Genomic DNA, 72,089 nt, shown 5'->3' on the forward strand with positions numbered 1-72,089 from the left:
GGACCTCTGCCAACTGGACGGCGGGCACGCTAGTGCTTGGTGCCGACCCAAAGACTTCCGAGATGACGAGCTAGGCAACGTTGTGGATCTGGTCAAGATCCCCCTCGAGAGCACGTCACTCCTCACGGGACTTGGCCAGCTCCTCTGCATTCCGGCTAAAGGTCACCTTGATCGTCTCTAGGTCCCGCTCCAGCGTCTTCACCCTTCCACCCAGCTCTAAAAGAGGGGCGACAAGCTCAGAAACAGGCTGAAGGAAAAAACAACACGATGAAAAATAGAAAAGATACGTACCAACGTGAAAGTTCTCAAGGACGGAGAATTCCTCAGCATGTCGAGTCACCTGCGCGCATAGCTGGGCGTTCGCCTCCTCCGTCCACATCACTCGGCCCCAAAGCACGAGCACCTCCTGGTCCGCCTCTGACCGGGCCTTTCGCTCCGACTCTAGGGCCTTCCGCACCAACTCTAGGGCACTCCGCTCCGACTCAAGGGCCACCAAGGACTCTTGGAGCGCCGCCTCGGTGTTCGCTAGGGATGTCCGCAACCCTGTCTCGATCTCCGCCTGGCGGGCCTTTGCAGCCTTGAGCCCTTGCTCGGCGGCAATCGCCCACTCTGCTGCACGCTGCCCCTCCGCCCGCGCTGCGGTCACCTCGGTCGCCCGGTCCTGGGACTCGCGGCGAGCGAACTCTAGCTGATGCTCAAGCTCAGCCATCCGGGCGTGCTCCATTCAGAGGAAATGAGACTTGCAGGATGACATCCCCTTTAGACTCTATGAAAAACAAGCATGCTAAGGCAACCAACAAAAGATTCAAAAGTTAAGGACAAGTATCGGAAACTCACCTCCGTGCCAAGCTGCAGGTCGACCTCAACTAACTACTGAGCGGACTTAACCCGCTCCTGGGCGTCTCCGAGCCTCGTGGACAGGTTGGCGAGTTCGGACACCGCGGCATGTCCTTGCCCCCCCAAGGATGTCCCAGAGCTGACCCTCCTGCGAATCCCGAAGGATGAACCGCACCTTTGATGGGTCCTCAGGGCAGGGCCACTCCAGGTCACCTGCCGGTAGACCGCCAGAGGGCCCTGCCTCCGACTGAACTACCGCCAGCTCCCACGAAGACACTGGCAGCTCCATCATGACATCAGCCTCGTCGTCCGATGGGATATCCACCACCTCGGTTGCATGGGCCACCGTTGGGCGTTCTGACTCCATCCCAACCACATCCCCCATCGACGCCTTCAGCTCCAACGACAAGGGTGGGCCATGCAGCCCTCCACTAGATGAGGCAGGGAGCTCGGCCTCCCTCGCCTCTTCCACCACAGCCAGTGGAGGAGGGGCTACGAGAGTTACCTCTGACGCGACCTCCACCGTTAGCACCGGGATAGCCACCAATGCCAATGCCATCGCTGCCACCATACTAGCAACAGACCCAGGGGGCACCACCCCTGAAAGGGAAGACTTCACCGCTACCACCCTGTTCCCCCCGTCGCTTGCCGCGACATGCTGCAGGGTGGGCCTCCAAGTCTCCCGCATGGGAGTTGGGGCGATGCTCAACCCCGACATCGCCCGGCCACTGACAAAAAGTGCAGATAAGTCACACTCCAAAAAGACTCAACAGCAAAAGATCGAAAAGGGACAAAGGAAAATGTACCGGGAGGTGAGCGGCATGACTCTGAAGGCAGGACCCGACATCAATAGGCCTGCAGGGCAAGGACCGCTCCCAGGCTGCGACCCATGCCCCCTCACTTTAGCTGGGGATGGAGTCCTCCTAACCGGCTCCTGTCCAGCCTGCGGGGTGCCACGACCCTCAGCTCGGGACTCCCCGACCGGAGCAGTGGGTGGAGCATCCTCCGGCTGTGAGTCACGCGATGCACTGGTGCCAATCCGCTCCCCACGTCCACAGTAGGCGGGGCATCCTCCGGCCATGAGTCACGCGCTGGCACCACTCCCGGCGATGCACTAGTGCCAGTCCGCTCCTCGAACCACCCAGTTTGCTCGGCCACGTCCGCGGCAGGCGGGGACGGGACCGGTGACGCCACCAAGGGGCACGGTGACCGTGTCCGCTTTGCCTCCCATTCACCGATGATGTCCGCTCTCTCCGCGTGCTTCCTCAGCATGGGAACTGCCGCACGCCGCTCCACCTCCTGCTCATCACCAGCGGAAGTCGCCGTAGGATCATGACGCTCCATCGAGGTCACAACGACCTCCCGACTTTCCTCCTCCTCGAAGAAAACCATGTCATCCACATCCATGGGATCCTCCGACACGAGCTTCGACTCGACGTCGCTCCTACATTCCCCGGCCTTCACGCGCCGGGCGATCTCCTACTCCTTCTCCTGCTTCAGCCGAACCTCCCTGGTTCTCTTCTTCTTCCTGACGTCTATCGCCTCCTTCTGGGTGGCCTGTCAGGCTGCGCCCTCCAGTCCCTTGGGAAGGTGCGGCCAGGACTTGTAAACTCCAAGCCCCTACGGAACGGATGGTCTGAGATCAAGAAATAGGAAAAAGCAGAGGAAAAAGCGTGGACGAAATAGAAAGGAGCATACCAGTCTCGACACGACCACAGAGTTGAAAGGTGCGGGCTTCCCATCGATCCTCTCTTTGGGCTTCAGCTGCAGCACCCGGCCAAGGCGACTGCATACCTCATCGTCCGACAGATCCTCCTGCGACGCACGATCTGAGTCTGATGGGCCGCTGTACATCCACATCGGTCGTGTCCTTCTCCACCAACGACGCAACCCGGCGGCGGTAGAAGGTATGGAACACCCGCACCCCATCAAGGCCATGCTTTACGAGCTTCCGGAGCTCCTCCTCGATGACCTCCACCTTATGCTTCTCCTTACGGGCACAACCCCACGACCAACTATCCTGCTTCTCTGGCCTCCCGCCAGGAACGGTGCCCCTGCCAGATTCCTGATGTAAAACCACTCCCCATGCCACCCCCGGTTGGAGTCGTAGGGGTTGTACGTGGGATACGAGCCTCCCATGCTCGGTTTCCTCTATAGGGCGAAACCCCCCACCAGCGCGATCTCGGCCAGATACCCCACCATCAAGGCTCTTTTAGAGAACAGCCACCGGAAGAAATCTGCATGCGGCTCCATCCCAAGGAAAGCCTCACAGACAGTGACGAAGCCGGTGATGTGCAGCACACCCATTGGATTAAGGTGCTATAGCTCTAGACCCCACTCATTGAGGAGCCCACATTGGAACCAGTGCGTGGGGTACCCTAACCCGTGCTCATGGAAGGTGAGAAAAGACACCACCTCATCAGGCCGAGGTTGCGAAAACTCCTCCCTCCCAGGAACCCTCTAGTGCGCCACCTCCTTCGGTGGTAGGAACCCCTTCGTGACGAAGGCCTTCAACACCGACTCCCTCACGGTGGATGACCTCTAGTCCGACATTTCGCTCCAAGATCGCAAAATGATTGGTGAGTCTTTCTCTTCTCCCTCGCTCTCTCCCTTTCTTTCCTAGAAACCACCGTGGCTCTCAGGAATGCTCACGGCAAGAAGGAAGAGGAAAGGAGGCGGCAGATGAGGAAAAGGTGAAAGAACAGGGTGAAAACCTTCTCCCTTCTCCTACTTAAGGAAAGGGTACAACAGTTAGGGGAGAGCGTGCTGATCAGGAAAGACGAAACGGCGGAGCGAAAACCCCTCTCTCTTTCCCATTTAGTGCAGATGAGACGTGCTCTGACCGATGGGACGTGCCCTGCCCTATGGAACGGCTCCTAATTAGATAGGACATGGCCTAGGCATGGCCCACCATTACCGCACACTAGCCACTACCGCACGACGGGAACAAGAACCAAAGCGCCACCGCACACAGGCGGCTCTCCGCATCCCTAGGCGGGACTTGGAAAAACCCAAAGTGGGATCTCCACTGGGAGAGACCATCGAGCTTCCTAAGTCGATTGAACGGCTCAGAAAACACACTGAGAGACAGGTAGGGAGCGAAGGGACGCCCCATGTAGGCCACGCCAATTCCGTCATGAATGACGAGCATTGGTCCCGGTCGGACGTTTCTGATTGGAGCTCTTCAAACCCCATCACTCGGAGTCATCAAGGTAACACTACCAACCCCAGCTATTTCTTTATAAATCATTTCATACATCCATACGTGCATTCATTCCATACGCCCATGCCTCCCAGACGATTCGGGCCCTGAACCACCCGGGGGCTCGGGAACTAAGCATCTCACGTGCAGCGAAATGCATCACAACGCTCCGTGTTGCGTCACAAAGCGGTGGTTGCCTCATTCGACATGAGCAACCAACAGAGCCAGGGGAGGAAAACCTAGATGAGCCCCGTGCAGCCCTTGCCCAGTCTAGCAGACAGGGTCATCTCAACCTTCTCATTCGATCCTAAACCTCTCACCAAGCCCACAGAATCTCCATCGAGGGGAGGCCGTTAGGCCACCCGGGTCGATCTCTGGAATGACCTAGGCATCTACCAGGTTGTATGTAAAGGAGCAGTGGAATGTCACAAGAGGGCTATGCCGACCTTGTCACGAACGACAGACTCGGATTCCACTCGATCATACCCGTTAGCGAACTCACCGAGCGCGTCACTCAAGCCCGAGCAATCGGGACAAGTGACAAAACTTAGCCCCTCCAGTTGTGAGGAACCGAGGACGGGGTAACGCACACAACTCACATCGACCCCTACTAAGGCCCAATAGGGCTTGGGGGCTCGAGACACAAAACGCCTGGGTCTGCGACCCCGAACTCGCCCCATCCGGCTATGCTCCAACTGCGCTCCAAAACACCTGGGTCTACGACCCTGATCTTGCCACATCCGGCTACGCTCCGACTGCGCTCCAAACACCTAGGTTTGCGACCCCGATCTCGCCCCATCCGGCTACGCTCTGACTACACTCCAACTACCTGGGTCTATGACCCCGATCTCGCCCCATTCGGCTACGCTTCGACTGCACACCAAACGCCTGGGTCAACCCCGAAGTCGCCCCGCCAGGATCAGTGAGCTCCATCTCGTCCGATCCCTTAACTAACTGCCTCGCCTGATCCCACAACGCGCACCGACGCCAGGATTAGTGAGCTCCGTGTTGTCCGATCCCTTGACTAACTGCCTCGCCCGATCCCACGGCGTGCACCGACGCCAGGATCAGTGAGCCCCATCTCGTTCAATCTCTTGACTAAACTGCCTCGCCCGATCCCATGGCGCACACCGACACCAGGATCAGTAAGCTCTGTCTCCTCCAATCCCTTGACTAACTGCCTCACCCGATCCCATGGCGCACACCGATGCCAGGATCAGCGAGCTCCGTCTCAAATTGATCCCTAAAACTAACGAAACTAACAGCCTCAGCTACGCAGCGACGCCTTAGTTGACAATTCCATCTCAAAACTGAAAAACACGCACAACACGCCCACTAACAAACACCCCCTAGACGGTTCCGCCCGAACCGCCCAGGGGCTCAGGGGCTACACCCGCGAAACAAAAACCTCCCCCACTGGCAACATGGAAAACCCCCAGATGGTTCTGCCCGAACCGCCCGGGGGCTCGGGGGCTCCAATCGGGTTCATAAACCTAGGGTCCCTTGCGGACAGGCTTCCCTACAAAGGCTCGGCCCGAGCAGGCAGCACACAACTCATGGGCTGGCCCAGATACCTGGGTGACAGGCCAGGGGCGTGATCCAATCTCTGACCGGAAGGTCAGGCCGAGGAGGAATAGCACCCGTTTTCCGACTTCGGCCCACCTCTCTGATCGGAGCGCTCGCTTCGGTCTCTAGCCCACCTCCGAACGTCTCTCCGACCAGAAGGCTTGGCCAAAACACTACTTCTGACTCCGACCCCATGTCTCCAACCGAGGTATGCAAAGACCCTGCTCACTGCTCTCCTCCGATCGGCGCAACCAGAGCCGACTGGGACCAACCGACCAGGGATGCCCGCCCGGAAGGGACCAGGGAACGAACGGAGAAAAGCAAGGCAAGACGCACAAGTCAAACCACGATACCAGGGACCCTACCCTGAACACCTACAGGAACAGTACTCTGCAACCGCCCTGACACAAATAATGTTGTAGGCATCGATATTTTACCTACAGTATTGTGGGCGCCATTAACTCCCATACGGTAAGACTCCCCCCCCCCCCCCACATGCCTCTAGGCATCAATAGTGTTGTGGGCGCCGGGATTTACCATACCGAGTGCACATGGTGTAATCCCTCACATGCCTCTAGGCATCAACAACGTATGCAGGTGCCGACATCCGCCATACCCAGACAAGGACGATGGAATCTCCCATATGCATCTGACATTCAACAGTGACGTCAATAGTGTTGTGGGCGTCTACAGTCATCCTATACCCGCCATCGTAGGCAGCAAGACTTAGAAACGTACGAACTCTCTCCCTCTCACTGGTAAGGCCATCCCCTTTATTTATAAAAGGGGATGCGCTCTCTCCCGATAGGGGAGGTTAAAAAAAGAAAACCCAAGTTGATTCAAGCTCACTAGCTCACAACCACAGAACCATCAGGTTCGGACCTCAAGCACACGCTTGAACACTTAGCTCATAGAGGAGCTCCTGTCACTCTCGGCCCTTCCAACCGGAGCCGACCGGACCTCTTGTACACCCCATCTTTCTCCTTCTCGTTTGTAACCCCACTGCAAACTTCGAGCACCTGGGCTCAGGAATAAAGTCACCGACCGACTCAAACTGGACGTAGGGCGTGTTGCCTGAACTAGTATAAACCCTGTGTCATTGAGTGCTAGGCCACCTCCGATCACAACGTACGACAAAACTACAAATATTTACGTGTTGGTCACTTTCTACACCAACACCACCATTGTCGTCATCAGATTTTTAAGAGCTTTACACATGGCAATATATATAGCTCAAAAGTTTTGTTAACGACAAATGCGCATAAGGCATAGAAATCCCATGGATAATCATGACACGCACACATAGTAACATATCATTTATCTCATAACTGCTGCCTTCAATAGCTCACACATGGTGTAACACTACAAAAAGCTATCCCATATAATGAACTGGCAGTGAGAAATTGTTGGTGCTATTTATTGATATCTTTTTGCTTTACTTTTAACTATTATGTACTACTATTTTACAAGATTAATGCAACTTAGTGCTAATGCTTACCACATAGCACAACATCTTGTGTTTTCAGAGCTTGTTGCCAAATTTCAAGAAATCGAGCATATTTTGGCACTTTTTGTGCACAAGCTTGGAGCAATCCTTTAGAGTCCAAGATAGGCTTTAGGGAGCTGTGAAGAGCAAAGCAAGACTTGGATGACATGGAGCACCAGTAGTCCTCGATGTTGCACGGCACCAGACCCACACCGCATGATGCTGAGAGCCAAAAGACCACTGTGGGCCTAAGACACAACACTTACTTCATTCGATAATGATTATGGATACATACTGGTAAAAGAGAAGCATACGCGCATTCAAGGTCTACCCCTAGAAGGAGAGATAGGGGGGAAGAAGGGTGAGATCCTTAGACCACCCTCGAACCACCTCTAGGGTTTGGCGATGGAGTCATGATGGATGCACATTGCAAGCTTGGCTATGACGCCCAATGAATGGTCATGATGGACTTGACTACTAGTGTAATGACTGAATGGTCCAAGAGAGGGTGAATTGGGCTCTAAAAAGTTGAGGTGGCAACCATAGCCTATGTAACTAAATTTAAACCCCCTTGCACGGTGGCATCTAAGTTTGCTACAAAAGCACACTAGTGCATCCTTAGGGCCATGAGGCTAAACTAGTCCTTAGCAAGGTTCACACTAATCATATTATCCTTACAAGCAATTGTATATAAAACCTATGTTGAGCACTCTACCATATGATCCTAGTTGCCATCCATCATAAGAACTTACACACAACAAACTAATAAGCGAGAGCTTAAACAACATGTGAAGTAAGAACAAGAGAAATGGAAAGAGACAACTAAATTTTTCTATGGTATGGAGTTGTTGCCACAGCCAACTAATCCACATTGGAGAACCAGGAGTCATAAATACTTGGTTTGCTCTTCTCCATTCCAGAATGGTGGGTTTCAAACCACATACACCGTACCTTTTGGAGCCTCCTCAACAAGAACTCCATCGAGGAGGGTCACCAAGTCTTTCACCAAGATATATCTAGGTGATGGCAATCACCAAAAGCAACAAGTCTTTAGGTTTAACTCAAAAAACCCAACCATGAACACCAGTAGCACTCAAGGCTAACTTTCAATCTTCACTTCTCAGTTTGGATGGCATTCCAATAGCTTCACACTCCTTTATGGGGTGGAAGAGAAGCTTCAAATGGGGCAGGGATTGCACATATATAGAGGGTGAAGGGGCTGCTAGACATTGGAAAAAGCTGGTAGACGCAGACGCCACCAGATGATCCACCAACCACCACTGCCTTCACCAAATCATATGGTGCTATTGATCTGACCTAAAATTCTAATGACTAGAAAGTATTATACCAAAATATTCTCCCACTAGATGATATGGCGTAGTAACGAGACTTAACCAACTTATCATAAAGTCAAGCTTGGCCTAGTAGATGGTCTGTCGAGGAGTCATGAAGTATCTACTCTATCACACAGTGCACTCCAGTAAGCTAACCAACTTTTGTCATCATCAAGTTGGACCTCACCGAACAATCGGCCAGGGGTTGCACATATTGGATAGAGATGTTTGATTTCCTATAATAAATAGGGTAGGTTAGGTAACTACCAAAGGGTTAAGGGAAAGCTAAGGAAGTCCTCATGACTGAGTGGAGATACTCGGGAAAACATGTGAGAGATATGATAGGTTAAAGGATCAAAGGATCCACGTGTGGACAAGGAAGAGTTGGATAGGGAGCTTGGTGGGGGGCTCGACTTAACCATGAAGGAAGGGAGGATCAGTGAGCCACTACCTTGGGCTTTCACCCCTAGCTCTAGTCGTAGCTTCATCCGCATAGTGGAGTAATATGTATCCCACAAATCATAATGGTCGAACCACAATCTATAGGATCAATAGAATTACTAACGAAACCACTGATTTACAAAAACATAGGATGGAAACCATATAAATTATAGGTTATTCCACTTAGCTTGAAATGCGGATCTCAAAATCATATAGCATTTGAGACGATAGTGAAAAGGGCAGTTTGTAAACTAGAATATGTAATGGTGCATGACTTTCCAATCAAAAATAGTTATTCCGGTTGTAATAACAAACAAAAATGAGAATAAGTTCATGTGGAGATCTATATGAATAGAGTAAAGAGATGATAATACAACCCAAACATGGGAAAATCCTACTATGGTAAGCACAATTTCAAGCTATATATGTCAAGGATCAGAAATTGATGAAACAGAAGCGGCAGTAAAGTAAAGCATAAATTGATGAAAGAAACCAAGACACGCAATTTTGCAGACCACCCCACTTATTTAGTTTATAGGAAAGTAACACACATCCATACAGAAGATATGTATCGACAGGAATGATTTTCTTAGCATCATACATTTTATTGTTCAGCTCTATAGCAAAGCTAGCTAGCCCACATGGGGCGGGTAGATGATAGTGTCGAGAAAGATGCTAACGCGGTTGGGGCGGAAGTCATCTGTGGTCACTGGCGAGCCGACTGGCAGAAAGACAATATCAGCATCAGGCTTGTCAGCATCAGGATGACCACTCCCAATAATGTTAGGCCATGACCACATGCCACCAGTGCTCTGAACCCCCGTCGTGGAGCTCATATTCAGTCAATAGCTATCAAATCAATCAATAACGCTGTTATTAACTAAAACTAAAGTAGGTAGCATGAATTGAAGGTACATCACATAAACAAGCTATGTTATATAAGATTCATAGATCATTAAGAGAAGATAATTAGCAACTATACAATTGCAGATAACTGCAAACTAGTCAAAGGAAAGCTAATTAACCACAAGAAGACAGCGGTTTATGACCTGTTTCTAAAGAAACTTGATTGCTATGTATGAGTTGTGTTGTGGTTCTAGCAATGCGAGTGGACAACGGTTTTTTATAGAGCGGAGAAGGTTTGGATGAGGATTCAGGGTCATCCACCCTGGAAAGCCATCAATCCGTCATGTATCCTACATGCGTCCACATGATCTAGCTTCACGTGAATAACGATGCAAATGAACAAGCTACCAAATTCTGATACTAGAAAAAGATGCCACGTCTATTTAATATGTTTACATATGGTGGTAAGTCCTCAAAAGGAAGAGAAACATGTTGATGGTGCAATAAGAAGCATATGCACACAAGGTAGCTGATACATGTCCATAGCACACAATAAAAACAAGAGAGAGTACAAAACTGTCAATGGATTTATTTGATTATGTGTGCGCACTCAGGGCACAACAACTACAAGGAAGATCTAGATAGAAAGAAATTAATTTTTCTCACCTATAGATTATTGACTTGACAAAGGAGGTATAGCCATTTTAGGAATAAAGCCTATCATGATCCTTTGACGTAATTATTTTTATGCTTGGGAAATTGATCTCCCTTGTTTATCATTGTAACACAATGGTCATAAACTCTACATGCTTCTCCTTTTATTTTTATATGTCTCAGCAGTTCTCTGTTTTCTCGTTCAGACAAAATAGGAGGTGGGTTTGGTACAAGGATGTAAAAGGCCAAAGGTTGTACAACAATAACAAGGGAAAGGGAAAAGGAAATAGAAATAGAAATAGGAAAGTCCAACATGTAAAGAAAAACCAGTGCAAAATGATACACTAATGCGCTGCAAGATGCCTGGCCCATAAGAGGCACCATGCTTGTGCCTCCTCTATTTAATCTTGTGTTGGAAAGTCCCATTGACGTCTTTATTTCTAGAGTTCCATGGCACGAGTAGGATTATAGACCATAGACCCCTCTTCAGCACCCCTAGTGCTACAACTAAAGATAGCATGTCCATTCATGGAGAAACTTAGTGATTGTCCTATTGTCCTAGGTGACATGTGGGTGGCCAATCCTAGATGAAGTTGAGCCCCAAACATGTGTGTCATGGACTAGGGTTCTATGTGACCTTGTGGGCCGAGACCGGGCTACCTAAGTGGGGCTGGACTGAAGAAGGACTCCAGCTACTAAAGCAAGGAGGACATTCAGAGAGGGCATCAACAAAGAATAGTACCTTCGTCTACCTCCTGTCTGAGAGTTCCCCTATAGTTCCTCTTGCTATCTTTCTTGATTCCTTGCTCTTCCCAATCTAGATCCCCTCTGATTCTTCCCAATTTGTATCAAGTACTTTTGTACTTGTGATTTAGTAGTGTAGGTTCGTAACAATTGGTATCCAGAGCCTTGGATTTGGGGAACCATAATTTTTTCCCAATTCGATTGCGCCCATGGTTTCCTAGTGTCCACACCATCTTTCGTCGTCGTTGATTCACTGGCGGCAAGCATCGATTCCCTCTCTCAGAAGATGGTGAACTTGATGCACATGATGGAGGTGAAGCTTGCGGGGATTAGCCATGCCCCTATGATCATCGTGACTTTGGTTTCATCATTATCATCGGTTGTCATCGAGTACTTCACTGAAGTACTCTGACCCGACAATGGAACCGACTCCAGCTACATCGTCCATGCCTGTAGTGACCTCGAGCATGTCCACGGTATTCCTCTTTGATGTACCAATCAGATTCAATTCTGCTACGAGCAATACGGTATCCACTACTTCGTTGGAGTACAATGGCTCGGTGATGACCACGACCCTTCACAGACGTGGACCACCTCCATGGTGACCACCCTTACCTCGCCTCTAGCCATCACTGCGCTCACCATTACCTTCTAGGTTCCGAGGTCGCCATACCTTGCTCCGATGAAGAAGATCACCAGGACGGCGATAAGGGAGCCGCACACCAGCATGACCGTCTTCGGGTTTGTGGGTGCTACACTGGAGGCATGTATTGCATGTGAGCTCGTGCAACACCTTTCACGACTTGCCGACCGGGTGCGCCTGTTCGTCGACTTTGCCATTCGCACCACCGCGCTCGTCTTCGTCCATGACCATGAGGATCTAGAGCAGTGTTTTAAATCTCTGGCTAAGACATTTTAGCGGATGACCTCAAAAACAGCTATAGCAGAGCTAAATGGGGATATAGCGGGCTATAGCGGCTAAGTTGTACATAGACACAAATAGCTTTATCTTTCTCAAACAGCTATAGCGGGCTATAGCGGCAGCTATAGCTGGAGATTTAAAAACCTTCTAGAGCACCGCGCCCTCGCTTTCTATCACGATGCCTCATCTAAGCTAGCCCAAGTCGGCCCAGTAGCCAAGGAGGAGCAAACAGGCCCGTCGCAAGAACTCCAAGGTCCACGGCCCACAGTGGGCTTGTATCCAGTGCGCCCCAGCTGTAGGAGAGTAGAAAGGGAGAGGCAGAGCACAGGAGAGGGCGTCATCGATATTCTTGTAACCTAAACCAGTTCACGCTTGTATCCGGGACCTCATCAGCCCGAGAATACTGTGCTTCTTCCACGCGTCCGGTCTCGTCGATCGGGTCGCTAACATACCTGGTATCAAAGCCGTCATCCCGGTGAGCTCTGGAGCCCGCGCTGATCTCCCACGAGCACTTCACTAGGCTGCAGCGGGCAAGGGGAGCGATGGATCCCATCGTCACCAAGACGTTCGACGAAATGCTCAAGCGGATGAATGAGCAAGACTCGCGCTCCGCCGAGCGCTGGGAGCGCCTAGAGAAGTGTTTCAAGGATGTGTCCTTCGCCCTAGGGAGCGCGAGGAAGCTGCTGACGCTCGCATCGCCTCCCTGGAGAGCTTCACATCTTCCCAGTACACCGCCGCCATCGTCGCCGACAACTGGGGATCACACTTCGACTCGCGCGTCTCCGGTCTGGAGTAGCGCATGGCGGATCTCGAACTCATCCAGCTGGATGAGATCCGGGATGAGCGGGACGACTGGGTGGAGGCACTAGAGGGGGCCATCGGCGAGATGCAGTCGTGGCGTTAGGAGGTCGACGGCCACATCGACGACATCCGCTACGAGCTTCGCCGCTTCCCCAAGTCTACCGCGACGCCGACAGGCAACCCCTGCCGATGGCGCGTCCGGAGTTGGCCGCCGCCGAGCAACATCTTGGCGGGAGCACGGTCGACTGGCCCAACGGGCACCGCGTCGCCATGACTACACGGGTGCTGGCCTATGGCTCGGTAACGACCATGGCGTCGTCCCGGGCCAATGGTACGTCCTTCCCTCCCAACCCCGGTACTCCTGTTCTTCAGTCGCAGTTCCGACATCCCCAGTTCGTCCCCAACCCTCCTCCACCAAATCCCCCACCTCAGTTCGCACCCAATCCTCCACCACTTAACCCTCCACCGCACTACAACCCCAATCCACCAATTCCCCACCAGCCACATACCCTTCATCCCAATTACACAGCACACCCTACGTACCTCGGCCATCTTCCTAAGATGCATTTCCCTAAATTCGACGGCGACGACCCTCAGTATTGGATGACTTGTGCCCAGAATTACTTCGATCTGTACGCCGTCGATCCTTCTATGTGGGTAAAATGTTCCACGATGCAGTTCACTGGTGCTGCCCGTCATTGGTTCCAATCGGTCGAACGCCAACTTGTTGGTCTGGATTGGCCATCCTTCTGTCGTCTGATCCGCGAGCGCTTTTGCCGTGATCAGCATGAACTGCTTCTGCATCAATTGTTTCACATCAAACAAACTACATTAGTTCAGGACTATGTGGATCGCTTTGTCAACCTCATCGAACAACTCTCAGCCTATACAACCAACCCCTATCACCTGTCATACACTACCCGATTCGTTGACGGTCTCCGTGAAGATATTCGAGCAATTATTCTTGTTCAGCATCCACAAGACTTGGATACTGCGTGTACATTGGCTCTCTTGCAGGAGGAAGCTGTCGAGCCGGGGCAACGTCGTGAATTCCGCAAGACTGATGGATCACCCTTCGCCAAGCCGCAGGCGTCGAAGGGAGCTCTTCCCTTGCCTCCTCCGCCTGTATGTGCTGGCGCACGGCCGCCTCCTGATGACAAGAAGCCAACCGAAGACCGCCGTTTTCCTCCCAAGCCTGTCAGTGTGGATGACAAATTCCAGACATTACGCTCCTACCGCAAGGCTCGTGGTCTTGTATCCGCTGCGGTGAGTGTTGGCAGCCTGGCCACAAGTGTGCTCCTGCAATCCAGCTGCACGCCCTTCAGGAAGTCTGAAACCTGTGTCAAGATGCATTTGAGTTGGATGAAGGTGAAACAAGTCAGCCAGCCGTTACTGACACTCCACAGCAACAGCTATTCTTGCTTTTGTCAGCCGTGGCTATGTCTGGTCGTGCCTCTGCTCGCACTATGCAGTTCAAAGGAGATATTCATGGACAGCAAATTCTCATCCTCGTGGATTCCGGAAGCAGTCATTCCTTCCTCAGTAATTCTGTTGCCAGTAAACTCTCGGGTCTCTGCCAACTTCAGTCACCTGTTACTGTCCAAGTTGCAGACGGTGGGTCTATTGTTTGTTCCCAGGAGCTCCCAATGGCAGTGTGGTCAGTTCAAGGTTATGAATTTCATTCTAACCTCAAGGTGCTTCCTCTGTCCTCTTATGACATGATTGTCGGCATGGATTGGTTGGAAGCCTTTTCACCGATGAAAGTGCATTGGATACACAAGTGGATGTTGATTCCTTATGGCTCCGTTCAAATTCTGCTCCAAGGACAGTCCGATGACACAGATACTTGCCCGATGATTTAGTTATATCATCTCGACAGTGTACCAACTCAGTCTGAACATTCAATGGTAGATCCGGCTGTCCAAGCTATTCTGGATGAATTTGCAACAGGGCTTCCTCCACGGCGCTCTTGTGATCATACAATTCCCTTGATCCAAGGCGCCCAACCTGTGTCGGTGCGCCCTTATCGCTGTGCGCCCGCGCTCAAGTCCGAGATTGAGACTCAAGTTACAGACATGCTACAGTCTGGATTGATACAGCTGAGCACAAGTGCCTTTTCTTCACCTGTGTTGCTCGTACGCAAGAAGGATGGTGTCTGGCGCTTCTGCGTAGACTACCGTATGCGCAGTGCACTAACAATCAAATCCAAGTTCCCCATCCCAGTTATTGATGAACTTCTTGACGAACTGTCTGGCGCCTCTTGGTTTTCGGTATTGGACCTTCGAGCAGGCTTCAATCAGAAAAGATTGGCCCCAGGTGAAGAACACAAAACAGCCTTTTAGACTCACTGGGGACATTTTGAATTCACCGTGATGTCTTTTGGTCTCACTGGCGCGCCCAATACCTTCCAAGGAGCCATGAATTCAACCCTGCATCCGTTGCTTCGTAAATGCGTCATCGTCTTCTTCGACGACATCTTGGTCTATAGCAAGACCTTTGAAGAGCACCTCTCTCATTTGCAGCACGTTTTGTCCCTCCTGGCACGAGATCAGTGGCAAGTCAAATTGTCCAAGTGCAAATTTGCCCAGCAAAGTATCTCTTATTTGGGTCACATTGTCAGCAAGTCAGGGGTAGCAACTGACCCAAGCAAGGTTCAGTCAATCAAGGAGTGGCCCGTTCCTCAGGATCTCAAGCAACTGAGAAGCTTCCTGGGACTAGCCGGCTATTACAGGAACTCCGTGCATCATTTCGCCGTCATAGCTCGGCCGCTCACTGACCTTCTTAAGAAGGGTGCTCTGTTCGTGTGGACACCGTCTCATCAGTCAGCTTTCACTGCTCTACAGCACGCCCTCATGACTGCTCCAGTTTTGGCGTTACCGGACTTCTCAAAGCCGTTCCAAATCCAGACTGATGCAAGTGAATTCGGTGTCGGAGCAGTGTTACTTCAAGACAATCATCCCTTAGCATTTGTCAGTAAAGCTCTTGGCCCGAGGACTCGTGGCCTTTCCACCTATGAAAAAGAATATCTGGCAGTGTTGATTGCCATTGAGCAGTGGCATGCTTATCTACAACACGGGGAGTTCATCATCTTTATTGACCAACGCAGTTTGGTGCACATCACCGACCAACGCCTTCACACACCTTGGTAACTTCGGCTATATACTAAGCTAGTGGGTTTACAATACAAGATTGTCTATAAGCCAGGTGCATCCAACCAGGCGGCTGATGCACTTTCAAGACACCCCTCGCCTTCAGCCCAAGTAAACGCTATCTCCTCTGTCACACCGACATGGTTAGCTGATGTCGTGGCCGGTTATGACAAAGATCCTGCAGCACTGAAGCTAATTCAAGAACTGCTTTTGGCGCCGGATTCTCACCCTCCCTACACACTTGCTGACTGTGTTCTTCGGCTTCGTGGACGCATCTGGATTGGTGCCAATCCCCCTCTTCAGCAGCGCTTGATCTCTGCTATGCACAACAGCGCCGCAGGAGTCCACTCGGGGTTCCCCGTTACATTCAGTAAGATTAAGAAGCTATTCGCATGACGCGGTATGAAGTCGGATGTCAAAAACTTCGTGGCTGCTTGCACTGTTTGTGTTGAGGCAAAACCGGATCGGTCTCGCTACCCCGGGCCGCTGTCACTGCTACTGGTGCCTACTGAGTCCTGTCAAGTTCTGTCTACGGATTTCATTGAAGGACTTCCCCGCTCCGGCTCTACAAACTGCCTGATGGTTGTCGTGGACAGGTTCAGTAAATTTGCACATTTCATTCCACTCTTACATCCATTCAGTGCGCAGCAGGTGGCTCAGGTTTTCCTGGACAATATCTACTGCCTACACGGGATGCCGACTCACATCATCAGCGACCGAGATCGCATTTTCACGAGTGCGTTCTGGCGGGAGCCCTTTCGCTTGGCTCAGACAACTCTGTCCATGAGCTCGGCGTACCACCCGCAAACGGACGGCCAAATGGAACGCATCAACCAGGTGCTTCGTCCACTCGTGTCCGCGGCAATGGCTCAAGTGGATACCTCTGGCGGAGTTCTGGTATAACACCAGCCTGCATTCCTCCATCAACAGGACGCCATTCGAGGTACTGTATGGCCATCCACCTCGCCATTTCGGCATTTCAGCTACTTCAGTTTCATCCGCTCCTGAAGTCGAAGCACTAATCTCTGAACGTGCTACTATGATGGCTTCTGTTCGACAACACCTTCACCGAGCCCAACAACGCATGAAGACACATGTTGACAAGCGCCGTTCTGAGCGTACATTCTGCGTCGGCGACTTCGTCTACCTCAAGCTTCAACCGTACGTGCAGTCTTCGTTGGCGCCAAGAGCCCATCAGAAGCTGTCCTTCCGCTACTTCGGCCCATACAAGGTGATCGATCGCATCGGCTCTGTCGCCTACAAGCTGGAACTTCCTCCTTCGTCGTCCGTCCACCCGGTGTTCCACGTTTCCCTCCTCAAGCCGGCGCCGTCGACAAAGTATACCATTTCACCGGCGCTGCCAGACATGGACGACAACCTCCAGGTGCCAGAAGAAATCCTCCAGCGGCGGCTGCACCCCAGGCAAGATGGTTCTGTACCCCAGCTGCTCATCAAGTGGTCCGAGCTGGACTCTTCTCTCGCCACCTGGGAAGACGCCGAGGCCATACGCCAGCAGTTCCCACAAGCTCCGGCCTGGGGACATGCTGGTACCCAAGGAGTGGGGGATGTCGTGACGCCTCATCTAAGCCAGCCCAAGTCGGCCCAGCAGCCAAGGAGGAGCAAACAGGCCCGTCGCAAGAACTCCAAGATCCATGGCCCGCAGTGGGTTTGTATCCAGTGCACCCCAGCTGTAGGGGAGTAGAAAGGGAGAGGCAGAGCACGGGAGAGGGCATCATCGATATTCTTGTAACCTAAACCTGTTCACGCTTGTATCCAGGACCTCGTCGGCCCGAGAATACTGTGCTTCTTCCTCGCGTCCGGTCTCGTCGATCGGGTCGCTAGCACTTTCATCGGGATGTTCTCGTCTCCATCGACACCGCCTTGGATATAGAGCACTTCGCCCTTGAGTTCCTCCACTTTCGCTCTGTTCATTTGGGTTTATTTGGCTTATAAGCCATGGCTGAAAGTAGTGTTGACTGATTTGGTGTGAGAGAAAAGTACTGTTCGTTGGCTGAAAAAGTACGACTTATATGAACGAACAGTGCGTTTGTAGTTTGCGCTACTAACTGACGAAGGGGCAGCAGGACTTATGCTGGCGACCGTATACCCTGCCTGGGCCTTGCTTACCTGATCGAGTGGAAGTGGATAGTAGAGTCAAGTGATGGTATTTATTGTTTCAAAAAAAAAAGTGATGGTATTTATTTGTCTAGTCCAGTGAGTGCTCGAGGGAGGCCTCTTGCCGCTCTGCCCTCAGGCTGTCGACTGTCGTATCTCGTTGACTCTCGTATGTGATTTGTGCCGTGCCGTACAGAGCCACAGCCTCCCGAAAACCGAGGGTCAGCGGCACCGACACTCCGGCAGATCGCGCCTCACTCGTCCGCGGTGGTCGGCGGCGTCGCAGCCTCACATGTCGCAAGTCGCAACTGTCATGATCGATTCGCCATCAACTAATTGGCAACAGTTATCGATATGGGAACTCACATGGGCTGCAGAAACCGGAAGTCCGCAACACTAGTTGGCCCAAATAGACAACTACAATAACGATTTGTTTAGATTCCATCACATCCTCTTCCTCCAGCAGTCCAAGTCCAAGTGACCAAGAAAGAAAAAAAAACTCAAGATTCAGCCATGGCGGATCCCGATCTCTGACGAACTGCCAGCGATTTCCTGAGGGGTCATATCGGATCCTCCGCCCCTGAACACAATCGAGCACTCCTGCAACAACCGTCCAGATTGACCATAACAGATAGCAACAACCGTCCAGATTGACCAACAGATAGCAACAACCGTCCAGATTGACCATGACAGATAGCAACATGTGTTTGTGTTCATAGAATGTGTGCACGCGTCATGTGCAACACCAGGACATGTACCATCCCAATCTCCCTTGAAACTTCAAACAAACAAAAGAACAACGGCAGCATCAAAGATTGCAACATTGCCCAAAAAAAAATGTCAACAAATCACCACACCAGCAACAAGGAAAAAAAAAAACTGTTATCGGGGGTGAAAATTTGAGATTAAAACATTCAGGCATCAGGGACCTGAATTACATGAGACTCAACCATTAGCACAAGAAATGAACAAAGTCACATTACATACCAAACAGTTCAGGAAAGCTGATACTAATAACTTCAGCTTAACTGTAAAAACGAACGCTAGTGCGCCTCAGCTTTATGTTACAACAAAGGCCAGACAACAGGAAGCCACAGCAGCTATACCAAGAGACGAAACAGGGTGCTCATGGCCTCAGCTTTTTTTCTTTTTAGACAGCTAACAGCTTACTTTCTCCTCACTCTAAGAGCTAAGTTTAATTTGTACAGCAGCAGAGTAACTGACATGCTTCTCACTCCTTCCATCTTCCTCTTTACAGCAGCCTTCGGATCGATCGGACTCACACGCATCACTCCTCCCATGATTCTGCCGCATCACTTCTGCTACAGAATTAATGTACACTCTTCCGCGCAAACATACAGTATTTATTTTCCGGCGAGGCCAAAAGGGGCCTTCATATAAGGTTTTAGTAGAGAAAAAAAGGTGAGTGCAAACCTAGCAACTGTTAGCTGTACAACTAGAGAGTTTGCCCTTCAGGCAGCGGTGCGTGCTGGTTGAAGCCCAAGGCGCTTCTCTGTGAGCACAACAACACACACATCATTATTAGCCCCTAAACACAGACAGGCACACAATGTCAAGTCCTGGAGCCATAAAAGAAGATAGAACATGCATATACCTCCAGCAGCAACAAGCTTCTCTACACGGGCTACTATGTGTTTCCCGTAAGTGTACTTCTTGAGGGTGTTCAGGTGTGTCTTTATCCTTGTTAGGATCATCTCTCTCTGCTGATCGTCACAAGTTTCTAACACCTTCTGCACCACGTAGTTTGCAAACTGGTCTTTCATCATTACCTAGCGCAACCACAATGCAACCCATATTTTATCAGTAAAGATCTCAAGACACATTGAGTGAACAAGCATTTGGCCAGTTGTGCTTAAAAAGTTTTAAAGAAAAAGAAAAGATCGAAAGATCACCATACCTCAAGAGGTTCGCTTTCACTGGTGGATCCAAGCATCTCACCAATCAGAACCTGACGCTCTACAGGATTTCCAAAGGCTAAGCACTTCTCGATAACATTTGAGGCAAACTTTTGCTGGCTCATTTGCACAATTTGGCCAATTAGCTTCTCAATAATAGCCGATCTCTCATGGGGTTTGCCATGTTCCAGAACATGCTGTAGAGTTCAGCAAGTCACTAGTAAGAAAATATCGAGAAACTAAACACCTAGACAAACAAATCAAAGAAGGTCCCAAAGATCCCATAAAACCTGCCCACACTGTAAGTGCAACAGTTGACTCTGAATCAATGCCAAATCCTAAAGCAAGATTATGTGCACTGCTTACAGCCGGGGGAAAATAACCCATTGGAATGTCTCCAGTCAAGCATTTCAAATTTTGGTAACAAAATCATTATGCTTACATTATTGCCCCTACAAAATAACATCCATACAATTATCCCCAGAAGTACATACATAATCACAATTTACAAAAGGGCAGACCCAGTGCCGGAGGCTCCCACATGAGTGGGGTCTGGGGAAGGGAAAAACCGAGGCAAGCCTTCCCCCCGCAAAATCTGCGGAGAGGCTGCTTCGAACCCGTGACCTGGTGACTCAGTGAGACAGCTCTTACCACTGCACCAGGCCTACCCTTCATAATCACAATTTACAAACAAAAATAAATGTTAAAGACTACCTATCTCCAAGACATTATTTACTTGTAACCTGCGGAGAGTAATAACTAGTAGCAACATATCACTCACCACAAAAATCCACCAAGTTCCCTACATATTAACTAGAGAAAACATAAAAGGAAACCACCTAGGGCATGTGAACAAGACTTCTGAGCAATGGAATGTCAACATTGAGTTCACAAAACTCAATTTGTGTCCAACCTAAGTGTTCAAATGTTTGTAGAGAAATAGTGGCAAGTAACATGCAATGTCGTAGTTTACATTAATTGACTAACAGCTAAATTACAGAAGCACTTCAATTTAGCAATATCAAGGGTATACTAGAATAAAGGTTGCTTGCACCACGAAATCATACACGAGAAGACATATTTGCTACTCCCTCTGTCCCTGAAAGAATCAATTTCTAGCCCACAAATTTGTCTCCAAAAGAATCGATTTCTGGAGGTGAAGGTCCACCGATCCACATTAATCTCTCTCGTAGTCTAGGTTGCATTTAACACAACCTCTCTCTCTTGCGCTGCTATTGGATACTCCAAACGACACTACTTAATTAGGCTTCTCGATAACTGGAGAGTTACTAAGGTTCAGCAGTTTAATGAGGGGCAACATGGTCTTTTATCTTCTTTGCTAATCTGTCCTAAAGTTGCTAGGAATTCATTCTTTCAGGGATAGAGGGAGTAGTCTCTTCAGGAAGAGATTGCAAGCTCTAATATGCAATTTATAAACCAGGTGTCACGGTGGTCCTGCAAGGTGCGGAAAATGAGAGTGCGCTATGATAGGGGCAGACCCAATGGGCTACAAGGGGATGGTGTGGCATACCCAAAGCCTGGCCTAACAAGTTCCACGAGTATCTGACTCCCATTACTGAAAAAAAAAAGGTGACTGGGTGCTGCCGCACTGGAGCCCCAAGTGGTAAAGCCGAGGACCGCCTGTGGTGACCTCTGCAACTCTGTCATCGCACCACGCCTTTTGAATTACCAGCACCCACTTCTCCTTTGGCCTCCTCTTTGCCTATTCAACCAAACCCTAAAGTCTCGCCTGGTTTGAGTTAGGCCATTTAGCAGTAGTAGGTCAGGCTGCCAGGCATCAGCGCCTCGCCTCTATTGTTGCTTCCTGCTCCACGCAGCAGCACGACACATGGCCACATGGGAGAGGCAGCAGTACTGCAGAACCAAGTCTGAACTCCCCAAGGCCAAGGCCAATGTGTGTTACAGACTTACTGTGACAGTAGTTACTAACTGTATCAATTGATCCTCAAATTAGTTCAATTGATTGATATAGCCCGTAGATGTAGGAAGTAGTAATTAAGGATTTATTTGTTGATTATTCATGCATTGTGTACTTAATTGTTGAATTTAAGACATATTATGTTATTTAGTACTTGTATACCGAATTACAAGACACATTTTATGGTTGTTTACCAAATTGCTAAATAGATTTTACCAAATTACATGTGAAAATTTTGGTCTGGCATACCCCATGGCAAAATCCTGGGTCCACCACTGCCTATGGTGTGGGCTGGAGCAGTGTGGCTCCTAGAAGTTGCTCTTAAGGTTGGTTGCCCTGGACATGTAACTCTCTGTACAGGTTGTGTCCACAATCTTCACATGTGGCAAGCCAAATCAAAGTTGTACAAATTACCGGGGAATTAAGTTGATGAGCCATACTATGAAGCTATGGGAGAGAGTTATCGAGCATCGCTTGAGAGCAATAACGCGGGTCTCTATGAACCAATTTGGTTTCATGCCCGGAAGGTCAACCATGGAAGCCATTTTCTTAATAAGACAAGTTATGGAGCGGTATAGGGAGAAGAAGAAGGACCTACACATGGTTTTTATTGACTTGGAGAAGGCTTATGATAAAATACCAAGGAATGTTATGTGGTGGGCTTTGGACAAACATAAAGTCCCAACGAAGTACGTCGGGCTCATTAAGGACATGTACAACAATGTTGTGACTAGAGTTCGAACAAGTGATGGAGACACGGATGACTTTCCGATTAGGATAGGACTACATCAAGGGTCAGCTTTGAGCCCTTATTTGTTTGCTTTAGTGATGGATGAGGTCACAAGGGACATACAAGGGGACATCCCTTGGTGTATGCTTTTCGCGGACGATGTAGTGCTAGTTGATGAAAGCCGGACAGGAGTGAATCAGAAACTGGAATTATGGCGGGAGACTTTGGAGTCCAAAGGTTTTAGACTTAGTAGAACTAAAACTGAGTATATGAGATGTGACTTCGGCACTATTACTCGGGAGGAGGAAGATGTTAGTTTGGAAGGTCAAGTAATGCCTAGGATGGATACCTTTCGATATTTAGGATCAATGCTACAGAGGGACGGAGATATTGATGAAGATGTTAGCCATAGAATCAAAGCAGGGTGGATGAAGTGGCGGCAAGCGTCTGGTGTCCTATGTGACAAAAGGGTACCACAGAAGCTAAAAGGCAAGTTTTATAGGACGGCGATTAGACCTGCTATGTTGTATGGTGCAGAATGTTGGCCTACGAAAAGACGACATATTCAACAGCTAAGTGTCGCGGAAATGCGTATGTTGCGTTGGATTTGCGGGCATACAAGAAGGGATCGAGTTCGGAACGATGATATACGTGAGAGATTAGGGGTAGCGCCAATTGAAGAAAAGCTTGTCCAACACCGGTTGAGATGGTTTGGACATGTGCAACGGAGACCTCCAGATGCACCGGTGCGTAGTGGAATCCTAAGTCAGGATAGTAACGTGAAGAGAGGCAGAGGAAGACCGAAGTTGACTTGGGTAGAGGCAATAAAAGGAGACTTGAAAGGATGGAATATACCCAAAGACTTAGCCTTAGATAGGAATGCTTGGAAGACAGCTATTCACGTGCCTGAACCTTGATTGTTTCTGTTGGGTTTCAACTCTAGCCTACCCCAACTTGTTTGGGACTTAAAGGCTTTGTTGTTGTTGTTGTTGTTGTTGTTGTGTGTTGGGGTGGGTTGAGAGTGAGTTGTGTGTTACAACAAAATAACCTAATGCTGATACAAAATAAGTCTACCTATATTTCATTGAAGGAGGGAAGGGGGTCCATGATCCACATTTCAGTATTGAATGATACTAGTTATCAAGCAAACAACATACTAAGATCAACATAATAGCATAGAGATGTTACTGCACAACACAATCCACCAACACAAAACCAGGTAGGCAGGTACAGGCATGTATCTCTTTCAAAATTGAACATGGCACTGACCTGAACAACATAGTTGCCATACTGGTCCTGAGCTAGCAAGCAAACAGACTGGAGAATCTCATCCATCATTATTTGCTGTGTCTTAGGATCATCACAATGTTCTAGAACCCTCTGTGGCAATTTGTGATATAATAATAATATAAGTTATAGTATTACAATAGGTAAGCCTCTAAATGGATGAGAATGAAGCATTTAATTAGCATACCTGAATAACTCGACAACCATATGGATGAGTGGATAGCATTACAACTTGACCATAGAATGTCAAGACAATAAACTCGATAGCATGCTGAGGAATGCACTCTATGCATTTCTGTATAACATGGTTCCCATTTTGATCACGTACACAGCGCATGACATGGCCCTCCAGTTCCGCAACCATTTTAGTCTGCAGATCCAAATCAACAACTTCTATAGCCTGCACATATATCATCAATAGCGTCAAACAAAATATCACTTGCTACAACATTTCAGCCAATTATGTAATTTCTAGAGGTGCAAGGGTTAAATAATTGTATAAGCACATATAAAAAGTATGCAATTAAGGCTGCCAACAATTATCCAACATAAACTTCTCATATAGGAGAAAACTATGGGCCAACAGTATATCAAATCTGTAAGCCGGTGACTGATCACTCAGAAGCAATAGTATGAATTATTATGCAAGGTAAAATTATTGGAGCCATCAACACGCTTGCAAGTTAAAAAAAACAACAAAGCTCTACTTATTGAATAGACATGAAAACTAAAAATATATATTTGTATTTGTTGAGGAGATATTTCAATTGACAAGCACCTTCTGTATAACCCGGCACCCATACATCTGAAGACTAAGAGCAAGGACACGTCCAATAAGCTGACCAGCCAATTCCTTTATCTGGGCAGTGCTTCCATGCTCAAAAAACTGAGAAAAAACGGAGCATTGAGTTAAGAAAAGGTATAAGACAGCTACAATCACAAACAGATATCTGAGCAGCACTTCCATACTCCTACCTTTTGAACAACATAATTTCCAAATACATCAGTCATCAATGTGAGAGCTTGAGGCATGATTTCTGAAAAAACCATTTCCTTTTCTTCAGTACTGGCTGTCTCTAGCTTCTGTTGTATGAACCGACTCCCATATTGATCAGCACTACAGAATATTCAAAAATTAGTAGGGTAATTTGCATGTTACAACATTATCAAGATTATAGAAAAACATCATGAAAGAAGTGTACCTAAACTCAACAACATGGCCAGCTATTTCCAAGAGCTCATATGATTTACTTTTGTTGCTCTTGAACTCCTCCAGAAGCGAGGGCATCAAATTGGCATCCATCTTTCCACCCATGCCTGAATTCCATGAACCAAAGGAATTACCAAAGTTTCTCATGCCTGATGGAAAGCGCATGTTGCGCTCACCATGCCTAAGTGGACTGCCTGGCGCAATAGGTGAAGAGGGAAGAACAGGACTTGTCAATGGACTTCCAGCATATCCAAGGTTAAATCCAAGATTGCCATAGTAACCATATTGCTTTTGTGACTGGAGTAAAGGGCCAAGGTTAGCTTTCTGAGTACCAAGTAAGTCCATGTAAGAATTTCCCAGATGGCCCCTGTCCATTAGAGGGTCATCACAGGTAGCTGCAAGTTGAGCAAGGTACTGGATATACGCTGGATCAATAGAGGTCTGAAGAGAAGATGATGCAGTTGGACTTCCAATTCCATTATAGTTTAGCATGTTAGACATACCAGCTAAATTTTGTCGAGAAGATACAGTCCCTCCAGGGGATCTTGAACCAATCCTAGGGGAAGCAAAGCCAGATCCAAGAGACAAACTGTCAAAAGATGTGAAACTGCCAGCATTAATCTGGTCCCTCATCGTAGATGAATTGGCCAAATTGGCAGAATATCCATCAGGTAACTTAGATTGCCCGTGCTCAGGACGTCTCATGTAGTGCTGCTGATTGCCATTTGTCTGGTCACCCTGTCGATCAAAAAGGAACATCTGGACATTATCAACATCCTGATAGAGCTGAGACTGGTCCATAGTCTGCCCACTCATTGCCCTAGATGATAAGTTCATCCCAGATAAAGCAGCCACCAGATCATCAGATTCACCAATTGCGGATGAACTACGACGGAAAGAAGAGGAACCACCATTGATCTTCTTGTCAGTGTTACCAACTTTCACACCAATTGGAGGCAGGGATGGACTAGGGGCCCTCCTCACAAGCTCAGGATTAGGAGATGCACTCCTAGAAAGAGATGACCCTAAAATAGAAGCAAATGTATTTGATGGCAGATCATTGTTCTGAATTTCATCCAAGTTCCTTAAACTATTGCTAGAGTGCAGGCCTCCAATAGTTCCAGGTCCACGATTTAGACCATACTGTAGTCCAGAAGAACCTAGTAAGTCATTACTATTGTGGCTGGCAGTCTGCCTATCCATATCACGCTGATACGAGTCCTCCTGCACCATTTACAACAAGTACAAGTCCGATGTTAGATCAAACAAAACAGAAGGAATGAACAGCAGTCCAGGAAAAAAAGGAATATTAAAAATGCTAGTGCTTAATGCAGGATTTCAAGAATTTTACAATACAAAATCATCAATAAATAAAGATCGGCAAAGGGAACCACAAAATTTAGAAGAATCTCTTTATGCACTTATGCAGAATATGCTCACTGATGCACAGATGTGTTGAAACGGATAGGTTACAGCAACAGGTAACAATGTCATAGAGGTGCAGCCAAGCATTTTGCAAGTGAAAATATGGAACAATGTTTGTTGTGATCCATTAGACATTTCTCAAAACCAGAAAGCATGAACTGCTCCGGAAATAGATTAGTTTATTCCATCATAAATGGAACAATGTTTGTCATGATCCATTAGACATTTCTCAAAACCAGAAAGCATGAACTGCCCCGGAACTAGATTAGTTTATTCCATCATAACGTTTATTCCATCATAAATGGAACAATATTTGTCGTGATTCATTAGACAGTTCTCAAAACCAGCAAGCATGAACTGCTCCGGAACTAGATTAGTTTACTCCATCATAACGTTTATTCCACAGTAAATGGAACAACGTTTGTCGTGATTCATTAGACAGTTCTGAAAACCAGAAACATGAACTGCTCCGGAACTAGATTGGTTTATTCAATCGTAACGTTTATTCCATCATAAATGGAACAATGTTTGTCGTGATCCAGTAGACATTTCTCAAAACCGGAACGCATGAACTGCTCCGGAAGTAGATTACTTTATTCCATTATAACGTTCATTCCATCATAACATCACTAGTAACGGTTTAACGTCACAATCAGGAAAGTCAGCTGAAAATACTACCTAGGCCTCCAAAGTCAAATAGGGTAAGAAGGCGTTTTTTTCCCGTTACTTGCGTTACCTATCTTCATGTAAATAAATTTCTCTACGTATCCATATCCATGAAGAAGCACGACTCCAACAAACCAACAGATCACATAACTGCAAGACAAAGACATCACACAGGTCTAAGGTGCAATCACGCATTCATACTGCACAGAGTGCGCACAACGACCGGATACCTAATATATGTCAAACATAGCAAATCTAAGATACTTCAGCGCTAGATATATAGATACTCCACTAGAAGTGGATTGAACTCAGACTTATCACTCATCAGTCAAAAACAGGAGCAACTAGTACAAGGTCAAAGGCTTTCTCAAAAGGCATATATTAGCACAGAACGAAGATAAACATAAGAAGTAAGGGGAGAAAGATTCGATCTTTCCACCTGAAAGACGGTGGAGAAGCTCCTCTGGCGACCAAGATCGATCCCGGGCAAGCCGACCGTCCCTTCGGCAGCCGGCGCCTGCTGCTGCTGCCTCCTGCCGTCCCCGATCCCGCCGAAGCCCGCAGAGGAGCGGAGGCGGTGGTGCGAGGAGCGCCAGTCCTCCTTGGAGAGGAGCGGCGGCGGGAGGCGCGGGTTGAGGTGCGCATTGGAGTAGTAATAGCTCTGATACGCCGGGTCGGAGCGCAGTTCATCGTCCACCAGCAGGCCGCCGCCAGCGGCGGCGGCGGCGGCGCCAAGGGCGCCCTCGACGGTGGGCGGCGCGGAGCCGCTGCGGAAGACCTCGAAGTCGCCGCGGTCGGCATCCGCGGCCCCGAACGCCGCCTCGCCGCCACGCGCCGCCATCTCGGTCACCATCGCGCGCGTGGGTAGCAGTAGCAAAACAAAAAGGCAAATGAAAAAAGGCTAGATCTTTAAGTCCACCACGCTAGAACCCCGCCATTACCGCGCTCCGGCGGCCGGAAGCACGTAGCTGAATCTTTCAGCGGAAGGTTATCCCGGAATGAGACGAGGCGGCGGCTGGAACCGGGTTCGGCTGCTCAGAGCGGGCGAATCGGGGGGACGGCGTCCATCTGCGGGGGTTGAGCGGCGTCCGAATTCGGCGGATTTGGGATTGATTGGGTTGGAGCTCCACTCCACCTCCGAGTAGGGGGTGTGTGAGCAGTGGCGTGCTGGGGTAGTGGGGGGGACGTGTGTAGAGAGTAGAGACTGGAGAAGAAATCAGTCAGAGGCCGGTTGCGGCTCGGTTAAGTACAACGGCCGGAGCGAGGAGCGCCGTTGGATCTGGGGGGTGGACGGCCCAGATCTTCCCGAGGGCTTTGGGTCCTCTAGGGTTTTGTTGTCTCACGGCACAGTCATCGCTGCCCTAGAGAGAGATTGAGAGATGACAAAGCCATTTTTGTTGTTTACTAGTACTTGTTTAGAATTTAGAAATGGAAACTTGGTGATGGTAGCAGTACTAGTACAAGCTAGGGTGTTTGTAGAAATGCAATCTTCTTTTATAATCCATTTTTTTTAGCTAAAACAGTATTTTTTCTCTTCCGACGAATTAATCAGAACCGTACGAACGAGACGGATATGATGCTTCCTGCTTTGGTGATTGAATGAAGGCCTTGTTTAGATTGCTTCAAAGTTCCAAAGTTTTTTCACTCTCTCTCCATCACATCGAATCTAGGGACACATGCATGCAACAGTAAATGTAGATAAAAAATAACTAATTACATAGTTTGATTGTAAATTACGAGACGAATCTTTTGAGCCTAGTTAGTCTATGATTAGACAATAATTGTTAAATACAAACGAAAGTGCTATAGTGTCAAATTTTTCTAACTCTTGCAATCTAAACAAGGCCGAAATAGGAATTTTTTTTGGGAGCGGTCAGTTTCCGTTATCCAAACCAAAGGCCTTGTTTAGATTGCCTCAAAGTTCCAAGTTTTTTCACTCTCTCTCAATCACATCAATTTTTGGACGCATGCATGGAGCATTAAATGTAGATAAAAAAAGTAACTAATTGTATAGTTTGGTTGTAAATCACGAGACGAATCTTTTGAGCCTAGTTAGTCTATGATCGGATAAAGTTTATCAAATACAAACGAAACGTGCTAAAGTGTCCGGATTGTAAAATTTTGCATCTAAACAAGGCCCAAAAGTGCAATCTGGCTTGCTTTTCTTTTTCTTCGTTCAGGTGACGTAGATTCTTCTTCTTTTTTTTCGTGCAGAGGATTATTACAGGATGCAATGCAGAGATCTGTCCTGAGATAAGACTTGACTTGTGTGCTCTGGACACCGCACAGGATTAGATTGTGTGAGCACGAAAGATCAGAAATAGTCAGGGGGTGTGTTTAGTTCGTGAAATGAAAATTTTTGGATGTCACATCGATGTATTGGAAGGATATCGAGAGGGGTTTTTGGATACTAATAAAAAAACAAATTACAGAACCTATCAGGAAACTGCGAGACGAATCTAATGATACTAATTAATCGGTCATTAGCACATATAGGTTACTGTAGCACTTAAGGCTTTCCATGGACTAATTAGGCTTAAAAGATTCGTCTCGCGATTTTGCCGAGAACTGTGCAATTAGTTTTTTTCATCTACATTTAGTACTCCATGCATGTGCCGCAAGATTCAATATGACACTTTAGGGTAAAATTTTTTTGAAACTAAACAGAGCCTAACTCTAACTCTGATAAGGGATCCCACGAATCTTGACTTACCTGGTACCCTTTGGAACACAGATTTACTTTTTCCTGAATTTATGTGCATTTCTTGTAAAATTGTACTATTTTCTTTCTAAAAATTCACAATCTAAAGGGGTCTGGAGCTACAGAATGAAAAATTCACAATCTAAAGGGGTCTGGAGCTACAGAATGAAGTGGATTAGGTGAAAGTGAAACCGTAAAAAAAAATAAACGTCTGTTTGACACGACTCTTGTCCATCCATAGGAGCCAGATGCCAGAGCTTTAGGGGTATAGTTTCTACTCCTAAACTTTAATCGTTGTCATATCGGATGTTTAGGCACATGAAGTATTAAATATAGACTAATTATGAAACTAATTGCATAGCTTGTGACTAATTTACGAGATGAATCTTTTAAGCCTAATTAGTTCATGATTTGACAATGTAGTGCTACAGTAACGTGTGCTAATGACAGATTACTTGGGCTTAAGAAATTCGTCTCGTGGAGTACCGACAGATTCTGTAATTTATTTTTTAATTAGTATCCGAACACCCTATACGACATCCTCACATGACACCTCTTAAATTTTAGTCACCGGATCAAATACACCCTTAAATTATAGCTCCTCCTTTTCCGAACAACAGAAACTGTTGTAACTCCTCTTTCATATGTCAAAAAAATGCTTGTACGGTTCTACCTTTTCACGTGTTTAGTACGTCCTTTCAGGTCTGGTTTAGTTCAAAAAGTTTTTTCAAAAAGTGCTACAATAGCCATCACATCGAATCTTACGATACGTGTATAGAGTATTAAATGTAGACGAAAAAAAACTAATTGCACAGTTTGGTTGGAAATCACGAGAAGAACGTTTTGAGCCTACTTAGTCCATGATTGAATACTAATTGCCAAATAAAAACGAAAGTGCTACAGTAGCCAAATTCTTAACTTTCACCCAACTCAACGAGCCCTAAATTATAGCTTCTTCTCCGTGCAACAGAAACGATTCTAGTTCCTCTTCCGGACGTCAGAAAAACGATTCGTCCTTTTACGAGCGTTTAGTATGGTTTGTCGTCGAAATCAATGCCGAAACCACACCAAACAGACTCTTATATAAAAGCTGGTGAGTCGAGCGCTATTATATATATAGTATTTTTTGTAACTAGGACAGTTTAGAACACAAGAATAGAAATTTCAGTTCCATTGCAAAGAAAAGGATATAGGGAAATAGGAAACCTGAATAGGAAAGGGGGCAGTGATGATGAGTACGTGCAGGGTGCAGGCAGGCAGGAAGCTGCGGCGCGTGCGTGCATGCTGTCGCGTGGCCACTGGACCCAGAGCCACCACCACGTGACTGACGTTAACACCCTATCCCTATGCATGGACTGTATGGATGGATTAACAGCGGTAACAACCACAATAACAGTGGGTTAAAAAGTGGAGGAGGGGGACGACTTTTTGTTAGCAATTAGTAGCAACACCGCGTGCATCTCGAGGCGTCGTCCAACTGCTCCGCCACTCACGTCCTCTCATGCTTCTTTTTTGCAGCCATGCTTTTTATTCTTCATGTATTATATTATAATGATAATAAAACAAAGCAAAGAGTTCTTCTGACTGTTCTACGAGGGCGTCCCCCAATAATGGATGAAATCGACTAGCGATTCAGAGTGAATAAAAAACGAGATAAAAAGGAACAGCTGCAGCGGCACAAGAAAAGTGGACCAGACGTTCAGAGACTAGTGTGTTTTTAGGACCTGTATGAGCTAGCTGCTTAATCAGTCGCTAGCTAGTTCAATTTTAGGCTTCTCTCTCATCCACGTGGAATAAAATACAGTTTGTGCTGGCTATTTGCATGTCCGTTGGGGACGATTTAGCAGTAGCACGGAAAGGAAAGGGTGGAAAAGATATGGATACGGAAATGACTTAATGGTAGGTACGTATTGGCCGGGTTAATCTGTTTCTCCTCGAAATAAATTTTTACTTTTACCATTGTGGGTATTTTTTTCACATGCTTATGAGTTATGACCAACAACGTAGGTGTTGGAGTACTCTTCAGCAGGTAGCTGCTAGCTAAAGAGGAAAATTATATATAGAGACCAAGGCCTTGTTTAGATTGCTTCAAAGTTCCAAGTTTTTTCACTCTCTCTCCATCACATCAATTTTTGGACACATGCATGGAGCATTAAATGTAGGTAAAAAAAATAACTAATTGCACAGTTTGGTTGTAAATCACGAGACGAATCTTTTGAGCCTAGTTAGTCCATGATCGAACAAAGTTTGTCAAATACAAATGAAATATGCTACAATGTCCAGATTACAAAAATTTGCAATTTAAACGAGACCCAACAAAGGAGTCAATGGCATAGCCAGCCGAGATGAGCCGGCCAAAGGCTAAGCTATGGCCTACGGCAGTAAAAAATAAGGAATCATGCCAAGCCAGGCTCCTTTCAAGACAATAAAATAAAGTAAATAAAAATAAGATACAATATCTCGAGCATAGATATCTGTAACAGAACCGACCAATTATACGAAATTAAGTAAGAAAATCATTCGCCAGAGCAGACGATTTAGCAACGGTTGCAAACAACTCCTGAACGTAATGCATCAATTAAAGTAAAGCATTTAATTAATAATTGCAAACCAGGGAGAAAAATGCTCCGAGGCTTGCCTCTCTCGAAGGAGCTCGGGCGGTGATCGGGGCACTCCGAAAGTTCCGCAACGTCCTCCTCGTCTACTTCGGTCACTTCATGCGGCTGCACCTCGAGCTGCTCCTCGGGCTCCTCGGGTATGACGACAGGGCTCTCGGTTTGCGATCCTGTATGATGCAAATGCGTAAGTGCTTATACAAAAGGTGCATCGGATGAAATGAACACAATGAATATGCTTGGATGCGAGGTAGTCAACATCATCCAAGAACATGTACTACAAGCACATATCATTTACTGCATTCTCTTCTACTACTAATATGCTAAGTCAACACATCTCATTAAATGCTTCAAAGATACACCAAAGCTTCACTAATTTATTAATCATGCACAAAGCAACATTTGATTAAACCCTAATTAATAATAGGTTTGAATAGCAACATCTATTTTTATAGCTTAGAAAAATCTTATAAAATTACCATAGCACAGTACTGCCCTAAGTAGTCTACCATCAGATTTTTATGACATTTGAATAAGTGGAGTAGCCTACACAAAAATGACAAGCTATGGCATAATTATGAACATGAAAATACTTTGTATTATGAAAAGTGTCAAACAACAGATGTAATATTTTTCCTATGTTCTATACAATAAATAATCATTGCACAAAAATTATCACATGCATGTTTTATACAAATTTTGCTCTCTAGCAAAAATAACAAAAATCAGCCATTAAAGGCACTTGAACTACACCTCACAATTTTTCTATAGGACATGCATGGCACATATTTTTCCTAGGAAGTACTTTACACAATAAGAGTAACAAACTTAGAAGCATATTTTTCTGATCTTTCTATGATTTATTATGACTTTCTCAAGAAAACAGCAATTTCAATGATTAAATAAAACTCCACAGAAAAGTATCTCAAGAATGACATGCAATATTTTTACCATGTATATTTGGTGACAAGAAGCACAACAAAATTTGTTTCACCATTTTTGGAGCAATATAACTGGAGATATACATTTTACAAGCTTTGTAAATCAATTTCTGAAATCATTTTCTTTAACACTGAAATTCCCCCAACCCAGAACCGCCAGGTGCACCCGGTGCAGTGCACCCAGAGGGGCTGCCAGGCGGGACCCTTGGTCAAACCGGGCCCACGCGTCAGCCGGAGCCGAGCAGGGCCGCCGCTAACCGGCCGGCGTTCGCCGACGGTGAGCTAGCCGGCGGCGCGGCCACCACCAGCAGCTCACCCACGACGAGGCGGACGCAGTGCACCAAGTGAAGGCACGGGAGGAGCTCGTAATGAAGCTCAGCGGCGCGCATGGCGGAGCGGTGGCGTGGCTCACCGACGCCCGGCCATCCCTGGCCGAGAAGGGGCGCGAGAGGTGGTGCGGGAGCTTCATCGAGCTCGTGCGGTGCTCGTGCGCGCGAAGGGAGAGCGAGAAGGAGGACGGAGGGGCGAGGTCCACGGAGCGGAGTGCTCCGGTGAGCTCGGCCACAACTCCGGCGAGAGATTCCCGGGGAGAGGGAGCTTCTCACGGCTTACCGAGGCGAGCACGAGGTGCGCGAGGAGGAGGCGGAGCTGCGGGCGAGATGGAGGGTTCAACGGCGAGCTAGGACGACCGGGCGAGCTACTTCTGACGAGGCGCGGCGCATGGTGGCGAAGGTGGATGTGCGCCGCTGCTGTTGCTGCTGCTGAGCGAGCGAGAGAGTGGAGTGGGGAGTGAGAAGGAGAGCAGCGCGACCGGGAAGGTGAAGGCGCGACAGGAGGGCGCGGGGCAGGCCGGGGCTACCGCGCGGCGTGCGTCGCCGGAGCATGGCGGCCACATGGCGAGCGCGCCCTGACGCGGTCGGGCGCGGCGCACGGGAACAGGCGCGGCGCGGCGCTAAGGCAGGCCGGGTGAGCGGGCCAGCGCAGAGGCAGGCCGGGCCGGCCTGAGCGGCTAGGCTGAAAGTGAGGCTGCGGCCCAATCAAGTGAAATGTGATTTTTTTAATTTATTTTCTATCCCCATTCCTTCAATGCAAATTTTGAGCAATTTCAAAGCAGTTTTAAAAGTTGGTGTAAAAATGAAAGTTGTTCCATTTTTCAAGATCTACAACTTTGCTTTTATGACCACAGTCCAATTCCAAATAGATTTTGAATTACAAAATAAACATCAATATTAATTCAAAACCCTAATTTTGAAGAATTGTTTAAAAGCAAAATTTGGCAAAACTTTGAATATGAACTTGGCTCCAATTTGTATCCTACACATTTATAAGCTATCTTAGTGATCAAAACAAGAATCATGGCATCCAAACATGAGCATGGCATTTGACATTGTTTGAAACATGAATAAATTTTTCAATCAACTTAAGCATCACATGAAATGATACTTCATTTCTTTCGAAATGAAATGCGTGAATGATGCTTATGCATGAGGTGATGAAGATTATGTTCATGGGATGGAATGTTAGTGCATGCTTGACACCAAGGTGTTACAGCCCTCCCCTCTTATAAAAATCTCGTCCCAAGATTTGGGTTACGAACCATTTGTTATAAAAATCTTCATAAGCTTTTTGTAAATATTCTCACGTTTCCCAAGTTGCATCTCCCTCATCATGATGATTCCACTGTATCTTGTATGTTTTCACCACACTATTCTGAGTAGCACGTTCTTTAGTGTCTAACACATGGACCGGTTGCTCATGATACACCAAATCTGATTTGAGTTGGATGCCCCGAGGTTCTATTCTTTCCTCCGGAACACGCAAACACTTCTTGAGATGTGATACATGGAAAACTGGGAAGACGGTACTCATTGTCTCAGGTAACTCTAACTTATAAGCTACTGGACCTCTTCTTTCCAAGATCTTGTATGGTCCTATGAATCTAGCGGCAAGCTTTCTTCGGACTCCAAACCGTTTCTTTTTCATTGGCGTGACCTTCAGATAAACATAGTCACCAACTTCAAACACAAGGGGTCTCCTTCTTCTGTCTGCATAACTTTTCTGACATGATTGGGCCGCCTTCATATTTTGTTGAATAATATGAATTTTCTTCTTAGCCTCTTCTACAAAGTCAATGCCATAATACCTTCTATCTCCTGGCTCGACCCAATTTAGTGGTGTTCTACATTTTCTGCCATACAAAGCTTCGAATGGGGCCATCTTGATGCTTTCTTGATAACTATTATTGTAAGCAAACTCAGCTAATGGTAACCATGACTCCCATGATCCCCTAGAAGACAACACACATGCTCTTAACATATCCTCTAGAACAGCATTCACTCGTTCAGTCTGACCATCTGTCTAAGGATGATAAGCGGTACTACGAATCAAACTAGTTCCTAAGCCTTTGTGCAAATGTTCCCAAAAGTGAGCCGTGAACTGTGGCCCTCTATCAGATACTATAGTCTTTGGTATACCATGCAACCTCACAATTTCTATAATATACTTCTCGGCATATTAAGGTGGTCGATAAGTTATCTTGACAGGCAAGAAATGAGCGGTCTTGGTAAGACGATCCACAATCACCCAAATCGAATCATGTCCCTTTTGAGTAGTGGGCAAACCCGAGATAAAATCCATACTTATATCATCCCACTTCCAACTAGGTACGGACAAAGGTTGCAACAAACCGGCAGGTTTCATATGAATAGCTTTCACTCTACAACATGTGTCACATCTGGCAACATATGCTGTAACTTCTTTCTTCATCTTGGTCCACCAATAACAAGGTCTTAGTTCTTGATACATCTTACTACTTCCCGGATGGATGGATAGCTTAGAAAGGTGAGCTTCATCCATGAGTTTATTCCTAAGCTCTCGATCCTTGGGAACCACAAGACGGTCATCAAACCACAACACGCCCTGTTCATCCACTTTAAAGTGCTTAGACGGCTTTTCTTTTATTTTCTCTTTGATGTGGAATATTCCCTTGTCTGTTTTCTAGCCTTCTATTATCTTACTCTCTAAAGAGCAACTAATCTGAATACTATGTAACACAGCCAGATGCATCAGATCGAACCCATCTTCAAGTAATGGATGCACATTCAAGCAATGTGACTTTCTACTCAAAGCATCTGCCACTACATTGGCCTTTCTAGGATGATATTGCACATTCAAGTTGTAATCTTTGATCAATTCCAACCATCTTCGTTGTCTCATGTTCAGCGCGGGTTGGGTAAAGATGTACTTGAGACTCTTGTGATCTGTGAAAATATTGCACACATTACCAAATAGATAATGTCTCCAAATTTTTAGGGCATGCACAACTGCAGCAAGTTCAAGATCATGTGTCAGATAGTTGCCCTCGTGCTTTCTCAATTGACATGAGGCATAAGCAATGACTCTTCCTTCTTGCATAAGAACACAGTCTAAACCAGTTTTCGATGCGTCGCAAAACACATCAAATGGTTTCTCGATATCTGGTTGTGCTAGAAAAGGAGCAGTGGTCAACAGTTTCCACAAGGTGTGGAAAGCTGCTTCACACTCCTCTGTCCACACGAACTTGTGATCTTTCTATAGCAGACTTGTCATTGGCTTGGCAATCTTCGAGAAGTCCGGTATAAAACGGCGATAGTAACCGACTAATCCTAAGAAACTTCTAACCTCAAGAACTGTGGTCGGTGTCTTCCAATCCATAACCTCTTTTTCGATAACTCTTCTAGTTGCTTCTTCAGCTCAACTAATTCATCCGGAGGCATCCGATAGGGTCTCCTTGAAATCGGAGCTGTTCCGGGGATTAACTCAATTCCAAACTCAATATCCCTATCTGGCGGAAGACTAGGTAGTTCATCCGGGAATACATCCGGAAACTCACACACTATCGGAATCTGATGAATAGGAATAACTTCAGTAGCACATGTCACACTTATAAGGTCTGTTCTCCGAGGCAATGGTACTTGGAAAGTACCCTCACCCAGGGGATCCTTAAGGGTAAGTACCCGACTTCCTATATCTATAACTGCTCCCCAATCCTTCATCCAATTCATCCCTATAATGACATCCAGAACTAGTCCAGGCATAACTATCAAGTTCACTCGAAACTTTTTGCTACCTAATTCAAGGGTTGCCCCTCAAACCATCCGATTGGTCAAAACATCAGCCCCTGCTGAACTTATACGGTAACCATAACCCAATTCTGTGCATAGTTGTTCATGTTTCTGTGCAAATGCTTGACTCATAAAAGAATGCGATGATCCAGAATCAAATAGAACAACTGTAGGGTTTTCGTTGATAGGAAACTTACTAGCGGTTACGGGCTCTCCCTCAGGAATCTCATCCATAGTCATACTATGCACCCGAGCATTATAGGTCTGTTGCTTCTTCTTGGACGGATAAGGATAGAACCTTGAGAAGTGGCCGGATTGGTCACAATTGTAGCAGGGTCCCCTTACTGTACTAGCAGATCCCACAGCTCCTTTGGAACTGCCCTGTACCACAGTTGCGGCTGCCTTGTTAGACTATACTGCCATCTTGTAAGGCTTCTGGGGTCCCCGGAAATTCTGACCTCTCTGCTGTGGTGGCCTGAATCTAGCGCTAGGTGCAGATGGACGATAGGGAGGACGACCTCCCGCAGGTGCTCTTGCTTGGGACGGACCACCTTCTAGGGCTCTCTTGCGAGTCTTGGCTGTGGTGCTGGCGTTGTTGTTCTTTTCCTGCTTCAGACAATCACTGATAAAGTCATTGAATCTGGCGCGGGTGTTGGTACCCACATGCTTCATCATCTTTGGATTGAGTCCTCTCTTAAAACTGGCGATTCTCTTAGCATCAGTGTCAACCATGTCGGGAGCATAACGACACAAGTTATTGAAAGCATGCAAATATTGCGTCACGGTCTTGGTGCCCTGATTCAACGCCAAGAACTCTCCCAACTTCATCTCGGTCAGCCTAGGTGGAATATAAACTCCACAGAAGGCCTCAGCGAACTCTCTCCACGTAATCTGAGCATTTAGGGGAAAGGTTGTGCGATGGTGCTTCCATCACATTCCCACTAGTCCTTGCAACTGATGTGCAGCATACTCAGTTTTCAATACCTCAGTCATCCTCAACACACGGAATTTATCTTCCATAGTGTTGATCCATTCTTCAGCATCGAGTGGTTCTGTTGCTTCCTTGAATATTGGCGGCCTGGTGTCCATAAAATCTTTGAAGCTGCTATACTGATTCACCCCAATGCCACCACCCTGATTGTTACCGCGCTGAACATTGTTGGCAATAGTATGCAGAAAATCCTCCATGTTCTTCTGGGACTGTTCCATGTTGCGCTGACTCCCGAGCAACTGTGCGAGGAACACCTCTAGGGTGAGCGGGGGAGGAGGTGGCAAATGCGGTTCATGGGGGGGGCTCATTGTTGTTGCCGTGGTTCCCACCACCACCACCACCGGTCCTAGCACCATTAGCACCGGTCTCAGCGGACTCATAAGTGGTACGGCGAGTATTTGTCATCTGCATATTTCAGCAACAAGTAATGATTGAGTGAAGCTGTAATAATTGTGAGTGAAGAAAAAATTATGCCGAACTGAATTTACTGGAGAGAATAAATTCATACAATAAAACAGAGGCACAATAATCGCATCCCAATTAAAACAACATCACTAATTAAATTACTTCGAATGCAAACATCGCGTCCATACAACCAAATTGCCAGCATACATATACTGGACTTTTATGCGTTCAGATATCGCATTACTAGCCAAGTTCCAATCACATGCCAAGTCTCATAAGTTCGAAGCAAGATACATTAGGTTACATGCCAACAAAAGAAAGGTCATCGCGATAGGACCTAAACACTAGCGCAAGGCAACTAGCCTACTCCTCGGGGCCGTCGTTGGGATCGAAGATGTCACCATCGCCCCCAGGTGAAACTACAGGCTCGTCCTCGTCGTCGTCGTCGATGTCCATGCCAGCGGCGTCTGGAGGAGCATATGGGCCAACCCCATTGTAGAGCACGTGAAACTCCTCGTGCAGGTTAACGTTGTACTCCTCTAGCTCGTCGACCCTCTACAGCAAAAGGTCCCTCTCGCCCCAGGCTTCATTCCTTTCCTGAACCAACTGTCCAATCATGCGGTCTGCATTGTTGTTGGCCTGAGTCAACGTATGCACTCGCTGCATAGCTCTATCACCTCTCTCTACTGTCTGGTTTCGCTGTAAGCTCATATCAGCCAACTGCTCCTGCAAACTAGCTATAGCACATGCCTACTTCTTCTTCTGCTTTCTCACCTTGAGCTTATCATGACCACGTAAGCCAATCAAAGTCCAGTAGGTACTCTCAAGACCCTCATACGCTCTGATGGCGGCGAACATAGCGCTCATAGCATGGTTGTCGCTAGCCTGTCCCTCAGCTGGACCTCTGACCAAGGCACTTCCCTGAGGCTAAACCTAAATAGCATCACGAGGATCATCCCTAGGAAAGGTGCCAGCTAGAGCTGCTGCAAGCTCACTGGGAAATCTGCTCATGATATCCCTGATGACACGGAAAGCTGCTCCCTCTGCACCCTCAACAGGAGTGCGACCCTCAAACTCTAGGTGCCAACCATCCCACTCTGGAGCATCACCAAGAGTAGGAACTGTGATTTCTACCACTGCAAGTCCATCCTCTGCTAACTGGCTCTCATTCCAAGAGTACACCGGCTCTTGACTCTCTGGGTATCCCACATCATGGAGCACTCTCCAAAGCAAGGTCGGCATGCCAAACTCGCTCAAGAAGGTGTCCGTGGTGCGGTGCTCCCTCAGGGCCAACGGACGTCGAGGTGCTCTTCCTCCGGTGGACTTACGGGCGGTCTGCTTCGTGCGGGCCATCTATAGCAAAAGTTCTTTTATTACCCCGTGGGAACATATTTTAGGTGATACAACTTTTATCAAAATGAGATAATCAATTTATAAGGGGAGGAATGCATGACATGAATGAAATGCACAAGTAATATGATGTATGTACGTGCCGTACGTTCTCACAAACTTATAAAATAAATACTTTCTAGCGACGAATTCGGTGGCATACAAACGATCTCTCAATACGTATCTAATATGTTCTACACGATAACGTTGTTATGTACCTGCAGAAGATTCATTTCAGCCTAATTCCCAATGAATGCATAAAAGCAGTAAATTTTTATCTACACGCTCTACACGAATCCCCAGATACGTGTACAACGGTAGTAACTACCCGAACCATCGTCCTATTAACGGCATCGCCTCAATAGACGGAATACCCTCACATGAGATACCTTTGTACAACATGCGTAGAACATGTAATTACTCCAACATCATATAAGCATTCACCCTAGATCGGCGGTGTATCCGATCATGCTCTCACAACTCACACTTACCGAGGCGTAGAGGCAATTGATCCATACACTACCACTCAAACAAGTGGCACTCATACAATAGCACGCCGTATGAGCAACGAAAGAGAAATATGATGCAAGAACCCCAAGTCAGTACTTAATTAAGCCACCTAGAGTCCTTAACTGGGCATAAAGGATATGACCACTGGCACACTTTTTAGTTTAGAAATCATGTTTTTCAAATGCCTTTTTGTTTTAAATACACTTGTGAACAGTAACACGCTAAACCATGCTCTGATGCCAGCTGTAACAGAACCGACCAATTACACGAAATTAAGTAAAAAAATCATCCGCCAGAGCAGACGATTTAGCAAACTTAAGCCCGTATAACCCGGTAGTCCGTGAAATCACGAAGGATTTCAAACCAACTCACATACCAGCCAAGATCGTAATAAGTTTAGCGGTCACCGTCACATATTACATAAAAGTTCGCATCTCAGATACATCAGAGTTTAAACATAGTTATTACAAAACGAGTTCAAATAGAAGTAGCGGAAGCCATTTGTTCAAAACCACACACACTCACATGGAGTTCAAATACAGTGCCAGCTAATAATCATCTCCAACAAAAGCATCAGACGAGACATAAGGAATGACCATGCCCATGGTCCTAAGCATCACCCATCGTAGGATAAAGGCAGTTGATACAGTAGCCGTAATACATCTGCCCATCTGCAATAAGTGGGAATAAAACTCTGAGTACGAGAAGGTACTCAGCGAGACTTACCCGACATAACCGAAAATAAAGTGACACCAAGGATTATGATGGGCTTTATAGTAGGGTAGCTGACTCATTTGCAAAAAGAGGCATTTTTAGCATTTCAAGAACCTTTCCAAAAGCATTATTGTCAAGTTAATTATTATTAACCTGTCGACTATATTTGCACCTATACTAGAGCAAGCATGTGATTAAGCAAATAATGATAACCAATGATCATTAACAACTTCCATAATGTCATATTCCTTATAACTGTCCAAGTGTTTCATTAACATTACTACGATAAAGTCACTCAAGTCAAGTGCTCACTATCCAGGAGCGATGGCGATTCGAATCGATTCCTAACCAGCTGGTGATTTATTCCTTACACAAACCTCACTCACCCGCTAAAGTGAGGTATCGGTCACCGAGTCAACTATCTAGGAATCTCGAGTTTGCCAGGAACCACATGTACCCGGGGGCTGACCGACTGCTCTTTGGTCTTATCTTCACGCCCCCATGTCCTACCACACCTGCTCCGGTACAGTGCGCTGCGGGCAATCTACTCGGCCCGAATAATCTCCTAGCTTCGCGGTCGAAAGGTACTTTATTCGGCCAGCTAAATGTAAGGCATGCGTTCAACATGACCTGAGGCCCAACAACGGTCGGTCCTTAATCGACATAGACGGAAAGCACTACAGTCCAAAACTCTGTAAGTCTCCGTCCGGTCTCAACTTCATTTAACACTTAGTTATACCATGACCACATAGTTCTCCAAGCAGATCTAGGTAACCACCTATAGCTCGCAGGTGACAGGAAATCACCCAATTTCTACCGGTCTAAGCCAGCTAAGCATTGACTCGACTGCGGATACCAGGGTAACAAGGATATAGTATAACAAAGGTAGACAAGGTATAATGCAGCAACGGTTGCAAACAACTCCTGAACGTAATGCATCAATTAAAGTAAAGCATTTAATTAATAATTGCAAACCGGGGAGAAAAATGCTCTGGGGCTTGCCTCTCTCGAAGGAGCTCGGGCGGTGATCGGGGCACTCCGGAAGTTCCTCAACGTCCTCCTCGTCTACTTCGGTCACTTCCTGCGGCTGCACCTCGAGCTGCTCCTCGGGCTCCTCGGGTATGACGACTGGGCTCTCGATTTACGATCCTGTATGATGCAGGTGCGTAAGTGCTTATGCAAAAGGTGCATCGGATGAAATGAACACAATGAATATGCTTGGATGCAAGGTAGTCAACATCATCCAAGAACATGTACTACAAGCACATGTCATCTACTGCATTCTCTTCTACTACTAATATGCTAAGTCAACACATCTCATTAAGTGCTTCAAAGATACACCAAAGCTTCACTAATTTCTTAATCATGCACAAAGCAACATTTGATTAAAACCTAATTAATAATAGGTTTGAATAGCAACATCTATTTTTATAGCTTAGAAAAATCTTATAAAATTACCATAGCACAGTACTGCCCTAAGTAGTCTACCATCAGATTTTTATGACATTTGAATAAGTGGAGTAGCCTACACAAAAATGACAAGCTATGGCATAATTATGAACATGAAAATACTTTGTATTATGAAAAGTGTCAAACAATAGATGTAATATTTTTCCTATGTTCTATACAAGTAAATAATCATTGCACAAAAATTATCACATGCATGTTTTATACAAATTTTGCTCTCTAGCAAAAATAACAAAAATCAGTCATTAAAGGCACTTGAACTACACCTCACAATTTTTCTATAGGACATGCATGGCACATATTTTTCCTAGGAAGTACTTTACACAAGAAGAGTAACAAACTTGGAAGCATATTTTTCTGATCTTTCTATGATTTATTATGACTTTCTCAAGAAAACAGCAATTTCAATGATTAAATAAAACTCCACAGAAAAGTATCTCAAGAATGACATGCAATATTTTTATCATGTAGATCTAGTGACAAGAAGCACAACAAAATTTGTTTCACCATTTTTGGAGCAATATAACTGGAGATATACATTTTACAAGCTTTGTAAATCAATTTCTGAAATCATTTTCTTTAACACTGAAATTCCCCCCAACCCAGAACCGCTAGGTGCACCCGGTGCAGTGCACCCAGAGGGGCTGCCAGGCGGGACCCTTGGTCAAACCGGGCCCACGCGTCAGCCGGAGCCGAGCAGGGCCGCCGCTGACCGGCCGGCGTTCGCCGACGGTGAGCTAGCCGGCGGCGCGGTCCACCACCAACAGCTCACCCGCGACGAGGCGGACGCAGTGCACCAAGTGAAGGCACGGGAGGAGCTCAGTAATGAAGCTCAGCAGGTGCGCATGGCGGAGCTGATGGCGCGGCTCACCGACGGCCGGCCATCTCCGGCCGAGAAGGGGCGCGAGAGGTGGTGCGGGAGCTTCACCGAGCTCGTGCGGTGCTCAGTGCGCGCGAAGGGAGAGCGAGAAGGAGGACTGGAGGGGTGAGGTCCACGGAGCGGAGTGCTCCGGCGAGCTCAGGCCACAACTCCGGCGAGAGATTCCCGAGGAGAGGGAGCTTCTCACGGCTTACCGAGGCGAGCACGAGGTGCGCGAGGAGGAGGCAGAGCTGCGGGCGAGATGGAGGGTTCAACGGCGAGCTAGGATGGCCGGGCGAGCTACTTCCGACGAGGCGCGGCGCGCGGTGGCGAAGGCGGACGTGCGCCGCTGTTGTTGCTGCTGCTGAGCGAGCGAGAGAGTGGAGTGGGGAGTGAGAAGGAGAGCAGCGCGGCCGGGAAGGTGAAGGCGCGACAGGAGGGCGCGGGGCAGGCCGGGGCGGCCGCGCGGCGTGCGTCGCCGGCGCATGGCGGCCACGCGGCGAGCGCGCCCTGACGCGGTCGGGCGCAGCGCGCGGGAACAGGCGCGGCGCGGCGCTAAGGCAGGCCGGGTGAGCGGGCCAGCGCGGAGGCAGGCTGGGCCGGCGTGAGCGGCTGGGCCGAAAGCGAGGCTGCGGCCCAATCAAGTGAAATGTGATTTTTTTTTAATTTATTTTCTATCCCTATTCCTTCAATGCAAATTTTGAGCAATTTCAAAGCAGTTTTAAAAGTTGGTGTAAAAATGAAAGTTGTTCCATTTTTCAAGATCTACAACTTTGCTTTTATGACCACAGTCCAATTCCAAATAGATTTTGAATTACAAAATAAACATCAATATTAATTCAAAACCCTAATTTTGAAGAATTGTTTAAAAGCAAAATTTGGCAAAACTTTGAATATGAACTTGGCTCCAATTTGTATCCTACACATTTATAAGCTATCTTAGTGATCAAAACAAGAATCATGGCATCCAAACATGAGCATGGCATTTGACATTGTTTGAAACATGAATAAATTTTTCAATCAACTTAAGCATCACATGAAATGATACTTCATTTCTTTCGAAATGAAATGCGTGAATGATGCTTATGCATGAGGTGATGAATGATTATGTTCATGGGATGGAATGTTAGTGCATGCTTAACACCGAGGTGTTACATCTGGGTGTACCGTGTAATCAGTGAGGATTTGGGTGCTATTACCATGAATAATAAAACTTTATCATAAGTAGAAAAAGAAGGGGATTCCCTCTTTTTTTTGTTAGGATTGACGAAGATTAGGTCAATCTTTATGAACATGGATGTTTTCCAAGCAAATAATAAAACATAGGTGTGGTTTTGGGACCATAAGTAATCATCCATGATGAACTTGAGCTCCAAGAGAGAGAAGATGTTAGGCCCCGTTAAGAGAGGCTTCTCCCGTCTCTGGCTCGGTATAGTAGCAATACTATAGCAGAGCCAGAAGAAACCCTAAAATACAGCTCCGATCCTCCAGCTCCTCTCTTTGGTAGTTCATTTCTGAGTGCAGCTGGAGCCGTTTTTTATGCGCTATAGACCTACAGTGTTCTGCAATTCTAAACAATGCACAACAGTTGTCTGAGAGCCGGAGTCCCTCAAAGCCACATCAAACGGGGCCTTAGTTACCGCTTTGTGCTTTTGTAACTGGAAGGTGGATCAACATTGTATATATAAGTGGTTTCAACCTTTGATTAAACCACTTTGTAAGTTTATAGACGTAATCTTTAAGTTATTTTTTCGTGGAATCTAAGTGGCACCATCAGTGGGATCTAAGTGGCACCATGAACAAACAAGCTTAGTTACTGCCGGTGAATGTTCTCTCAATTTTTCTTAACTCGATGATGAAAAACATGTACAATATATAAACAACTTTAGGAAAGCTTCGACAAAGTGGGCCCGAAAGTATTGGTCCACCGTGACCGGCAAGGCCTAACCTTGTAGATATATAAAGCCCATCCATCCGTTATTCAGGATTCCGGCCCAAGAGACTCACCACGTCTCTTTGGATCGCTCCTGAATTTTTTTAACGAAACTGGAGGGGTTTGCACCTCTAAAAAAAACTTAACAACAAAGGACGACGTGTTTACAGGTGGCAAAAATCTTTCCTTAAAACAAAGTAGTAATGTTTACTGTAATAAACTACTAAGTAATAAAGTAAAGAAAAAAAAAAGATGCATGCTCGTGAGCAGCGATAGTTTTGTACCCCTGCTGGCAGGCATGTGTGAAAGTAAAACATGGAGTATATATCAGATGTACGTGTTCCGTGCATCCGTGCGATCATTAGAAAATTAATTATAATGATTAATTAGGATGATGTACGTTCTCCCGACACGTACATTTCAATCACTCATCCATCCATCCGGCCGTACATTATTGGAATCCTCCTGTCTATCTCGCTCTACATTGCAAACCATGTTGGTGCAGTGTAAGAAATAAGCAAAGACTGAGGACGGATAAGTGAAAGGAGGAAATGAGTTTTAGATAGTAGGAGTTTAGAAATCTTCCGCTTGTTCGTGGGAGTGAGAATTTAAACGTGGAGGAAATGAGAGTTTAAAGGATGAATTTCCACCGATCAGCTCCCGAGGAGAGAGATGATAATTGAGTGGGAATATAGTGCTTTTAGAGTTTTAGTCGTAGATGAATTCATTCTCACTTATCACGATTTATCATATAATTTTCTAGTCAAAAACTTACACACCAAACGGGGATATAAATTCTCTATTAAACCCACTCTCTTGTTTCCATACACGAACCAAACAAAGAGATCAACACTAAAAATCAAATTCCTATCTTAATTCTCTTCATCAACTCTCACAACTAATTCTCATACCCTTTTCCTCACATAGTTGCTAAACACACCAAGTATTTTGTGCACATGACAGATGCAGGGCAAGAAATTGAAGCATGCAACAACCTTTAGTGGTGAAGCACATGCACATTCTTTTCATGTATGTATATATAGACACCATAATAAAAAAAAACATAGCGTACAAAGGTGTATAATTATATTATTTAATTTCATCCAATCAAGGAACTAGCTGGCCGGCGTCACTATGGCCCCGTTCGGCTTGCTGAATTTTGACTGAAATTGGCTGAAAAACACTGTTCTAACTGAATTGTTGTGAGAGAAAAATACTGTTCCGACTGAAAAAAGAAGCCGAACAAACCGGATATGAGGTAAGCCGAACAAGGCCATAGGTGAAAGTGCCTAACGACCAACCTAGAGCGCCAAAACGTCCTTGTCTCGCTTGCAATGCCACTATGTCACAAATTAACTAATGCACTCCTGTGTATATGGGAGTCAAAACTGAGCTAAACTAAACTACGCTACAATATACTCCAAATTGTACATTGTCCAAAATAAACACTGTACCAAGCAGTCCGTAGCCAGTTTTTTTTCAATAATAAAGTACGACTACTAAACATGTCAATATCTTGTTGTGTGGTCAATTAGATGACTTATAGCTCTAAGATAATCCAATAGTAGTGCCATGCCTTCCAACCTGTCTTAGAGTTGAACTCCCAACCATGTCTTTTCTAACTCATATGAGACTTGGAGGCTTATTTGATGATCAGGTGTTCTAACCACTGTTTAAAATAGCAGCAACTTTTTTCCAGAAGCTATGCAGCTATAGCGGCGCTATGCAAGATAGCGTTTTTTATAAATAAAAAAACATGAAAACACCAGTAATTGATAAAAAACATGGCAAATATAAAATTCAATGAACACAAATATGTTTTTAAGGTTCCACAATTCTAGGTAACATTACCCAATACCAAATGACATTACAACATGATTCATGAAAGTTTAACCGTGCAAAATACCAAATTAGTAGCAAATGATAATTAATAAGTAGAAAATCGTTATAGCGTTTAACGGCGCTATAGCGGCAAATAGCGGCGAAAGTCGTCATAGTGTTAAAAAGACCAATAGCTTAGCGGCAGGCTTCTCCCACCGCTATAGCGCGGCGATAGCGCCGCTATAGCCCGCTATTTTTTTCCATGGTTCTAACTGGTTTTGAGATCAAGCTCCTTCCACAATAGCTCCCTAATGTTTTGCATCTCAAAAATCATTTAAATCTGCCACGTCATCATTTAGTTGGATTAGAAGTAGGATTAGGGCCTATTTGGAACTAGGAATTTCATAGGATTTACGCAGAAATTTTACAAAAATCAGTTTAATTTTACAAGGAAAAAACAGCATCAAGAAAAAATCCCTGCGTTCCAAACAGGGTGTTCCGCCGGCTCATCCTTCCTGGCAGTGACAAGGTCAGCACTTGGCCTCTCCGTGCCACCAACACTTCATGTGAGAGTTGAACTAACAAAAACCATTATAGATAAAGCAAGACTTGCTTGTCAGTTATAAAATCCAAATATGGTATTGTATCTGTAGTTTTCGAATCAAAGAAACATGACATTGCACTGAATGTATATATAGTTTATTGATAAGCATAGAGTTTATATTCTCGTGATTAATCAACTATTACAATTCCTCTAAACCTCCTTTCTGTGTTATTTCATCATTCAAGGGAAAGACTACTAAGGCCCTGGTTGGATCCCCCTGGCTAAAGTTTAGCCCAGCGCTAAAGATTAGCCCTTGAAATGAATGGGCTAAAGTTTAGCCCCTTATGTTGTTTGGATACATGGCTAAAAGGTGACTAAAAAGTGAAAGAGAGAGGAGAGAAAAAGAAAGTAAAGTCACATGTTAGCACTTTTATCCCCCTTTAGCCTACCTTGCAAGAGCTAATGGAGGGTTAAAGATTGGCCTCTTACTTTTGGTCCTTCTGTTTGCATCTCCAACTCGAAGAGCTAGCTAAGAGGTGGCTAGAAGGAAAGGTGGTGTTTGGATGGTGAATGGGTTAGGGAAATGGATACCAACTGGGATACGGTGGGGTAGGCTATGGATAGTTGAAACCCAGTCCTTTGTTTGCCTGTAGGTGGGTTGGGGTTTGGGTTACAAATGGGGTCCACGTAGCTTAAAAAAAGTAAAGAGGAAAGAAAGAGAGCACCTTGTTCTTCTTTTGGCTTTTGACGCCGACGAGAGCACCTGGCCTCCTTTCGCAAACGAGCACAGCGCAGCCACAGAGCCACTTCGAAACTGAAGCACGCGCACGAGCTGTTGGTGTTGGAGCATGCGGAAGGAGGCCGGGATGCAGCGACCAGCAAGCCACCATGGGCTTCGATGTTGAAGCGGTTCATATCCTTCTTCATTTCCTGTACCTTAGATCCAAACAAAGGATATGATATCTCCTTGCTCTGATTTTCCCTATCCCACATCTCATTTCCCTATATCTGGACGCCGCCTTAAGGGCTAATTTTTAGTCCCTCGAACCAAACAGAACCTAAACGTAGGCTAAAATTAAAAAATAAAAACAGGTCACAGTCTGAAAAACAGCGTGCTTCGGTACACCTTTAGCTTACCCATCCTTCAAATTTAAGAAATTTTGCAAGTATTGTGATTTGTGAAAATAAATCTAAACTAAACAATGCAGTGTTATTGATGATGCCTGAAGTTTTTAACGTTTTGGAACATGTACAAAAAGTCCAGACACTGTCGAGGTACAGCAGCAGGATTCAGGCAACTGACTTTGCATTGGTGGTAGCTATCATCCAACCAGCCGGCAGCTAGGTCCATCATGGTCCATGGATGCTTAGGTAGTGTTTGGTTTCTCCTGTCATATCGAATGTTTGACACATGTATGGAGTACTAAATATAGACTAATTATGAAACTAATTACATAAATTAGGACTAATTTACGAGACGAATCTTTTAAGCCTAATTAATTCATGATTTGACAACGTGATGCTACAGTAAACATGTGCTAATGACATATTAATTAGGCTTAAAAAATTGTCTCGCAAATTAGCCTCCATCTATGTAATTGGTTTTGTAATTAATCTATATTTAATGCTCTTTATTAGTACCTAAACATTCGATGTGACATAAATTTTAGGAGCGACTAAAGAACCAAACACACCCTTAATATAGTGTTTGGTTCTTTAGTCGCTCCTAAAATTCATATCATCACATATACCGGTAAGCCTCCTGTTCGTTTAGGCTTGTTTGGCTGGCTGAAAGTACTGTTGGCTAATTTGGTGCGAGAGAAAAATACTGTTTATTAGCTGAAAAAGTACGGCTTATAAGCCAAACAAGTTCAAACGAACAGGGTGAAGAAGAGCGTGTGTGTATATATATATATATATATATATATATATATATATATATATATATATATATATATATATATATATATATATATATATGCAGAAACAGGTATGTATAAATAGGCAGAAACACGTATGTATATATAGTAGATGAGACCAAACTGTACCGGTAAGAAGAGCGTGTATATATATAGAGAGAGAATCGACTTGGCAACTTTTTCCCCTTTGTTTCATCGATGGACAATGAAAGTTTGCTAACAGCAATTTCCAAGTGCATGCACGGCCATATCATTTTCTTTTTATAGGAGAACACGAGGGGTCAGGCCACTGCTGGAGTTTTATTAAAAACTTAAAAGAGGCATCTTATCTTATCTTAATTAATAAGACAATAATGTCTCCAAACAGTAATTAGACTGAGGGCCTGCCAAAATATAATTAAAGAAGAAGCCGCTGCCATTCTGCCAGCCACCACAGGAAGAACTGAACTGGGCCCCCACCGGCCACGGCCTAGGTTCATCAAACTTCAGCCTGTTCGGTTGGTTGGTTCGTATCGTTGCTGGTTCGTTTATATGAGAGAAAAGTACTGCTGGCTGGTTCATACGAATAGTATTCATGTGAGGGGGCTGACCAGCCAGCCCCAGTCGATCGGGCTGCTTGTCATTTAGGTTTCTAAACTTGACCGAATTTTCAATTTATCCCGATCTCGGCTCATTTAGGTTCTCTTGCTGGAATGGGGTGCTGGAAGAGAGGAGAATCCAAAGGCCTCCTACAATCCAATCCCCCGTCTCTTCTGAGTTCAAGCAGCTGGCTTCCAGGTTGCGCGCAGGGTTCCGCTTCTGCCAAAAAAAAATGTAGGAATTTATTTTGGAAAATTTTATAGAAAAATATAGCTTTTTTTGTTGAAAAAATACTCACTTTCGAAAGAAGACCTGCAGCCTGTTCGGTTGGCTGGTTCATATCGTTGCTGGTTTGTGAAGAAATACTGCTGACTGGTTTATATGAGAGAAAAATACTATTTCGACTGAAAATTTACGATCGTTTACCGCAAGCCACAGCCAAAGACGAAAAAGTATACGTACTACAGTATGCTGCAGACTAGTCTGCCGCTCGATCAGCTGGGAGCGGCTGGCTGAGCTGGCTGGCCAGCCCTCTCAGCAAAACACTGTTCACACGAACCAGTTAGCAGTACTTCTTACATAAACGAACCAGCAGTGATACAGCCAACCGAACAGGCGGCTGGTCGCTGGGCACTGGTCAGCACGCAGAAAATAATAAATAAATAAAAAGTGGCGAGAGGCACGCGTGCAAATCCGATCCGAACGAGTCGGCACCCCTGGGCGTACACAGTACTATGTGCACGTCACCGTCGTGATGGCAGATGGACCAGGCCATGCCCGTTCCGTTGAGGCCTTGAGTTGACTGACTCCGGCCGCCGCTTCCGTCCCGTGCCGGCCATCTATCCATCCGATTTTTTGTTTTTTTTTGTTTTTCAGCTCTTTTTTTTCGAAAGATTTTCACAAATACATCCTTGGTAGTATCATTTTAAAAAAAAATAGGCACTGACCTCGGTGTCGTGACAATTGGTGCCGAGGTCCGGGGTCATTTTCTACGTATCGTTGACGTGGCTGCTTGCGTGGCGTGAACGTGGCATGAGCTCGGCGTCGTAGATCTCGGTGCTGAGCACGGTGCCAATTACTACAGCGCCGAGCTATGAAAATTAATAAATTTTAATTTTTACCATGACTTGTATATTGAGAAATGTGGCTAACTCTAGATTTTTTTTTACAGTGACTTGTTGTATGATCATTTAAAACAGTATAGAAATACTTAAGATAAAAAATGATCTAGGGTTTATGTTCATGAACTAGCCTAAAAATGCTTCTAAGTGTTGGATCAATAGTCAACTCCTTTTTTTATGATGCTGTTTTGACCAGAGTAAAACTATAATTTCTTTTCTAGATATGGAGTTTGACCTTTAATAAAAATTGTAGTTTGAGTTGAGTACAACAAACTTTTATTTTGGACCTAAACGACGCGTCCCATTGGATTGCGGCATCCCTTCTCCTCCTCAAACAAGCAACAGCCTACAATTGCAGATCGGATGAAGCATGAGTCAAGGACACTGGCACGGGCGCCACCGTCGCATGACTGGTGTAGACAAGGCTTTGAGCTATGAGATCAAAGGACTCCATGGAAAACGAGTCAAAGCAGCTGTGAGTTGACATGACGCCGGCGCTTGCGCATCGTAGGCGCGTAGCGGGGATACGAGTGGAGTACCACCACCACCACCACCACCCCAGGCGTGTGATGCGCACCGCACGTGTGGTTAGTTGATTTGATTGATTAGCAATGAATAATCCAAAACAAGCTCACGAAAACACAAAAGGAAAAAAAAAGAAAAAACGAGAATGAGAACGAAAATACAAACAAAAACAAATTTGAGCTTTCCGTCGTGGTTGGTGATGACGACCACGGATACACACGAACGAAACCAAAGAAACCCAAACAACGCCTTTCGTCGGTACGGTACATGTACACGAGAGGAGAGGAGGGAAGCTTCGCGACGCGGCCGCCGTGGAATTCAGCGTGCTCGTCGCCGACTCGCCGTTTCCCATTTTTCCTTTTCCTTCCCAGGCCCAACAAGCTCATCTCATCACCCAAAACCAACGCAACGCGGCGTCTGGTCTGAACGCAACGCGCTTTCATTCAGTTTTAGCAGCAAAGCAGACCAGTACTACTAATTCCATTTTTTTTAAAATATATAATTTCATATTTTCTTGCACCAACCAATCTGAAGTGTCCAATGAATGCCAACGCGGCATCGTTCGTGTCGTCTGAGCAGGCAGGCAACTTCCACGACCACACCACTTGCGTGCCTTTTCTTTTCCTCCCCCACGGGTGGGCCCACCCCCACCCCCACCCCCACCCCCCACTCCACCTCCGCGTCTCCGGCGGTTAAAAACCTTTGCTTTCTCCCCCCACCTCCAGTCCACCGCCAGCATTTCCCGCATTTCTCTTCTCCACCCACCCAACCCAAAGGCAGGAGGGGAATCAGCCCTCGGTCCTCGGCCTCGCCTCCTCCCACACCACCAACCAACCCTTCTTCCTCCTCCCTCTCCCCCTCCTCCTCCGCCGCCGCTGTCTGGAGCAGAAAGCTGCTGCCTTTCCTAGTCACCGCCGTGCCGGCAGGCCTGTCCGGATCGGCTGCCGTTCCCAACCAACAGCGTTGGCAAGCTAGGTAACACTCAGCCTTCGGATTGGAGTATTCGACTTTTCCCTTCTCCCGCCGCCCAGATCTGAGCTGAGCTCTCCCCCGATGGCGACGCCCTCCTCCCCCTCCCCCTCCCGCTCCCCGTCCTCCTCCTACTGGTGCTACCAGTGCGACCGCTTCGTGCGCGCCGCCGCCGCTCCCGCCTCCCCATCCCCCGCCTGCCCTTCCTGCGGCGGGGGCTTCCTCGAGGAGATGGGCGCGCCACCACCACGCGCAGCCTACCTCCGCCGCCCCCGCGCGCACCACCACGTCGCCGCCGACCTCCGCCTCCGCCGCGCCCGTCGCGGCACTAGCGGCGGCGCCGACTCCCGCGCCTCGCCGTTCAACCCCGTCATCGTGCTCCGCCGCTCCCCTCCCACCGCCACCACCGACGCCGCAGACGGCTCCTCCTCCCCCACCGCCGCCGCCAACACCGGCGGGAGCAGCTTCGAGCTGTTCTACGACGACGGCGCGGGGTCGGGCCTGCGCCCGCTGCCCGACAGCATGTCGGACTTCCTCATGGGGTCGGGATTCGAGCGCCTGCTGGACCAGCTGGCGCAGATCGAGGCGGGCGGGCTCGCGGCGGCCCGCGCCCGCGACGCGCCGCCGGCGTCCAAGGCCGCCGTCGAGTCCATGCCCGTGGTCTCCGTCGGCGCAGACTACGTCGCCGCTGACGCGCACTGCGCCGTCTGCAAGGAGCCCTTCGAGCTGGGCGCCGAGGCCAGGGAGATGCCCTGCGCGCACATCTACCACGCCGACTGTATCCTCCCCTGGCTCGCCCTCCGTAACTCCTGCCCCGTCTGCCGCCACGAGATGCCCACCGACGCCACGGCCGCCGCTGGCGCCACCAACACCGGGGAGGAGGAGACTACGGTCGGGCTCACCATCTGGAGGCTCCCCGGCGGCGGGTTCGCGGTCGGGAGGTTCGCCGGCGGGCGGAGGCCCGAGGAGAGGGAGCTCCCCGTGGTGTACACGGAGATGGACGGCGGGTTCAACAGCGGCGGCGCGCCCCGGCGGATCTCGTGGGGGTCCAGGCAGGCCGCGTCCACGGACAGGGGCACCGTCCGCCGCTTCCTCCGCAACGTCTTCGCCTGCTTTGGAGGACGCGGCCATGGTGCGTCGTCGTCGGCGTCGCGGTCGCACGCCATGCCTGAGCTCAACGACGACGACGCGTCTGATCATAGCGCAGCGTTCAGCCATGGGTCCAGGAGCCGGAGCACCAGCTGGAGGCTCGAAGACGGCCATGCCGACGCCATGGTGCAGAGATGACCAACGGACTCCTGTATGTCTGTCTGTAGTACAGTAGGCTGCAAAAAGCTTGCTGCTTTGTTTCATTCATGTTGTATTTATTTACCATACTACTACTCCTGCTACTTAGAAGGAGGAGAAGAAGGAATTGTGGAGGATTTGAGTTTGTAGAACAGGGCAAATTGGTGTTGTTGTAAGTACATAGGAAGGAGAGCAGCGTCTCTACCTCTCTCTTTGTTAGAGACCAAACCATGCGTTTGCAATTTGCGTTGCAGGTGGGGAATTGTTCTTCAGTTCACTGCGAACGGTGATTCTGAAATGAGCATTTGGTTCGTTGGTTGGTATATTAGGATGTGGTCGATCAACTGTTCTTTCATTATTGGTAGCTAATTGCTGGCATGATGGATGATTCATTCGATTCTATTCGATTCAACAAAAACCTTTCTTCTGCAAGGATGTTTCGTATGGCCTCCCCCTCTCTCTCCCTGTTCTTATCTGTTGCAGTCCTGCACCAGATGGATACACCTCATAGGTTGACCATTTCCCGGCTACCTTCGGTGTTGTTTATCACTATATGATATGATCGGCGATCAATCAGGTTCTTACACAATTATATAATGCATGCTGTTTTTCTTTTGGGTCACAAGTCAACGCCTCTTCATTCAGTCCAGCCCATGCCCATCTGTCCAATAAGAACAAGATGCTCCATTATCTATCCCTGTGTGGCTGTGTCGTGTTCGCGTCCTCCCTATGAATAGACTGCTTGCCGGCAATCTTGAGTTTTGGAGGCATGTCGCGTCATATTCAGAACTTGGGATATTTTGCTTCTTTTTTATCCTACTACATAGTACTACATATACACTTTTTGTGAAGCAAGACGATATTTGGGTATTTTGCTTCTTTTGTAGCTGTATCCTACTACCATAGTAGTCTATGATGCAGCAGGATATTTCAGCAAGTGTAAGCGGTGGTGCTGGACGAGTACGACTTGCTAGACAACAGCATCACTGTCCCGGTGTATGTCCTGTCCCGATGCAAGCCAAGCAATGAAGCAAGCAAAGCAAAGCACAGAAAGTGGCATCTCCATGGATTTACTTGCCCTAATGACCGGATGGGGACGAAAACTCGAAAAGGACCTGCACACTGCACTGCCGGTAAAAGTAGTAGATTCTCCTGATGGTTGACTCCGCCATGTGCTTCGCTTGCAGTAGGTTTCCCGTCTCCTTTGCTCTTGTTTCGACTGCTTTTCTGCAAGCCGGATTTGCTGCTGCTGCTACCTTTGCTTGCAGTTGCATTGCAGACTTTGCAGTGCTCTCGGCTCTGCTACTGCACCACAAGTTGGAATTGGGCATGGCCATGTCATCTGGGTACCATAATGACCATTTGGCTGGCATCACCAGTCAAAGCAAAGCATGCTCCTCCTCTTCACTTTACTTGCACGGTCGATGGTCCATGCTAGCACGTCCATGGATCCTCTTCTCCTTCGGCTGCTCAACTGAGAGCAGAAACCCGGCCCTGAAGGTGTTCTGCCGTGACGTTTCTTCGTTCATTCATTCATGTAAGAGTACCCCTGTTGATGAAAACATGGTTGTACTACCAGGCAGGCAGGCCCAGCGAGCGATGATGATGATGATGAAGCCGTGCGCAGATGCTGCTGCCGTCCCGTTGTCTCTTGTGCAGGTAGCTGAGCCGCAACGGCAACCGTACCGGATATTGCGAGCTGAGAAGGACGACTGGAGTAGTCTAAGGGCCTGTTTAGATCTATTCCTAAAGTTTTAGTGGTCCCTAAAATTTAGTGACTCTTTTAAAGTTTAGTGACCTCCTGTTTAGTTACAGTGACTAAAGACCACTAAAGCAGCTGTCTTATATACACTTTAGTCACTTTTAATTACTCTTTGATAACTAAAAGCCACTAAACTTTAATGACCTCTAAATTTTAGTAGAGGTGTTTGGCATTTTAATAATTAAAACTGACTAAGGTTAAACTTTAGGAGGGGTGAACCCCCTAATATTCAGAGGGACAGACAGAGAGTGTCTTTGGTGCGAGCAATTAGAGCAGGTACGGTGGCTAATCTTCTGTTGCGCTTGTCTCCAACTGCGCAGTAGGCGGATCGACAGGCGTTGCCCCTAAATCTCTGACGCCATCACGCTGTCTCTGTGCCTGATCCCTATCGACAGTTTACCAATTGTACACTTCCTCCTCCTCCTAAAAAAAACTCTCATTTCTTAACGAATCAAACAATCCCGAATTTTTTTCTCGAATACGCAAAAGATTTACGTATCAATATAATTAAGAAGAAGAATAGTTTAACCATATACACGATACGCTTCTAATGAGCGCCCTAAGAGGTCTTACAGCTGTGACTGGACCTTCCTAGCAGACTGTTTCAAACTTCGACATTACATAAAAGTAAACAACCGAACTAAGGGCAGTGCAGTAACCTACGAAGCTGGGCGTCTCCGCTACTGGCCGCGCGACTCTGCTCTGTCATCCGAGAAGAGTCTTCTACCAGTCGTAGCATTGGTCGCCGTGAACAGCACGTCCAATGCTTCCACTTCACTCGACGTCAAGTTCTTTGCGAAAAAGTCGTCGTAAGCTCTCTTGGATGCGGATGAGATTGGAGCTGCCGGCGGTGCAAAGCCCATCCTCCGCATGAGGAGCACCTCGCCCCGCTTGGAGGTCGGAATGTGCGCCAGCGGCTGACCGGCAATCCGTCTGCTCCGTTTTGGCATGGGTTGCTTTATGGTTGCCACCTTCTGCCTGGGTGGGCTAGCGATTAATGGCGGCATTCGCTCGAGCTGCACCTCCTCAGTGAACCGTGCGAGACGTGGGGTAGCTTCGCGTGGTGTGGGCGTCGTGTCGCTGGGGGTGGTGCAACCCTCTGCGACGCCGGGTGCTCCCACTCGTGGTGGCGTGAGTTGTGGCGGCCCCTGCACTGGCGACACCAGGGACAAGTCTGTCGTCCACTGAGCAACCGTCGTTGGGGAACAGGTGTCCGCCACTGGTGCTTCAACCTCCTGAGCGGCTGTCGTAGTAGGCAGACACTCAGGTGTTGCTGCACTCATTGGCCAGCTCACAACGAGCGAGGCGGCGAGCTCCTCCAGCATCGAGGCGAAAGAGATGACCAATGCGGGAGGCCTCGCACTCACGCCCAGTGCCAGCACCACCGGATCTGGCTCGGGGAAGCTTAGCGCAGCAGTAGAAGTAGGTGCCTTGTCGCGGTGGTCGGTAGGCGCACCCGTGCCGATCTCCTTTGGCTTAGTCTTTTGTCACCGATGTCGTCGTCGTCTCCCACCGGCACCCCCATGGCCCCGGTGCGGCGCCCTCCGCACCGCCGCGCGGTGTGTGCTGGGAGGACGTAGGGTCGTCACGAGCAGAGTACCGTGGCAGGTTGGCACCCACCGCCGCCGAGGTCGAAGCAGTCCTTCGCCTGTAGTCTTTGACAAGGTGCCCGAATCCACGACAACGTAGGCAACACCGTGGCAACCGACAAGTCGCTACTCGGTGCGAGTAGGAGAGGCAATTGCAGCATCTACCGTGAAGCTCTGTCGGGATCTTCTTGACCTACGAAAGTTGCTTTTGGCTAGGGCGAGGCTCCGTCGAGGCAGCAGCAGATCCTGTGACCTGCCGGGGGGAGGATCTCACGCCATCCATTGGTGTTGGGGGTGGAGACCCGTCCACGACGGCCGAGGCGTTGGCGGGCAGGGACACGGCCATCCACTGGCCACACAGGCAAGCCGTTCACCAGCTACGGGCGTGGCCGGCTACGCTTCCTTCGCCTACGGCCATGTCCCTGTCGGCCCCGTTCAGCACCAGCACGACCGTGCAAAGGCCCCGCTCCGTGGTGCCCCAAAGCTGTGGCTGAACGAGCCTGGGGGCACACGGGGGACGCTGAGGCCGGCTTCGTCGGGTGACGACCGGCCTCCAGGTATGTCGCGGGGTGGTCGTCATCGGTCTCCTCGTCGTTGTCGTCCGCCCACCGTCGGCTCTTCGAACGCCCTCCCGAAGAGCATCCGGGGAAGAATGGTGCCGCGGCCGGTGTCACACCCAAAATTTCTGATTTTGGGTTGTGCATAGAAAACACTAAATAAAATAAATTATTTTAATATTTGGATAACATTTACCAAGTTTAGTTTAAGGTAGCACAAATTTAGTTATAGGAAAAATGTGAATTTTTAAAGTTTTCTAATTTTGACGGGTGTTTGGATGATGTGATGTTTGCTTGTTGCTTTTTTGTGTGTTGAGAGTGAGTAAAGTCTTTAAAATGCGTTAGTAGGTCGATTTTCCTTCTCCGGCGTGTCGTTATCTTTTTCTACAATCAAATTCTTTCTTTCTTGGCTCAAGTTTTCATTTGGGAGCTTCCTAAAATTTTTTCTTTGTAACACAAATCACTCCTTTTAGTTCCTCGTCCATCAATCAATCTCTACAAACTTCTCGGGAATTTTTCTAGCTTTTTCTGAAACTTGTTCCTACTTGTCTGTGAGCATAATCTAATTTTTAGATGCTCCAAATTATCTTATCATGGGCTCCAAATACTTTATTTGGGTTCCTCATGTTCCATAATGTCTCTGGGAAAATTTCCCGGATTTTCAGAGCTTTCGGAGAATTTTTCGCGGCTTAAATAATATTTCTAGACTTTTCTGAAATTATTTTATCCACGAAATTAATTAATTTCGAAAATAATAAATCTCTCATTTTTTCCAATGCTCAAAGCCCATGTGCAATAATCCTAATAAATCTCAAAGGCACATGTCTTTATTTACTAATGGACTTTAATGTTTATTTAGGCCCTAATTTCGAAAATAATAAATCTCTCATTTTTTCCAATGCTCAAAGCCCATGTGCAATAATCCTAATAAATCTCAAAGGCACATGTCTTTATTTACTAATGGACTTTAATGTTTATTTAGGCCCATTCGTGCAGGTCAAGGGTGCAGCGTCAATTAGTACCGTATCGCTAGTTGACGTAGAGGTGGAGAGTTTTTCTCCCTATATATTTGTACCAACTCCTTGGGCAAAGCACACCAAAACTATCATAAAGGGAGCCTCTAATTTGGTAAATTCTTCGTGTGGTAAATTAGATTTTTCTACTACTCTCGCCGCCGCACGCTGCCGTCGTTCGTACCAAGACATGGTGAGCACATGCCCACGAATCATCTCAGTCATGTTCTATTCATACATAAATCCAATCTTCAGTTTACAGCTACTGTTTGTTACATAGCAGACGTACCTCGTCTATCTGTTATGTCTACAGGGATCTGTGCACAAGCTTGTTCCATTGTCTTGCAAGATAGCATCCAAGCAAACCAGCTATTGTACATCGCCGTCTCGCTATCGCTTGATGCATGCTAGTGTTTTAACACAGCTATCAAGCTTGCAAGCCGAAGTGTCCATGTTCATGTATGGTGCACTCACAAGCAAGCACGAAGTCATCTCTGCTGTTTTAATCCTGCAAATCTTTTGTTGCCCAGAACCTGTCCATCAGCGACTTCACTGAGACATCAGTAGCAGACTCCTGGCCGATTCATAAAAGGTCAGCACCACACCCTTGTCCACTACTCTATTGATGAAAGCGTTTATGCTGTTATCATGCCTACATTATCCATGCAAAATAAGTCATCTTCCTTCTTTACATCTCAACTCAAGAAATTGCATTTTACACCGGGCGCATAGACTGTTGATCTGAATCTATGTACATGAACATGCTCGTCATTCTCTGAACCTTTAGTCCTTGGTAGCTGATAGTTTTAACTCCAAACTAGTTTCTTCGTTTTCCATGACATTTGTAGTGATATAATCTGCGGCCTTGTAGCCACGTTAGTCATGTCATATGTTTATGCATTTATATAAACATTAGTTAGATTAATGTGCAAGCAACAGTAGTTTCTAATTTAAAAGCAACATAAGTTTTATACGGTATTTTACATACAACTACTAATGTGATTATTTGCTACCGTAAACATGTTTTCTAAATTATAATTTGCTTAGTTCAAACACTTTGCATAGGATAAACTTGTTTAGGTGCTCTAGCATGAACTCTTATTTTGCAAGGTTAAAGGTTAATTTGATTAAATAATATGAGACATGTTCATAAATAAAATATAAACAAGTTCTAACTCGATTTTGAATTAAAATATGACGTGACTAATATGAGTTAATGTTATTCATCTGGTTTCTATCAATTAAAATAAAACAAGCATATAGGCTTTTCTTTTCTTTTTATAATATATATAAAACTCTCGATAGTCGTCTCTTTATAACGATAGTTTTGTTATCGGCGTTTCTTGTGATCTTGTGACCGTAGAATTAGCTCTCTTTTAGTACGTTATTTTATCTTGAGTGGTGTACTATTCTTAGTTGCTGCTTGTATGTTTGCCTATGTGTGGTGCTTACTATGAGTAGAACGAGAACCGCTTGTGAGCGCTGAAGATCAGAAGCTGATGAAGACTAGAAGCAAAGTACGAGGAAGTTTGAGCAAGTGTTAAGGCAAGTATAGCATGGGATCTTTCTTGATACCTATTCACCTTAATCATTTAATTCATACTGCATGTGTCTACCTTGACTACCACTAAGAATTTTCTAGTATTTTGTTACCTTGTACTTTGATACCTTTGGGGTATTGCATTGGGTAGTTCTGCTAGTGCTCAACTACAACCATGACCTTGTAACTTGACTAATGTAATATGCAATAAACATTAAAAGATGCTTTTTAGCAATATGGAACAAGGGGGCTAGAGCATTGGGCTGTTTTATGGTGCTCTAGATTGCTCTCCCTAAGTACTTATCTGTAAGTGATTTATCCGGGATTTATAGTATAACTGTGAGGGCTATATGGCTCTGACTTTAGCTCAGTATGAGGACCTTTTTTAGCATGTTCATGGTTACCTTTATTGGCGTAAGAATGACTTACCGAATCGGGTATAGTGCAGCCTCTGTCCCCATGTGTATAGGCTGCGCGTCAATGTGCCATCGGGAAGGGGGCTCTATATCTGTTTGCCGAGTGAATCTAATGGCCCTAACTTGTTAGACGAACCTTTGAAAGGCTTCATAGTGAACCCTGCCGACCTTCCTTGGTAGTGGGTCAAGAGGTTGATCACCTCGGACGAAAAGGGTAAATCACGACTCATAGTGAAAGTGCACAACCTCTGTAGAGTGTAAAACTGGTATAACAGCCGTGCTCACGGTCACAGTGGCCTTGGAACATTTATGGAATAGATGATGAACACTGATGATAAAGATGCTCATTAATGATTACTGTTTATGCTATTTATTATTCATGTTTACCTGATCATGTGTTTACATGGGCTGGTGATAAACTTGTTGCTACTCAATTGCTAAAATTGTGATAATTAAAAGCTAATTGTAGTTAAACCAGTGTCAGCCTTTTGAACCTCATGAACCCCGTGTTATATTTGTTGAGTACGACATGTGCTCACCCTTGCTATTTTCCCACACCCCCAGACTCTAGTAAAAGTTGCTTAGAACATTGGTGAAGACAACGAAGGAGTTCTCAGGATACTATCAGAAGTGTTTGGCATACGTAACCCCCAGTCAACCGTCCCTGTGAAGTTGGAGCCTGAAGAAAACATGAGTAACCATTCCGCTATACTCTGATATAAGTGTTAATTATAAGTATGTTTCCGCTATATAACATTGTTTCTGATATCCTCTATTCTATTGTTGTATGTGTGAACTTCCTGGGCACACATATGGCAAGCCAGGTTTTGTTCTTAAAACCGGGTGTGACAGCCGGCGAGAGGGAGGAGCTTGAGGCGTCCAGCGATGCCGTGACGGTACCCTAGGGCCCAGGCGTTGCCGCGGCGTTGCTGGCATCCAGCCCCAACGGCGGAGGGGACGAAGCGCCAGAGCTGGCCCCCTCGGCCGTCAGCGGTGCGACGGTGGTGGCGTCCGTGGCGGCGTCCTCATCCCCCGGCGGCGTTGGCGCGGGTTCCACGGGAGGAGGCGGTGGTGGAGCGACCGAGCTGCCAGCGTGAGCCGTCCCGGCGCCGATGGAAGCCACGTGCATCAGTGATGGCAAGGGGGCAGGGTTCGCAGCGCCACTAGTTGATGAGGCCCGAGATCCGGAGCCTGCCACCGGCGGGCCGTTAGATCCGACGGGCTAGATGGCGGGGGCGGCAGCGGCAGGGCCCTGCGGGCGCGGCGTGGTCAAGAACGGCACCGCGACTCCAACAGTGCAGGGCAGGGGAGGGGGAGAGGGAGGCGGGGGAGGAGGAGGTGGTGGTGGGGGTTGTGGGGGGCGCCGGCGCCGCCGGCGGTGGCGGCGGCGGGGTCAGGGCGCTAGGGTTCGGCGGGATCAGAGGGAAAGAAAACAGTCTCAACGTTTGTATATTTAAATAGGGAGTTTATCAGAAAACATATTCCCTGATCAAACCAGTGATACTCATTACGCACAATAGTACAATAATACAATATTAGTAATCTCTACGTATATATCTGATCAGATTTAGCATTTGTTTAACTCCTTCCTCAGGAATCCAGAGCGAGATTTTCATTTCGTTTTGGGACGGAAGGAGGGAGCACGTGTTCAGTGGTGTTCTTGTTCATCCAGCCGTTTCAGTTTTGCTCTGTCTGAAACCAAATGCAAACTTCTAGTTCCTAGTAGACTTTTTGGTGAGTTGTTTTGAGAAGCACAAGGTAGTGTCTACTCTACCAGAGTTCACGGGGTTGATACGGACAGGACAGGTTTGTTTGCCCTGCCTGCAATTTGCACATGCTGATTGAGTTCCGTGACTATTACAAGCAAGCAAGCAAAAGCAAGTACATGTGGGGGTGTCCCGTGTCCGTGCCCGGTTTCGCCATTGCTTCAAGAACTGTTCAGGGTTCAGGGAGGAGGAGCGAGGTCTTCCATCGATCCATCCATGCATGCACGATTCTTGTTTTTTTTAAGATGTCACCGGAAGTGTGAGAGCTCCACCTGAATGGTTTTCCATTGATCCCCGCAAGCCGGTGGATTGAGGGTGCCTGAGCACCTACAGGGGTCCGAGGACTAAAGTCATTGTGATTACAACCAAAATAGAATGGGGAGAGTCTAATTCATTACAAACATTTGGCACCAAGTATCAACTATATGCCTATCTCGTTGGCTTAGCCGGCAGGCTTCTTTGCAGGCAGCAAGTAGGCGACGCAGGGAAGGTTGCTGATGGCGGAACACAACATCATGTCTATGATTCCAGATGTTCCAGCAACAAAGCAGCAGCATCGTGTTGAAGTGTTTATGAGGTATCGTTGGAGGCCTGGGCATTTCCCAGAGTTTCTGAACTGATGGAAGCAGGTGGTTCCAGAACTCTTTAGCTACCGTGCAATGGAAGATTAGGTGGTCTGAAGTTTCCAGGTCTTGTCTGCAGAGCTCACAAATGTTGTCGTCGAGGATATGCTTGTTATATAAGTTGAGGCTTTTACCTGTGCCATTAAAAAAGTTCATAATTACGCACAAGTCATTAAAAAAGTTGAGCTCACACGAGTGACATCGTTCTGAACTTCTTTGCTTTCCAAGCTATTCCGTCGGTGTTCTGTTTGTTTTTCACCGTTTGACAAACCTTACTTGTGGGCCCGATTAGTGTAAACGTCCATAATACCCTTCTCTCGTCCTATCCTCTTGCTTCTTTCTCTCTGCCTAGTGGGGTCAAGCTGTCAGCGACCTGGCTCCACCTTCCTCCTGGCCACGCGCCGTGCTGACGCCAGGGTGGAGCTCGCTCGTCCGCGCCCGCACCGCGGCGGAGCTCACTCACCTCGCGCTCACGGGGGCCAGGCGGAGCTCCCCCGTACGTGTGCCCACGGCGGCCGGGCAGAGCTCGCCTGCGCCTGCGCCCGCGGCGGCAGGGACGGAGCTGCCCTCCACGCGCAACCGTGGCGGCTGGAGCGGAGCTCCTCCCCTGCGCGCGCTCGCTACGGCCGGGCGGAGCTCGCCTACGCCCGTGCCCACGGCAGATGGGGCAGAGCTCCCTGGCGCGCGCTCACAGCGGCTGGGTGGAGCTCGCCTGCGCCCACGCCCGCTCCCGCGGCGATGGGGCAGAGCTCCCCGGAGCGCGCGCTCGCAACGGCTGGGCGGAGCTCGCCCGCGCCCGTGCCCGCGGTGGACGAGGCGGAGCTGCCCCGCGCACGCGCCCGCGTTGGTCCCCACTCCGGTGCTCCCCGCTACTCTTCTCCCGTCCGATGTCCGTGATTGGTGCGAGCAGCCCGACGACGGCGCACAGTGTGCTGTGTCGGTCCCGCAGCGCGTCGGCCGCTGCCAAGCAGCACGCGCAGCGCGCGCTCGGCGACCGCCACGCCCTTGTCGGCCTTGCCGTTCAGCGAGGGTTGCCTTGGGCGTGAGGTCGGCCACAAGGTGCCGCCATGAGCACCCGCATCTGTCTCTGTCTCTCTGTATGCATGCGGGCAGGGGCGGGCTACTGGTACTTGCAGATGGCTGGGCCTCTGCTTCTCGAGGGATCTATCGATCGGTGCCCCCCGTGCGATGCGTGCATAGTAGATGGCTGGGCGGGAGGATGGAGAATGCCGGTGGGAGCACAGTGTGCACAGTAGTAGGCCCCTGTATCTTTTTTTTTTTGAAACTAGGCCCCTGCATCTTTGCGGTGGTGCCGAAGGAAGACGCACATGCACACCACATGTTCTAGCGAATGCCTGATTCTCTTGTTTGAAAAGGATTGTTTGACATTTTTAAAATTATGCTTGCTAATACAAGGAGATGTCTGATGATATTGTTTTTGTTTTTCAATATTTAGTTTAACTTAATATTATTTTTGTTTTGATTTTAGTCCTCGAAAATATTGCTGTTGGAATATGTTGTGCAGCAAGATTTTCAAATTTATGATATTCAAAATAAAAAACATTGCAAATAATTTAAATACCAATTAAATTAGTGCGGTTAAGAATGGTCAACGGCAATCAGTTTGGTGCCAAAACACTCAGCCACGGAGTGACATAGGGGGAAAACAGGGAGTGGCATAGGGGGAAAACAGAACTTTATCTCGCTTCTCTAGCCTGAGGGCATTTAAGTCTTTTCATAGCTCCGTTAGCCACTATTAGCAGCGAATGTGGACGGAATGACGTGTACGACAAAAAAAGTTCCGACCAATAGCGTATAGGTGCGTTCAAACTTTTAGTGGTCCGTAGATAATTACCATCTTTTATAATGGCACACAAGTAAAACCCTCGTATAAGTGAGCCCTGCTTGTCCAGACAAAGTTGTAGATCCTACTACTGATACCCGAGTGGGTTGAAGCTCTGTAGATTGCACCTGTGTTAAGCTCGCTAGCGGCGGCAAACTTGCAAGTCCGCCTATCAGGCTGGTCGTGATAGAGTGACAGAATCGAGCAACTGTTGGACCTCTGACTTTTCCTGCATGGCTGGTAAGGATAGCCTTGCTGTCAAGGTGAAATTTTTGTATTTTGGTCTCTTTTGAAAATATTTTTTACAAAAAGACCTACATCAAAACGTTTGTTGAAAATAGACCATTTTTAGGTGTCTTAGGACATGACACCGAGGTATGAGGATCGGCGTCGACTGACACGACGCCGAGGTCTTGCCACGTCACGGACGACCCCGGTCGACGGCGACACGGTGGCGCATGGGGCCCACTACGTCGGCGTCGTGTCAGCCAACGCCACAGGCCTAAATTCGGCGCTGTGGGGAGTCACGCCGAGCTATTGCCACCATCCGGCGCGCGGCCCAGCGGCCCAACAACGCTTCGTGGCCAAATAGCTTGGCGTGCGATCAGATGACGCCGAGACGCTAACCTCAGCGCGGCCTGACTCAACGCCGAGGTTCGATCAGAACCCCACCCCACGCATCACGATTCATGAGATCAGAGAAGCATGCATGCAGCTCGATCGGTTTCATTTCACTAGTGATGGAGACATGACATGTTCGTCTGCGGGTGCCGGGAGACAATTCAGAGCGGCAGAGACCGGAGGTAGTGCATGCCCGCTGCCTAGCCTGTTGTGGGATTGCGGCAAGCCGAGGTAACGTCTCGGCGTTATAGGTCATGGCGCCGACCTCTAAATTTAATCTAACACCCTAGTTTTACCATGAGATGGATATATAAAATTTACCATAGGAAGTCTTTAAATTTACCATGAGATGGACATGCTGAAATTTGTGGGACAGACATATGCAAAAATAAGTTAAATTTAGTGGTCGGCGCCATGACCTATGTCTCCATCACTAGTGGAATGAAACCGATCGAGCTACATGCATGCTTCTCCGAACCTCGGCGTTGAGTCGGGCCGCGCCGATGTTAGCGTCTCGGCGTCATCTGATCGCACGTCGAGCTATTGGGTAACGAAGCGTTGTTGAGCCGCCTGGACCGCGCGTCAATAGCTCGGCGTGTAGTCCCACCGCGCCGAGGTTGGGCCTGTGGCGTTGGCTGACACGACGCCGACATAGTGGGCCCCATGCGCCACCGTGTCGTCGTCGACCGGGGTCGTCCGTGACGTGGCAAGACCTCGGCGTCGTGTCAGTCGACGCCGACCCTCATACATCGGCGTCATGTCCTAAGACGCCTAAAAATGATCTATTTTCAGCAAACGTTTTGGCATAGGTCTTTTTGTAAAAAATGTTTTCAAAAGGGACCAAAATACAAAAATTTCACGCTGTCAAGTTATGTGATATGCCCAGTTGTAAGATTTGCTGAACCGAAGCATCAGTGTTTGTGGAATGGCTGAGTAGGCATGGAAACTTTGCAGCAATGGTGAAGGCGCTGAGCCATGAGTCCCACCAGAAGGAGGTAGAAGCGCCGTCTCCCACCTGCACTCTGGTGATGCATCTGTAAGCAGGAAGTAGTGCCCGGAGCCCTTCCCAGTGGCTGCCATCAGCCGGACCCTTCAAGGTGATCATGTCAGTGGACCTTCTTGCCCAGGCTGCCCAAGCCGAGTCCTCCGGGTGATGCAGCAGGTGAAGCAGTTTCAGGAGGAGGCAAGCATTATGTGTGGACAGGTCCCGCACACCAAGACCTCCTTCACGCTTAGGCCTTTGAGCCACCTCCCAACTCATCAGACATTTGGCTCCATTTGTTTTATCTGTGCCCGTCCAGAGAAACGCGCGTCGACGGCTGTCAATTGTTGATATAATTCCAGGCGGTAGCAGTAGAGCCTGCATCATGTAGTTGACTAGACCATCCAACACCGAGTTGATCAATACAAGCCTTCCTTGGTGGTTTAGTAGAGATGCCTGCCAACTTGCTAAGCGGCGGTCCACCTTGCAGATTAGAGGGGCAAAAGCAGCAAGGTTGAGCTTGACATTGGACTGCGGATGTCGGCGACCTCGGCACGAACTAGGAGGAGAGTATCGTCAGCATATTGAAGGACCGGGCATGGGCCATCCAAAGTAGGGTGTCGAATGTCGGAGTTTGACTTGATCGGTTGCTGGAGGACGTCTGCAACCAGGAGGAACAGATATGGAGATAGAGCATCCCCTTGCCGCAGACCACGCTTGCATTTAATCCAGCTTCCTGGGCACCCGTTGACAAGAACAGCCGAGTGGGAGGTGTTCAGTAGGGTCCTCATCCATGCCAGCCACTTGTTAGGAAATCCTCTCGCTAACAGAATTGTCAACAAGCTTTCCCAGCAAACGGAGTCAAAGGCCTTGGCGAAATCTAGTTTGATAACAGCAGTGGGAAGCTTCTTGCGGTGACAGTGTTGTACCAGCTCAGTGGCATAAACAAAGTTCTCGGAGATGGAGCGACCTCTGATGAATCCGGTCTGATCAATATCATTGAGCTTCTGAACCTGTTTCTGTAGCCTTGTAGTTAGGATTTTGGTGATGATTTTGACCGGGCAATTCTGTAGAGACACAGGTCTGAAATCTTTGGGAGCAGTGGCGCCTTCACATTTTGGGAGTAGGACAATATGCGCCAGTAGCACGCATAGAGTCTGTCCGTTTGCTATTAGCCTTGGCAGCAGCAAATGACTGGCGTGTCCATCACCTGGACGTAAAATCGGCCTTCCTCAACGGTGAGCTGGCGGAGATGGTCTTTGTCAGGCAACGTCCAGGTTTCGAGATCAAGGGAGCAGATCACAGAGTACTCTGACTGCACAAGGCGCTCTACGGGCTGCGGCAGGCCCCATGAGCATGGAACGCTAAGCTTGATGCCACGCTGGGGGAGCTTGGGTTCCAGCGATGCGCAACCGAGCACACGCTCTACACGTGGCGACGGGGGAAGGAGGACTGATGGTGGACAACCAGCCCGCCATCGCCCTTGCGAAGAATCCGGTTCTCCACGACCGGAGTAAGCACCTCAACATGAAGTTCCACTCACTCAGGGACTGTGTCGATGAAGGGCAGATCGTCATCGAGTTCGTCGAAACTGGTCGGCAACTCGCGAACGTCCTCACCAAGCCGCTCGGCCGTCTTCGACTCACGGAGCTGAAGAAGATGATCGGCATGGAGGGAGTTCAAGGGTAGCAGAAGGATTAGGAAAAAAATATTAGATAAACTTCTTGCATCCCTTGTGTGAATGTAAAGGGCTCCTTGCTGTTGCACTGTAGCGGCTGGAGGGGCAGGCGCCAAACGGCTCATCTGTCGCACTGTAGCCACAGCAGGGGCAGACGCCAAAGTCAACCCTGCTGTTACATCTAGTAACTATAGCAGCACGACAGCTGTACTAGGACTAGATGTATAGAGTTGTATATATAGTTTGCCACTGCAACTCAGTAAAGAGAGTTTAGTTTTGCTATCTCCTATACAGAGCTTCGGCCAACGCTGGTGCCTCTGTTGTGTGTATATGCTCTGTTCTTCCTCTCTTCTTCTACCTCTAGCCATAGTGTGTGATCGAACAACGTCTGTCGTGCTCGACCGTGGTCGGCAAGAATGATGAGTGATCGACTCACCTGAACCGGTGATCCTATGTGAACCGAGGAATCAAAGAGCCACGATCTTTCCAGCCAGAAGGAGTTGGGCTTTGGGATGTTAGTCTGGATGGAAGCAGGGGTGTGGTCGGAGGTGGGGCGGTTGCCTGAGGAGAGGGTGGTGCCAGCGATGGCGTCACTGAAGGCAATGTTGATGAAAGCTCGATCCAGCCTAGCAAGACTGGGAACAGCCCGTTTGTTAGTCCAAGTAAACATCCGGTCTAGAAGGGGAAGCTCGATAACCTGGAGCGCATCGATGGCGTGGTTGAACCGCGCCGCGAGATTAGAGTTGAACGACGGCGTGTTCTTGTCAGTTCGAGAACGAGTGAGGTTGAAATCGCCAATTAGAACAGCCGTGCTCTCGCTATATCTTGGATTCGGTAACAATAATACTATAATGGTGCATTATGTTAGTGGAGGAATCAACTCAGTTCAATTCGATTCGATTCAGTCTTCAGGTGGTCCAACTGCCTGAATTTTTTACTTTTTAGCCCTTTTTTCGAAAGTTTCTCTTAAATAGACCCCTATCGGAAAAAATTTAGAAAATGGACCCTAGCTCGGCGCCATCGATGCTGACGCTGGCGCCGAGCCCCTGGGCTGGGGCGAACTTACATGGAACGAAGCTCGACGCCGTTGACGCTGGCGCCGAGCATGCAGTTTCAGGATATATAAAATTTGTGGATCATGAAAAAGGGTGTTAACTATTGATCCAACACTTAGAAACATTTTTAGGCTCGTTCATCAACATGAACCCTAGATCATTTTTTATCCTAAGTATTTCTATGTTGTTTTAAGTGCTCAAATATCAAGTCAGTGTAAAACTCTAGAGTTAGTCACATTTCTCAATATCCAAGTCATGGTAAAATTTTAAATTTGTCAATGTCCAAGTCATGGTAAAATTCTAGTCTCCAAGTCATAGCAAAAATTCAGACTTAGCCATTTTTGCATATGTCTGTCCCACAAATTTCAGCATATCCATCTCATGGTAAATTTAAAGACTTAGCCAAATTCTAAGTTGCCCATCTTATGGTAAATTTAGGGACTTAGCCAAAATTTTATATATCCATCTCACGGTAAAACAAGCCAAAATTTTATATATCCACAAATTTTATATATCTTGAAACTGCATGCTCGGCGCCAGCGTCAACGGCGCCGAGCTCGGCGCCAGCATCTACGGCGCCGAGCTTCGTTCCATGTAAGTTCGCCCCAGCCCAGGGGCTAGGCGCCAGGGACGCTGGCGCCAAGCTCGGCACCAGCATCGATGGCGCCGAGTTAGGGTCCATTTTCTGAATTCTTTCCGCCAGGGGTCTATTTGAGAGAAACTTTCGAAAAAAGGGCTAAAAAGTAAAAAATTCGGTCCAACTGCTCTCTCCTTCACGCGCGTCTCGTGGCCCCCACGTGCAGCCACCAACGCAAATAAACATATTCAATTCAAAGTCGTTATTGGCTTGGTTTATACTAGTACATAATTCTACTGTTTTTTCTATCATTACCGGGAGTGTCTCTAATTATTCATGAATTAGTTTATATATATAATAATACTTATTCATATATTTCACAACACTTGTTGTTTTAGTCTTGGCCATGGGAACTAAGAATGTAGATAACATAATTAAGAGTTCTAAATTACTAGTTCATCTGCTTTAAATAAAAAAGTGTGTATATCTGTTCCAAATTACAGTTTAGTATGATTTTATCGTAGGTCAAACTCCTCATGTTTTGACTAAGTTTACAGAAAAACACCTATATCTAGGACATCAAAGCGGGGATGAAGGCAGCGGAGCCAATTGTTGCGGGCATCGCCTAGTGACCAAGTGTCACACGTGGAGACGACGGTAAGGTTTCAGTAGGGGCGAGTGGAGGTGGACAGGCTAGGGGCGAGCAGAGGCGGCAGTTGTGTTGCAACTGAAGGATATAGGGAAGAAGATAAGGGATGCGATTTCACTGACATATATAGGGGATGATCCATAAAGGTGGCTTAGCAGACTATCACTCACGTCCCTCCAACTAAACAATAAGATAAACCATTCCATCCACCCAACCAAACACATGGGAAGAACCATTATGTTTGTAGGGCCTATTCATTTGGGTTTCCTAAGAGCTTTTGGTCCCTAAAAGTTCAAAGTCGAAAGAAAACAGGCAGCTTCCCGGGCCATTTTTTCAAAGCTAGAAAGCCCACACACACAACAAAAAAAAACTAACTTTACACAGAAAGCTACAAAAGCTCGTCTCGAACGGCTTCCACTTCGTTCCCTCCTACGTTGCTCCCCAACCAAATAGATTCTTACAGGACGCTTTTAGTGTGGAAGCACCATAGCGGACAATAACAACACGTGAATTAAACGTTGGGTTAATACTTAATTCCAGTAGTGAGAAGAGAGATATGGATCCTGGAAGAGAGACGAGATCATGGACAGTCGGATACAAAGCAAGCTCATGCTGACGAGGACTGGCTGACCCAGTGGCCCACGTTATCCACGATGAATGATATTGACGTATCGGAGATTGTCCCTCACGGTCCCATGCATCAGTGCAGCATGGGCCCACCTGGCAGGCGGCCGGCAGCGACGTGCTACGTGCCT

The 72,089-nt window shown here is 47.4% G+C and overlaps 2 protein-coding genes and 1 pseudogene across 3 annotated transcripts; 2 read left to right on the forward strand and 1 right to left on the reverse strand.

Annotated features, from left to right (window-relative positions):
* The first annotated feature begins 12,392 nt into the window (after nt 1-12,392).
* LOC136514817 (uncharacterized) lies at nt 12,393-14,706 on the forward strand (annotated as a pseudogene).
* A 4,263-nt stretch (nt 14,707-18,969) lies between these two features.
* Nucleotides 18,970-28,457, reverse strand: LOC136514815 (pumilio homolog 1-like). 2 transcript variants are annotated; one of them, XM_066508519.1, is made up of 10 exons: nt 27,710-28,457; nt 25,172-26,403; nt 24,945-25,086; nt 24,748-24,855; nt 24,157-24,369; nt 23,952-24,062; nt 20,016-20,210; nt 19,713-19,887; nt 19,532-19,610; nt 18,970-19,416 (listed from the first exon to the last, which is right to left on the reverse strand). In XM_066508519.1, exons 1-9 carry the CDS (start codon nt 28,121-28,123, stop codon nt 19,570-19,572), a joined length of 2,631 nt encoding a protein of 876 aa, XP_066364616.1. In that variant the 5' UTR covers nt 28,124-28,457; the 3' UTR covers nt 18,970-19,416; nt 19,532-19,569. The 2 variants fall into 2 exon arrangements, with proteins under 2 accessions (XP_066364616.1, XP_066364615.1); XM_066508518.1 differs by having other exon boundaries at nt 18,970-19,610.
* Nucleotides 28,458-53,319: 24,862 nt separating this feature from the next.
* LOC136516554 (E3 ubiquitin-protein ligase RDUF2-like) lies at nt 53,320-54,991 on the forward strand. The gene has a single exon (XM_066509976.1). The coding sequence runs from the start codon at nt 53,461-53,463 to the stop codon at nt 54,661-54,663; it is 1,203 nt and encodes a 400-aa protein (XP_066366073.1). The 5' UTR covers nt 53,320-53,460; the 3' UTR covers nt 54,664-54,991.
* Nucleotides 54,992-72,089: the final 17,098 nt, after the last annotated feature.

The sequence above is a fragment of the Miscanthus floridulus genome, chromosome 17 (genome assembly GCF_019320115.1).
Source record: "Miscanthus floridulus cultivar M001 chromosome 17, ASM1932011v1, whole genome shotgun sequence".
Taxonomy (NCBI): domain Eukaryota; kingdom Viridiplantae; phylum Streptophyta; class Magnoliopsida; order Poales; family Poaceae; genus Miscanthus; species Miscanthus floridulus.

Excerpts from the sequence above, each read along its gene's own strand:
- LOC136514815 (XM_066508519.1), bottom strand. The coding sequence starts at position 28,123 with ATGGTGACCGAGATGGCGGCGCGTGGCGGCGAGGCGGCGTTCGGGGCC. Across the intron at positions 25,087-25,171 it reads GGCCATGTTGTTGAGTTTAG|TGCTGATCAATATGGGAGTC; the intron begins GTACACTTCTTT and ends AATATTCTGTAG. Across the intron at positions 19,888-20,015 it reads GTGAAAGCGAACCTCTTGAG|GTAATGATGAAAGACCAGTT; the intron begins GTATGGTGATCT and ends TGGTTGCGCTAG.
- LOC136516554 (XM_066509976.1), top strand. The coding sequence starts at position 53,461 with ATGGCGACGCCCTCCTCCCCCTCCCCCTCCCGCTCCCCGTCCTCCTCC.